This window comes from Hordeum vulgare, chromosome 5H, assembly GCF_904849725.1.
Source record: "Hordeum vulgare subsp. vulgare chromosome 5H, MorexV3_pseudomolecules_assembly, whole genome shotgun sequence".
In the NCBI taxonomy this organism is placed as follows: domain Eukaryota; kingdom Viridiplantae; phylum Streptophyta; class Magnoliopsida; order Poales; family Poaceae; genus Hordeum; species Hordeum vulgare.
In genome coordinates, this window is record NC_058522.1 from 344,680,399 (window position 1) to 344,752,487 (window position 72,089).

The 72,089-nt window shown below is 44.7% G+C and overlaps 1 protein-coding gene across 1 annotated transcript; it reads right to left on the bottom strand.

The window, feature by feature from the left end:
- Window positions 1–38,469: 38,469 nt before the first annotated feature.
- Window positions 38,470–49,983, bottom strand: LOC123397762 (triacylglycerol lipase 1). The gene is made up of 9 exons (XM_045092295.1): window positions 49,708–49,983; window positions 48,469–48,579; window positions 48,144–48,284; window positions 47,548–47,658; window positions 47,322–47,465; window positions 47,202–47,242; window positions 47,046–47,125; window positions 45,527–45,622; window positions 38,470–38,970 (listed from the first exon to the last, which is right to left on the bottom strand). Exons 1-9 carry the CDS (start codon window positions 49,900–49,902, stop codon window positions 38,639–38,641), a joined length of 1,251 nt encoding a protein of 416 aa, XP_044948230.1. The 5' UTR covers window positions 49,903–49,983; the 3' UTR covers window positions 38,470–38,638.
- Between the last annotated feature and the right edge of the window lie 22,106 nt (window positions 49,984–72,089).

The window sequence follows — 72,089 nt, forward strand, 5'->3', positions numbered from 1 at the left end:
GTACTACCGCGATGACCAGCGCGGTACTACCACTACGCCCAGCATGGTACTACCGCCCTGCCCATGCCCTGAGGGGTATTTAAGCAGAGGGGGCAGTTTTTCTGCCCCTTTTGTTCCTCTCCCGTGGAGCTCTCTCTCTTTCTCTCGAATCTCACCGAAAGAGATCTCCCTCCCCGACGCTTCTCCTTCCGTACCAGTTGAAGGGATTGCCCCCTTCCTCCTCCTTGTGCCATGGATCCCAGTACTGCCTCTATCCTCCTTCTCTTGATTTGGTTTTCTTCGTTCTAGGGTTAGGGGCTTGGTGTATTGCCTCCATTGTCATGGAATGATTTTGTCTCTTGCATGGATGGGAGGAGAGCACTTGGGAATGTTCTATTGGGTTTAGTTGTATAGATTATGCATAGTTTGGGTCTCTGGTTGTATTAAATCTGCAGCATCTTTGTTAGATCTGTTTTCTGCTCTGTGAGATCTGTAACCACGCGGTACTATCGCTCGTGGGGCAGTACTACCGCTCTACAACGAGCAATACTACCGTTGTGCCTTGTATGCATGATCTAAATTGGTTCCATCTGATTTTTCTCCTGTGTTCTAGACTTTGCCATGACTTCTTTTTGTTGTTTTCGCGTGTTTGTGTTGCGTGTCACACGTGGTGGCTCCCAGTCGCCCAAACCCGGTTCGTGACACCCAGTCCAAGAGGTTCTACAACTCTGACGTCCCGGAAGGTTCTAATCCCCAGAAGCGCAATATAAAGCGGACTGCATCGAAGGACAAGGAGGCCAACATTGACTATGACACTATGCCTCTTAAAGAGTATGTGCAGCACCGAAAGTGCAATCCTTATGTCACTTAGAGGGTTCAGCTCAGGGGTTCTGAGTTGTTCCGGTCCAAGTAGAAAGCCCTGATCTATCAAGATGTCGTCCTGACTCGAGAGAAAATCTATGTCCCGGTGCAGTCGATTGATCTTAACCATCTCCAGAGGGATCCTGAATATTTTGGAGAGGCCTGCATATGATACAGCAGCTGGGTATTGAGCACCTCATCACCTTTCGCTATGACTTCGATCTAGAGATAGTGGCACAATTCTATGTCATTGTCCACTTCCATTCTCATGTCGATCGTACTATGACCTGGATGACTAATGGTGAGAAGATGTCTGGCTCTTGGGTTGAGTTCCTGAAGCTTCTGCATGTCCGTGATGAGGGGCTGCATAAACCTATTGGTTTGCACCCTCATGCCAACCCCGGTGCTACCCCCAAGGAGAAGCTGATGCCCTGCTATCTCAAGAAGAATGTGATCCCCTCCTTCGTGGATGTCATGCATAGGATCTTCCACAACACTTTGTTCCCTCGGGTTGGCAACAAAGACCAAGTTCATTCTTATTTGGTGGATATGCTCCTTATGTGTGAGGAGGGACGGACGAAGGACTCTGGCCCACTCGATGTGTCTAATGTAATGTTTTGGGAGCTTCAGATGGCAATATACAACCGTAAGGTTCCCATCTATGGGATTTACCTGTACTACTTCATCAAGACAAAGTGGTATGAGACTTTTCCTCGCGTGCTCTTCCCTGTTTCCACTCGGGGTATCAGCCATGAGCCCATCAAGCTGCGCCAGAAAGACAAGTGGGCCAACATCTCCACTTCACGTACTGCTGAACGCATGGAGACCGAGGAGGAGGTTGCTGCTGCTGAGGATGAGGGCAGCCCTGCCACATATACTCATTCTTCTGCTGAGCCATCTTGGGCCAAGAAGCTGAAGGACCAGATGAGGACCTTATTTTGCATGCAGGCGAAGGGGCAGTATCTGACTCATGTGGCCCAGAAGGAGAGCCGTCAGAGGGATAAGCGTATCATGAGGAAGCTTGACGTGCACTTCTCGAGCGGATCTGAGGAGGTCATCACTCCAGAGGTTGATTGGATGCACGCAAGAGACTTCCAGTGGGCTGAGTCTGATCAGGAGGAGCCTGATGAGGAAGCTGAGGAGGAGTCTGATCCGGAGGCTACAGAGGAATCTGATGAGGAGTCCGATGGCTGAGCTACCACCTGTGTCGTACGTGTCCTCTCTGCCTTTTTGGTGTCCTGATGCCAAAGGGGGAGAGAGTGTAGGGATTTGCTTTGGTTTTCGTATTTTCTGAGTCTTTCTTTGCTGAACTTAGCTGGTTTTATCTTGTGGGTTAATTTATCATGTGTGTGAAGACTCTTAGTCATATGGTGTGAGACATATGTTATCCCTATACTATCTTTATTATCTCTCTATATGCTTACATGTGAGTTAATTTATCTTGTGCCCTTATCTTTATGCTCACATGCTATACCTTGCTTCCTTACTCAGCGTTGTATCAAGTCATTGCAAGGAGTATCCGTCTATGATTTCTAGGGGAGTGCTTTTCCTTGGATTGCGTGCCTTGCTATTCATAGCACTACTTTAAACATGCACACATCCAGGGGGAGCCAGTCTCTAATTCATAGACTTTGGGTTTGCATATGTCTTAATTATATTCTCTTTTGTGCAAATCCGGTGTTGTCATCAGTTCACCAAAAAGGGGGAGATTGTTAGGGCATATTTCTTCCTAAGTGATTTTGGTGATTGATGACAGTACCTCTGCGAACTAATCGTGTGCATTGAGCATTTCAGATAATACATGACAAGGCACAAGACGATTCGTCGCCCTTCGGTGGTTTTGAAGCACGGTGGATTCTACGGTCCTCTTTGGTGGTTTTGAGTCGTAGGAAAGTCGTACTATTAAGAGGGGGTCTGTGTCGGAAAGGTTTGGGTGGAATCAACACACACACGCACACTTTTTCTTTCCACCACCTTTTCCTTGCAGCAATGGAGCTCCCACATGTTCTCTCACTGTCTCTACAAAAATGTCCACCGGTAGTATGATGTCCGTTATGCTACTACACAAAAGACCTTCCAGTGGCGCCAGACATGGGCACGTTGACGACACCAGGAATCCTTCTGCGTTGGTGTTCCCTCGAAGCGGAGAGGATGATGTAGCATAGCGGCGGTAAGTATTTCCCTCAGTTTGAGAACCAAGGTATCAACCGGCGCAGGAGTATCTCAAGATCCTACACAAACACAAAAGCTTGCACCCAACGCTATGAAGGGGTTGTCAATCCCTTATAGATTGTTTGCCAAGTGAGAACTGACAGCAACAAAGTAACAAAGCAAAGTAAAAGCGGAGTTGTAAACGATGGATGTGAATAGACCCGGGGGCCGTAGTGTTTACTAGTGGCTTCTCTCATGAAAGCAAGTAGACGGAGGGTGAACAAATTACTGTCGAGCAATTGATAGAACTGTGCAGAGTCGTGACGATATCTATGCAATGATTATTTCTATAGGCATCACGTCCGAAACAAGTAGACCGATACTTTCTGCATCTACTACTATTACTCCACACGTCGACCGCTATCCAACATGCATCTAGTGTATTAAGTCCATAAGAATAGAGTAACGCCTTAAGCAAGATGACATGATGTAGAGGGATAATCTCAAACCAATGATAAAAACCCCAAATTTTTACCCTTGATGGCAACTGCTTGATGTGTGCCTTGCTGCCCCTACTGTCACTGCGAAAGGTCACCACATGGCAAAACCCAAAACCAAGCACTTCTCCCATTGCAAGAATCATAGATCTAGTTGGCCAAAAAAAACCCAAGACTCGGAGAGACTTACAAGGATATCAAATCATGCATATAAGAAATCAGCAAAGACTCAAAATATATCATAGATAATCTGATCACAAGTCCACAATTCATCGGATCTCGACAAACACACCGCCAAACAAGATTACATCAGATAGACCTCCATGAAGATCATGGAGAACTTTGTATTGAAGATCCAAGAGAGAGAAGAAGCCATCTAGCTACTAACTACGGACACGTAGGTCTGAAGTGAACTACTCACGAGTCATTGGAGGGGCGATGATGATGATGAAGAAGCCCTCCAACTCCAAAGTCCCCTCCGGCAGGGCGCCGGGAAGGGTCTCCAGATGAGATCTCGCGGAAACAGAAGCTTGCAGTGGCGGAAAAGTATTTTCGAGGCTCCCCTGATTTTTTGCGTAATATTTGGGAATTTATAGGCCAAAGACCTAGGTCAGGGGGCGGCCAGGGAGGCCACAAGCCTGCCCACCGCCGCCTCCCCCCTGGTGGCGGAGTGGGGGCTTGTGCGCTCCCTGGAGCCCACCTAGCTTGGCCCAAAAGCCCCCTGGACTTCTTCCGTTCGGGAAAAATCATTTCAGGGTTTTTCTTCCGTTTGGACTCCGTTCCAAAATCAGATCTAAAAAGAGTCAAAAACACGGAAAAAATAGGAACGGGCACTTGGCACTGAATTAATAAGTTAGTCCCAAAAAGATATAAAAAGGTACATAAAACATACAAAGAAGGCAAGATAACAGCGTGAAATCATCAAAAATTATAGATACGTTTGAGACGTATCAAGCATCCCCAAGCTTAACTCATGCTCGTCCTCGAGTAGGGAAGTGATAAGAATGAATTTTTGATGCTTTCATGCTACCTAGCATAGGTGTCCTTTGTAATTCCTCATATGTGACATGAATGTTCAGATCCATTAGATTCAAAACAATAGTTTGTTGTTGACGTGGAAACAATAATAATTCAAGCAAACTAGCAAAGTAATCATGAACTTTCAAAATAACAAGGCCAAAATAAAGTTATCCCTACAAAAGCATATAGTCTGGCTATGCTCTATCATCATTGCACAACGAATTTAAATCATGCACAACCCCGGTATTGGCCAAGTAATTGTTTCACAACTTTACTTTCTCAAACATTTTCAACTCTCACGCAATACATGAGCGTGAGCCATGGTTATAGCACTATAGATGGTGTGGAATGTGGTGGAGGTTGCAAGACAAAAAAAAGGAGAAGATAGTCACATTAACTAGGCATATTAATGAGCTGTGGAGATGCTCATCAATAGATATCAATGTGAATGAGTAGGGATTGCCATACAAATGATGCACTAGAGCTACAAGTATGTGAAAGCTCTTAAAGAAAACTAGTAGGTGTGCATCCAACTTGCTTGCTCACGAAGACCTAAGGCAATTTTGAGGAAGCCTATCATTGGAATATACAAGCCAAGTTATATAATGATAATTTCCCACTAGCTATATGGTGGTGACAAAACGAGAGACTCTCAATCATGAAGATCATGGTGCTCAATATGCACAAGTGTGGAAAAAGTGGTAGCATTGTCCCTTCTCTCTTTTTCTCTCATTTTTATTATTATTTTTGTGGGCTCTTTGGCCTCTTTTTTATGGGCTTCTTTGTCCTCTTTTATTTCCTCACATGGGACAATGCTCGAATAATGATGATCATCACACTTTCAACTCAAAACTTAGAGCAATTATGACTCTATATGGAATGCCTTCGGTAGTGTACCGTGGCAATGACCTAGCATGGCATAGACATCAATGGAAACATCATGCTAGCTATCTTACGACCGTGCAAAGGCAATGTAGACGTGGTGGCACATGTCATGGTGGTAATTGCATGGCAATATATCTCGGAATGACTTTGCAAAAGCCATAGTAGGTAGGTATGCTGGTTGTTTTGAGGGAGGCTAATGGTGGGTTTTGTGCACCGGCGAAAGTTGCACGGCACTAAGAAGATAGTGATGGTGGAAGGTGAAAGTGCATCTAAACCATGGACTCATCATTAGTCATGAAGAACTCATATACTTGTTGCAAAACTTTTATTAGTAATCGAAACAAAGCATTCAACGCATACTCCTAGGGGAAGGGTTGGTAGGTATAAACCATCGCGCGATCCCGACCGCCACGCAAAGGATGACAATCAATATACTAATCATGCTCAGATTCCATCACATAGCGGTTCGCCATACATGCATGCTACAGGAATCACTAACTTCAACACAAGTATTTCTAGATCCACAACACCTTACTAGCATGACTTCAATATTACCATAACCACAACTCAAAACTAATTGAGATGAATCAAACTTCTCTAACTATTCAATGCACATGAAGGTGGAAGTTTTCGTATCCCTTTGGATAACTACCCCTTTTGAGACTACTTTCAAAGCATAGATCAACTACCAAGCCACGCACCACTGCGCTCTAAAGATATAAGTGAAGCACATAGAGCAAAAGTATCTAGCTCAAAAGATATAAGTGAAGCACATGTGAGCTGAATTATCTACCAAAAGATATAAGTGAAGCTCGACAAAATCACGGTGTGTGCATGTCTCTCTCTCTCTAGGTGTGCAGCAAGGATGATTGTGACACAACAAAAATAAAAGACTCCTACGATACAAGATGCTCCAAGCAAAAAACACATAACATGTGGTGAATAAAAATATAGCCCCAAGTAACGTTACCGATGGATTGAAGACGAGAGAGGGGATGCCTTCCCGGGGCATCCCCAAGCTTGGGCTTTTACGGCATACTTGAATCTCTTGGGGTGCCTTGGGCATCCCCAAGCTTGAGCTCTTGCCACTCTTTATCTTTTTGTCCATAAGAACTTCACCCAAAACTTGAAAACTTCACAACACGAAACTTAAACAGAAACTCGTGATAACATTAGTACAAAAAGCAAACCACCACTTCCTTAGGTACTGTAGCAAACTTAAATTCTACTTGTGCTGATGTTGGGTTACTGTACTTTCAATCTTCCATGGATAATACCCCCCGATACTATCCATAGTTTCATCAAAATAAGCAACCAACACAACAAAAACAGAATCTATTAACAGCAGACCAGTCTGTAGCAATCTGTATGTTTCGTATACCTCTGGTACTTCAAAAATTCTGAAAAATTACGACAGTCTGAAGAATTTGCATAGCAATCAGCACCAAAAAGAATCAACTCAAAAACTCTTACAGAAAAGAAAATGAAAATTATTTTCGTGAGCAGAAAGTTTCTATCTTTTCCAGCATGACCAAACGATCATCCCCAAGACTAATCATAACGGTTTTGCTTCGCACAAACGCAAAAAGAAACACAAAAAACACAATCATAACATAATTATGAAAGTGTGGAAAACACAAAACAGAAAGAAAAAGGATAGATTCGTTGGGTTGCATCCCAACAAGCGCTTTTGTTTAACGCCCTTAGCTAGGCGTTGAATGATGCTCTCACAAAAGACAAGAATTGAAGCATAACGAGAGCATCCTAAAGCATGTGAAATCCACATGTAAGTCTAACATACTTCCTATGCATAGGCATTTTATAGGAAAACAGATTGTCAAGACAACCAATAGTTGCCATATGCAAGGAAGAAGAAAGAGACAAGAGCAATCTCAACATCACGAGAGGTGATTTGGTAACATGAAAGTTTCTACCAAAATATTTTCCTCTCTCATAGAAATTACATGTGGGATCATATTCGAATTCAACAATGTAACTATCACATGGGATATTCTTTTCATGATCCACATGCATGCAAAGTTGACACTCTTCAAAAATAGTGGGATTATCATCTAAAGTCATGACTTCTCCAATCCCACTTTCAGTATTGTTGCAAATATCATATTCATCATGAGGTTTAAACAAATTTTCAAGATCATAAGAAAGATCATCACCCCAATCATGATTATTGCAACAAGTAGTGGACATAGCAAAACTAGCATCCCCTAGATTAGGGTTTTGCATATTTTTAGCATGATTGTCACTAATAGGATTTATAGTGAAATCATTGCAATCATGCTTTTCATCCAAGGAGCCCTCGTGGATCACTTCATGAATTTCTTCCTCACAATTTTCAGCTTCATGCATCTTACGCAAAACTCCAAAGAAATAGTCAATTGCCCTCAACGCACTAGCAATTTGTTCCACACGAGTGGGTCTCTTAAAGAGACTAGCAAGTGGATGAGGATCCATATCACTAGATTTTCAGCAAGTGAAGATGCAAGCATATTGAGGGCATATAGCACAAAAGCGAACAGAAAGCAAGCGAGAGAAAAGGGCGAACGAAAAAGGCAAAGGAGAAAGGCAAACGAAAACGGCAAATGTGAAGTGGGGGAGAGGAAAAGGAGAGGCAACTGGCAACAAAAGTAAATGCAGGAGATGAGTTTGTGAGACCTACTTGGATGGATCTTGATTTCTCCTACCCGACAACGGCGCCAGAAATGCTTCTGATGTCCGTTATGCTACTGCACAAAAGACCTTCCAATGGCGCCAGAAATGGGCACGTTGACGACACCAGGAATCCTTCTGCGTTGGTGTTCCCTCGAAGCGGAGAGGATGATGTAGCACAGCGGAGGTAAGTATTTCCCTCAGTTTGAGAACCAAGGTATCAATCCGGCGGAGGAGTATCTCAAGATCCTGCACAAACACAAAAGCTTGCACCCAATGCTATGAAGGGGTTGTCAATCCCTTACAGATTGTTTGCCAAGTGAGAACCGAAAGCAACAAAGTAACAAAGCAAAGTAAAAGCGGAGTTGTAAACGATGGATGTGAATAGACCCGGGGGCCCTAGTGTTTACTAGTGGCTTCTCTCATGAAAGCAAGTAGACGGAGGGTGAACAAATTACTGTCGAGCAATTGATAGAACTGTGCAGAGTCGTGACGATATCTATGCAATGATTATTTCTATAGGCATCATGTCCGAAACAAGTAGACCGATACTTTCTGCATCTACTACTATTAATCCACACGTCGACCGCTATCCAGCATGCATCTAGTGTATTAAGTCCATAAGAACAGAGTAATGCCTTAAGCAAGATGACATGATGTAGAGGGATAATCTCAAACCAATGATAAAAACCCCATCTTTTTACCCTTCATGGCAACTGCTTGATGTGTGCCTTGCTGCCCCTACTGTCACTGCGAAAGGTCACCACATGGCAAAACCCAAAACCAAGCACTTCTCCCATTGCAAGAATCATAGATCTAGGTTGCCAAACAAAACCCAAGACTCGGAGAGACTTACAAGGATATCAAATCATGCATATAAAGAAATCAGCAAAGACTCAAATATATATCATAGATAATCTGATCACACGTCCACAATTCATTGGATCTCGACAAACACACCGCCAAAGAAGATTACATCGGATAGATCTTCATGAAGATCACGGACAACTTTGTATTGAAGATCCAAGAGAGAGAAGAAGCCATCTAGCTACTAACTATGGACCCGTAGGTCTGAAGTGAACTACTCACGAGTCATTGGAGGGGCGATGATGATGATGAAGAAGCCCTCCAACTCCAAAGTCCCCTCCGGCAGGGCGCCGGGAAGGGTCTCCAGATGAGATCTCGCGGGAAACGGAAGCTTGCGGCGGCGGAAAAGTATTTTCGAGGTTCCCCTAATTTTTTGCGGAATATTTGGGAATTTATAGGCCAAAGACCTAGGTCACGGGGCGGCCAGGGAGGCCACAAGCCTGCCCACCGCCGCCTCCCCCCTGGTGGCAGAGTGGGGGCTTGTGGGCTCCCTGGAGCCCACCTGGCTTGGCCCAAAAGCCCCCTAGACTTCTTTCGTTTCGGAAAAAATCATTTCGGGGTTTTCTTCCGTTTGGACTCCGTTCCAAAATCAGATCTGAAAAGAGTCAAAAACACGAAAAAAACAAGAACGGGCACTTGGCACTGAATTAATAAGTTAGTCCCAAAAAGATATAAAAAGGTACATAAAACATACAAAGAAAGCAAGATAACAGCGTGAAATCGTCAAAAAATATAGATACGTTTGAGACGTATCATATGTTGGAAATATGCCCTAGAGGCAATAATAATTAGTTATTATTATATTTCTTTGTTCATGATAATCGTTTATTATCCATGCTATAATTGCATTGATTGGAAACACAGTACTTGTGTGGATACATAGACAAAACACTGTCCCTAGTAAGCCTCTAGTTGACTAGCTCGTTGATCAAAGATGGTCAAGGTTTCCTGGCCATAAGCAAGTGTTGTTACTTGATAACGGGATCACATCATTAGGAGAATCATGTCATGGACTAGACCCAAACTAATAGACATAGCATGTTGATCGTGTCATTTTGTTGCTACTGTTTTCTGCGTGTCAAGTATTTGTTCCTATGACCATGAGATCATATAACTCACTGACACCGGAGGAATGCTTTATGTGTATCAAACGTCGCAACGTAACTGGGTGACTATAAAGATGCTCTACAGGTATCTCCGAAGGTGTTCATTGAGTTAGTATGGATCGAGACTGGGATTTGTCACTACATGTGACGGAGAGGTATCTCGGGGCCCACTGGGTAATACAACATCACACACAAGCCTTGAAAGCATTGTGACTTAGTGTAAGTTGCGGGACCTTGTATTAAGGAATGAGTAAAGAGACTTGCCGGTAAACGAGATTGAAATAGGTATGCGGATACTGACGATCGAATCTCGGGCAAGTAACATACCGAAGGACAAAGGGAATGACATACGGGATTATATGAATCCTTGGCACTGAGGTTCAAACGATAAGATCTTCGTAGAATATGTAGGATCCAATATGGGCATCCAGGTCCTGCTATTGGATATTGACCGAGGAGTCTCTCGGGTCATGTCTACATAGTTCTCGAACCCGTAGGGTCTGCACACTTAAGGTTCGACGTTGTTTTATGCATATTTGAGTTATATGGATGGTTACCGAATGTTGTTCGGAGTCCCGGATGAGATCACGGACGTCACGAGGGTTTCCGGAATGGTCTGTAAACGAAGATTGATATATAGGATGACCTCATTTGGTTACCGGAAGGTTTTCGTGCATTACCGGAAAAGTTTCGGGCTCATCGGTAGTGTACTGGGAGTGCCGGGAGGGGTGCCGGGGACCATCAGGAGGGGTGTCACGCCCCAAGGGATCTCATGGGCTATGGGAAGAGATAAACCAGCCCCTAGTGGGCTGGAATAAGTTCCCACTAAGGCCCATAAGGTTTGAGAAGGAAAAAACACAAGGTGGAAAGAGTTTCCAAGTGGGAAGGTGGAATCCTACTCCAAGTAGGATTGGAGTAGGACTCCTCCACCTCCAATTTCGGCCAAACCTTTAGGTTTTGAGGCTGCCTCCTCCAATCCCTCCCTCCTATATATAGTGGGGTTTTAGGGCTGATTTGAGACAACTTTTACCATGGCAGCCCGACCACATACCTCCACGGTTTTACCTCTAGATCGCGTTTCTGCGGAGCTCGGGCGGAGCCCTGCTGAGATTAGATCACCACCAACCTCCGGAGCGCCGTCATGCTGCCGGAGAACTCATCTACCTCTCCGTCTCTCTTGCTGGATCAAGAAGGCCGAGATCATCGTCGAGCTGTACGTGTGCTGAACGCGGAGGTGCCGTCCGTTCGGCACTAGATCGGAGCGGATCGTGGGACGGATCGCGGGACGGTTCGTGGGACGGTTCGCGGGGCGGATCGAGGGACGTGAGGACACTCCACTACATCAACCGCGTTTCTTAACGCTTCTGCTGTGCGGTCTACAAGGGTACGTAGATCGGAAATCCCCTCTCGTAGATGGACATCACCATAATAGGTCTTCGTGCGCGTAGGAAAATTTTTGTTTCCCATGCGACGTTCCCCAATAGTGGCATCATGAGCTAGGTTCATGCGGAGATGTAATCTCGAGTAGAACAATAAGGTTTTTGTGGGCGGTGATGTGCGTTTTGCTGCCCTCCTTAGTCTTTTCTTGATTCCGCGGTATTGTTGGATCGAAGCGGCTCGGACCGACATTACTCGTACGCTTACGAGAGACTGGTTTCATCGCTACGAATAACTCCGTTGCTCAAAGATGACCAGCGAGTGTCGGTTTCTCCAACTTTAGTTGAATCGGATTTGACCGAGGAGGTCCTTGGATGAGGTTAAATATCAATTGATATATCTCCATTGTGGTGTTTGCGTAAGTAAGATGCGATCCTACTAGATACCCATGGTCACCACGTAAAACATGCAACAACAATTAGAGGACGTCTAACTTGTTTTTGCGGAGTATGCTTGTGATGTGATATGGCCAATGATGTGATGTGATGTATTGGATGTATGAGATGATCATGTTGTAATAGTTAATATCGACTTGCACGTCGATGGTACGGCAACCGGCAGGAGCCATAGGGTTGTCTTTAAACTAACGTTTGTGCTTGCAGATGTGTTTACTATATTGCTAGGACGTAGCTTTAGTAGTAATAGCATGAGTAGCACGACAACCCCGATGGTGACACGTTGATGGAGATCATGATGATGGAGATCATGGTGTGACGCCGGTGACAAGAAGATCGTGCCGGTGCTTTGGTGATGGAGATCAAGAAGCACATGATGATGGCCATATCATGTCACTTATGAATTGCATGTGATGTTAATCCTTTATGCACCTTATCTTGCTTAGAACGACGGTAGCATTATGAGGTGATCTCTCACTAAAATTTCAAGACGGAATTGTGTTCTCCCCGACTGTGCACCGTTGCGACAGTTCTTCGTTCTGAGACACCACGTGATGATCGGGTGTGATAGACTCAACGTTCACATACAACGGGTGCAAAACAGTTGCACATGCGGAACACTCGGGTTAAGCTTGACGAGCCTAGCATGTGCAGACATGGCCTCGGAACACATGAAACCGAAAGGTCGAGCATGAATCGTATAGTTGATATGATTAGCATAGATATGCTTACCACTAAAACTATTCTCGACTCACGTGATGATCGGACTTGAGATAGTGGATTTGGATCATGTACCACTCAAATGACTAGAGAGATGTACTTTTTGAGTGGGAGTTCTTAAGTAATATGATTAATTGAACTAATTGTCATGAACATAGTCTAATGGTCTTTGCGAATTACGATGTAGCTTGCGCTATAGCTCTACTGTTTTTATATGTTCCTAGAGAAAATTTAGTTGAAAGTTGATACTAGCAAACTTTGCAGACTGAGTCTGTAAAACCAAGGATTGTCCTCGTTGCTGCGCAGAAGGCTTATGTCCTTAATGCACCACTCGGTGTGCTACACCTCGAGCGTCATCTTTAGATGTTGTGAACATCCGACATACACGTTTCTGATGACTACACGATAGTTCAGTACAAAATAATTAATGGCTTAGAAGCAAGGCGCCGAAGACGTTTTCAAACGTCACGGAACATAAGAGATGTTCTAAAGAGATGAAATTGTGATTTCATGCTTGTGCCCTTGTTAAGAGGTATGAGACCTCCGACAAGATTCTTTGTCCACGAAGTAAAGGAGAAAAACTCAATCGTTGAGCGTGTGCTCAGATTATCTGAGTACGACAATCGCTTGAATCAAGTGGGAGTTGATCTTCCAGATAAGATAGTGATGGTTCTCCAAAGTCACTACCACCAAGTTGTGAGAGCTTCGTGATGAACTATAACATATCAAGGATAGATACAATGAGCCTTGAGCGATTCGCGATGTTTGACACTGCGAAAGTAGAAATCAAGAAGGAGCATCAATAGTTGATGGTTAGTAAAACCACTAAGTTTCGAGGAAGGCAAGGGCTAGAAGGGATACTTCGTGAAATGGCAAAGCAGTTGCTGCACTAATGAAGAGACCCCAAATTAAACCCAAGCCCGGGACTAAGTGCTTCTGTTATGAGGGGAACGGTCACTGAGGCGGAGCAACTCTAGATACTTGGTAGATAAGAAGGCTGGCAAAAGTCGAAAGAAGTATATTTGATATACATGATGTTGATGTGTACTTTACTAGTACTCCTAGTAGCACGAGGGTATTGGATACCGGTTCGGTTGCTAAGTGATTAGTAACACGAAATGAAAGCTACGGCATAAATGGAGACTAGCTAAAGGCGAGGTGACGATACATGTTGGAAGTGTTTCCAAGGTTGATATGATCAAACGTCGCACGCTCCCTCTACCATCGGGATTGGTGTTAAACCTAAATAATTGTTATTTGGTGCTTGCGTTAAGCATGAACATGATTGGATCGTGTTTATTGCAATACGATTATTCATCTAAAGAGAATAATGGTTACTCTATTTGCTTGAATAATCACCTTCAATGGTTTATTGAATCTCGATCATAGTGTTACACATGTTCATGATATTGGTGCCAAAAGATACGAGGTAATGATGATAGTACCACTTACTTGTGGCACTGCCGCTTGAGTCATGTTGCTATAAATTGCATGAAGAGGCTCCATGCTGATGGATCTTTATACTCACTTGATTTTGAATCACTAGTGACATGCAAATCATACCACATGAGCAAGGCCTTGTTTTCATTGAGATGAAACAAGATAGTAACTTGTTGGAAGTGATACATTTTGATGTATGCAGTCCAATGGGTGCTGAGGCACGCAGTGGATATCATTATGTTCTTACTTCAATGACGATTTGAGTAGATACAAGAGTATTTACTTAATGAATCACAAGTCTGAAATATTGAAAAGTTCAATTCTGTTTCGGAGTGAAGTTCGTCGTAACAAGAGGATAAACTGTCTATGATATGATCATAGAAATGAATATCTGAGTTACGAGTTTTGGTACGTAGTTAAGACAATGTGGAAATTGTTTCGCAGTTCGTGCCACCTGGAACATCATAGTGTGATGATGTGTCTGAACGTCATAGACACACACTATTTGGTATGGTGCATGCTATGATGTCTCTTATCGAATTACCACTATCGTTTATGGGTTATGCATTAGAGACAACCGCATTCACTTTAAATAGGGCACCGCGTATTTCCGTTGAGATGACATGGTATAGACTGAGGTTTAGAGAAATCTAAATTGTCGTTTCTTGAAAGTTTGGGGCTTCGGCACTTATGTGAAAAAGTTTCAGTCTGATAAGCTCGAACCCAAAGCGGATAACTGCATCTTCATAGGATATCCAAAACAGTTGGGTACATCTCCTATCTCAGATCCGGAAGCAAAGTGTTTGTTTCTAGAAACGGGTTCTTTCTTGAGGAAAGGTTTCTCTCGAAAGAATTGAGTGGGAGGGTGATAGAACTTGATGAGGTTATTGAACCATCACTTTGACTAGTGTGTAGCAGGGCACAGGAAGTTGTTCCTGTGGCGCCTAAACCAATTGAAGTGGAAGCTGATGATGGTGATCATTGAGCTTCAGATCAAGTTACTACAAACCTCGTAGGTCGACAAGGTCGCGTACTACTATAGAGTGGTATGGTAACCCTATCTTGGAGGTCATGTTGTTGAACAATAAAGAACCTACGAGCTGTGGAGAAGCGATGGTGGGCCCGGATTCCGACAAATGGCTGGAGGCCATGAAATCCGAGAGAGGATCCATGTATGAAAACAAAGTGTAGACTTTGGAAGAACTACTTGATGGTCGTAGGACTATTGAGTAAAGATGGATCTTTAAAAGGAAGACAGACAACGATGGTGATAAGTCACTATTAAGAAAAGCTCGACTTGTCGCAAAGATGTTTCCGACATGATCAAACAGTCGACTATGGTGAGACTTTCTCACTCGTAGCGATGCTAAAAGTCTGTTAGAATTATGTTAGTAGTTATTGCATTATTTTTCAAATTTTGCACATAGGATGTCAAAACATTGTTTCCTCGACGGTTTCCTTGAGCAAACATTGTATGTGATACAACCAGAAGGTTTTGTCGATCCTAAAGATACTAAAAAGTATGCAAGCTCCAGCGATCCTTCAATGGACTGGTGCAAGCATCTCGGAGTTGGAATATACACTTTGATGAGATGATCAAAGATTTTGGGTTTGTACAAGGTTTATGAGAAACTTGTATTTCCAAAGAAGTGAGTGGGAGCACTATAGAATTTCTGATAAGTATATGTGGTTGACATATTGTTGATCAGAAGTAATGTAGAATTTCTGTGAAGCATAAAAGGTTGTTTGGAAGGAGTTTTTCAAAGGAATACCTGGATTGAGCTACTTGAACGTTGAGCATCAAGATCTATGGAGATAGATCAAAACGCTTAATAGAAGTTTCAACAAGATGCATGCCTTGACAAGTTTTTGAAGGAATTAGAAATAGATCAGCAAAGAAGGAGTTCTTGACTGTGTTGTAAGGTGTGAATTTGAGTAAGACTCAAAACCCTACCACGGCAGAATAAAGAGAATAGACGAAGGTCGTCTTCTATGCCTTAGCCGTAGACTCTAAAGTATGCCATGCTGAGTACCGCACCTGATGTGTGCCTTGCAGCAAGTCTGTTAAGAGGTACACAGAGTGATCCAGGATTGAATCACTGATCAGCGGTCAAAGTTATCCTTAGTAACTAAATAGACTAAGGAATTTTTCTCGATTATGGAGGTGGTTAAAGAGTTCGTCGTAAAGAGTTACGTCGATGCAAGCTTTGACACTAATCCGAATAACTATGAGTAGTGAAACGGATTCGTATACTAGAGTAGATATTTGGAGCATTTCCGAATAGCATGTAGTAGTAGCATCTATAAGATGACATAAAGAATTGTAAAGAATGCACGGATCTGAAAGTTTCAGAACCATTGACTAAAACCTCTCTCACGAGCAAGGCGTGATCAGACCCCAGAACTATATGGGTGTTGGATTCGTTGAAATCACATGGTGATGTGAACTAGATTATTGACTCTAGTGCAAGTGGGAGACTGTTGGAAATATGCCCTAGAGGCAATAATAATTAGTTATTATTATATTTCTTTGTTCATGATAATCGTTTATTATCCATGCTATAATTGTATTGATTGGAAACACAATACTTGTGTGGATACATAGACAAAACACTGTCTCTAGTAAGCCTCTAGTTGACTAGCTCGTTGATCAAAGATGGTCAAGGTTTCCTGGCCATAGGCAAGTGTTGTTACTTGATAACGGGATCACATCATTAGGAGAATCATTTCATGGACTAGACCCAAACTAATAGACGTAGCATGTTGATCGTATCATTTTGTTGCTACTGTTATCTACGTGTCAAGATTTGTTCCTATGACCATGAGATCATATAACTCACTCACACCAGAGGAATGCTTTGTGTGTATCAAACGTCGCAACGTAACTGGGTGACTATAAAGATGCTCTACACGTATCTCCGAAGGTGTTCGTTGAGTTAGTATGGATCGAGACTGGGATTTGTCACTCCATGTGACGGAGAGGTATCTCGGGGCCCACTCGGTAATACAACATCACACACAAGCCTTGCAAGCATTGTGACTTAGTGTAAGTTGCGGGATCTTGTATTACGGAACGAGTAAAGATACTTTCCGGTAAACGAGATTGAAATAGGTATGCGGATACTGACGATCGAATCTCGGGCAAGTAACATACCGAAGGACAAAGGGAATGACATACGGGATTATATGAATCCCTTGGCACTGAGGTTCAAACAATTAGATCTTCGTAGAATATGTAGGATCCAATATGGGCATCCAGGTCCCGCTATTGGATATTGAACGAGGAGTCTCTCGGGTCATGTCTACATAGTTCTCGAACCCGCAGGGTGTGCACACTTAAGGTTCGACGTTGTTTTATGCGTATTTGGGTTATATGGTTGGTTACGAATGTTGTTCGGAGTCCCGTATGAGATCACAGACGTCACGAGGGTTTCCGGAATGGTCTGGAAACGAAGATTGATATATAGGATGACCTCATTTGGTTACCGGAAGGTTTTCGTGCATTACCGGAAAAGTTTCGGGCTCATCGGTAGTGTACTGAGAGTGCCGGGAGGGGTGCCGGGGACCATCAGGAGGGGTGTCACGCCCCAAGGGGTCTCATGGGCTATGGGAAGAGATAAAACAGCCCCTAGTGGGCTGGAATAAGTTCCCACTAAGGCCCATAAGGTTTGAGAAGGAAAAAACACAAGGTGGAAAGAGTTTCCAAGTGGGAAGGTGGAATCCTACTCCAAGTAGGATTGGAGTAGGACTCCTCCACCTCGAATTTCGGCCAAACCTTTAGGTTTTGAGGCTGCCTCCTCCCCTCCCTCCCTCCTATATATAGTGGGGTTTTAGGGCTGATTTGAGACAACTTTTGCCACGGCAGCCCGACAACATACCTCCACGGTTTTACCTCTAGATCGCGTTTCTGCGGAGCTCGGGCGGAGCCCTGCTGAGATTAGATCACCACCAACCTCTGGAGCGCCGTCACGCTGCCGGAGAACTCATCTACCTCTCCGTCTCTCTTGCGGGATCAAGAAGGTCGAGATCATCGTCGAGTTGTACGTGTGCTGAATGCGGAGGTGCCGTCCGTTCGGCACTAGATCGGAGCGGATCGTGGGACGGATCGCGGGACGGTTCGTGGGATGGTTCGCGGGGCGGATCAAGGGACGTGAGGATGTTCCACTACATCAACCGCGTTGCTTAACGCTTCTACTGTGCGATCTACAAGGGTACGTAGATCGGAAATCCCCTCTCGTAGATGGACATCACCATGATAGGTCTTCGTGCGCGTAGGAAAATTTTTGTTTCCCATGCGACGTTCCCCAACATCATAGTACTGCTCCGGATGGGCAGTAGTACCGCTTCGGGATGGTAGTACCTCTCTCTCTGAGAGTTTGTACTTTGTCAGACTTTTTGCGAGTACTTTTCCAGCGGTGGTAGGCCCGGTAGTAGTGTTTTTGCTACCGTGGCTATATGCCTACCAAGCGGTAGTACCGCTCCAGGCCTAGCGGTAGCACCGTTGGGGCTGGCGGTAGTACCACTCCCTACCAAGCGGTAGTACCGCTAGGGGCAGCGGTAGTACCGCTACCCCCAAGCGGTAGTACCGTGTTGCGGGTGCTGTAAGTGGGTGTAACGGTTGGATTTGTTCCCTCACTATATAAAGGGTTCTTCCACTCCTAGAACCCTACCTTTGACCTTCTAAGACTCCATTGTTGCTCCTAAACTCATTTTTGTCCGATCTCTCTCCCTAGCCAATCAAACTTGTTGATTTCCTAGGGATTGGTTGAGAAGACCAAGATCTACACTTCCACCAAGAGATATTTGATCCCCCCACTAATCCCTTGCGAATCTTGTCACTCTTGGGTGTTTGAGCACCCTAGACGGTTGAGATCACCTCCGAGCCATATCCATTGTGGTGAAGCTCCGTGGTCTTGTTGGGAGCCTCCGAGCATTGTGTGGAGATAGCCCCAACCTTGTTTGTAAAGGTCCGGTTGCCACCTTCAAGGGAACCAATAGTGGAATCACGGTACCTCGCATTATGTGAGGGCGTGAGGAGAATACGGTGGCCCTAGTGGCTTATTGGGGAGCATTGTGCCTCCACACAGCTCCAATGGAGACGTACTTCCTGCTAAAGGGAAGGAACTTCGGTAACACATCCTCGTCTTCATCGGTTCCACTTGGGGTTATCTCTTACCTTTACTTTGTGTATATTATTGTTGTTGTGTATTTCTTGCTTGCACTAGTTGTCATGGTAGTTAGCATCATATAGGTTGCTCACCTAGTAGTTAATTTAGAGAACCTTTGTGTTGCTTTCTCTAACTTGTTAAGAAGAGCTAAAAATTGGTAGTTGCCTATTCACCCCCCCCCTCAAGTCAACCATATCGATCCTTTCAAGCACAATAGCGGAGAAGGAGGTGCATGCAGAGGGCACGGGACGCCGCCTAGGATGAGCAGGAGTGAATGTACGTTCTATCAACCAGAGGGGGTGAATAGGTGATTTTTATGAATTCGTCACTGAGGAATTTCCTTGTGAGGAAATTGCCCAGTCACATACAGCTTGCACCGGAATTAGTACTCAGGCGTAAGCGCAACACAGCAAAAGCATAGTCATCACAATCAAATGAAACAGACACTTAGCGCGAGTAGCGTGATCAGGATACGCGGGTGAAGAACAAGTGAAGTCAAGAATTTGAGATGAGGAAATAGTGAAAGTCTGCAGTCACATTCTTCAAACAGTAACGATCAATTTCATCAACACACAAATGATGAAATAGAGGGGTTGATGAAATAGAACCACGTACTCGGTGAAGACTGATGTGACAGTTGTATATCTAGTTTGGAGCGGCTTGGTATATAAACCAAAGGACACACAGTCCCAGGACATTAAGTCCTTACCGTATTCTTCTTGAGCTAAGGATACGCAATCGTCGCCCAACACTCGTGGTAAGTCTTCAGGGCAGACTTCCAAACCCTCACAAACTTGGTCATCCGGCAATCCACAATTTACTGTTGGATGCTCTAGACCAGTGACGCCTAACTGTCTAGAAGATGCACAGTCTTCAAAGGTAAAAAGCATCGGTTCCACACAGGAACAATCTCTTCAGTGATGCTCAATCACTTTGGGTTTTGGGTTTTGGTTGGGGTGTTTGGTTTTTTTCCTCACAGATGATTTTCCCTTAAAGTCTTCGAGGAATGGGTTGCTCTCAAATGGCAAGTGTCAGTTTCTCACACGGAGCAGCCAACCAGCTAATGGTTATGGGGGCTGCTATTTATAGCCTTGGAGCCATCCCGACATGATTGGACATAAATGCCCCAATGATATGACCATTATGTGGTTAAGGTTTGGGGACAGCTGGCACGCGGCGCAGCAACAGTCGGGACTTTCAAGCTGTGAAAGTCCTGACATATCTCATATTCCTCACTTGTAGGTAATTAGCACTGGCAAAAACCTATCTCCTTAGTTAGAGCAATTTCATCAAAGACCAGAAGATCTTCGTATGTGTCACTGAAGAAATTGACTAAAGGATACATGAGGACTTACATAAGACACTAAAGTTCAAATGCAGTGCCAAACCCTAGGTTAACTACACATTCCCCCAAAATGTACACCCATATAATCACTTGAGATAGTTAGGCCACATCCTTATATAGGCCTTGGATGTACTTCACCACCATTTCACACCACTTCATGACTCAAGGATGGCCTTGATTTTCTCTAACTTCTCCTTGCTACCATGCCCATCTTTTAGCAGCTCAGGAACAACTTGCTCAAGCTTTGCCTTCTCCTTCTTAAGAAGTTTTCTGTTAACTTCAACAGCCTTCATAGCCTTCCTGGTTTTCTTGATAGTGCCAGCTTGGCTCTACAAAATGCACCTCTTCTCCTTTGCGAGTTTAAGCTTTTCCATTTGCACCTCCAACCTAGCTTTCTCTTCTACCTCCTCCTTGTTCTTCTCAAAGTCTCCTTCCTCCACTTGTTTCTGGTACACCTTCTTGTCCACCCTACCATCCTGCCAATCAAACATCTTGGATACATCTTCGACAAGCTTGCTCTACTCCATGGAAAGCTTGTCATTTTCAGTCTTAAGCTTGTACAACTGCTTCTCAAACTGCTCCTTGTCAATTTCCCTTCCACAGTTATGCTCATGGAACATTTCCCATAGGTTGGACAAACATCTATGAAGAACAAGAGGCCAAGGCCCATCAACCCATTCTACAACACCACAATTCACACCATTTTCCTGTATTTGTAAATAAGATTAGTTGTTACAATGCCATGGTTAGATTTTTTTCACTTCCATGACTAACTTGGAATTTTCTAACAACGAATTACATAACTGTAATATGATAAGTTATTACAATGCCATTATTAAGTTTGCAAAGTAACAAAGAATAACATAAGTGAAAGGACAAGTTACATTGTCATATCATCAGTAGTTTGGAAATTGCACTTAAACTGTTGCATCATGTGCTACACTAAACATCCATATGTAACAAACATAATTGACATCTAACTTGAATTGGACAGCCATAGAAACGGCTTCGTGTTAAAGTTCCTTCAGAAGCCACACACTTAACATGCCTCATGTGGTGCAGAGTACATTTGAGTTCAGAAAGCTCAAGTTGGCCACAGAAGAGGGGCTCCACAATGGTGTCTGGTTCCGTCTGCAACCAAAAAATTACCAACAACATTGGTTTAAATCACCACTCAAAAACACAATATATTTGAATTGTGCATTAACCCTAAACACTACATAAATCCCCAAATCAATAACAACCCTAACCCTATACAAAGATGTGCCCTAAGTTGGCTCAATCCTACAACCAACCCAGCCTCCCTAATCAAGATCCATATCACAGACATAATAATAACCCTAAACTAAGCAAGATACATGGCATTAGCCTAGCATTAAACTCTAACCCTAGATGGCAAGGAATAAACTTACCACAAGTCCCATGTCCATGTTGACGATCCCGCAGTCATCGTCGAAGCTCATTTCCTCTTTGCTCCAAGAAGACATGGGGGCAAGGAGGTCGACAGTGGCCGACCTCGAAGACGCCGAGCAGCGGCGAGCTCGTACTGGAGCAGGGGAATGGGAGTAGGGGAGTGAGCGGGCAGGGGACCGAGCGAATGATGGAGGGGTATTTATTACCCAGTTCCGACCGGACCGGTCAGGGTAATGACTATTAATGTCGCGTGGTCTGTGCGCTGGGCCACGTGGCATGACTGGTGAGCCCATTCTGTCATGAAAGTGGTTAAATCGCTAGTCACTACAGTTTTGGGTTTTTTGAAACAGCCGACCGCGTGTTTGGTAACCTAGCCTGTAAACTAGTAGTTCTATGCTATGTAGTAGGAAAATGGATATCTAGCCTAAAACACGCCCTAGTGCATAAAGAATTGTTTCCAAATGTTAATAGGTATGCCCATCACCCCAAAACCCTAACCAAATCACATATTATGGCCAGAACTTAACATTAGCTATAACATCACATGTTTTCTCGCGTTGGGGCTCCATCTCCCTCGAGGTGGGTGTGCGGCATGCTATTAGTTGCCGCACAAATAACTCAAAGTGGAAGACAAATAGGTGGAGGATCAAGAATGATTGGCAAAGATATAAGGACCAATACACATAACAACACATCACAACACCATTTCAACAATTTTAGGATGAATTTATGTGATTTTAGCGACTTCGAGGGGACTTTTGTAGAATTTCTTGCCCTATCTGCGGCCAACAAAACATCATGTGCTCAACACACGAGAGAAGTAAGAGTAACTCCAACCGGACGACCCATTTCATCCGCCACCATCCATTTAGGTCGTCGCAGACAAACGTGATGGCCCAACACACTGACCCATTTTAGGCCCAAATTTGGGGCTGAAATGCATCGGCACGGACACGAAGCGCACCCTCTGAGTGTCCTCCCCGTCCACACGTGGCGCTACAGCAACTATCAGCGGGGTCTTTATTAATGACAACCGCCCACCATGGGCCCACGGGTCAGCGACTGCGAGCGTCCTTTTTTAATCTGAGTGTGCTGGGGGGGACCATCCTCTTCCAGAAGTCGTCCCCATCTAGTCACCCCGTTGCTCCCCCACCGGCCACAAACCCTAGCCACCACCATGGGCTTCTTCTTCGGCCTAGGTTTGAGCTCTCGCAAGGACAAGGTCAAGGCCCCCATCATCCCTGGCCGCACGCTCCCCTCACCGGCGTCTACCAGCCCGCCTCAAAAGCGGATCAACATGCCAGTGCACCAGATGCGGTGGCACTGGGAGGACCACATCCCCCTCCCCTATCCCGACATCATGCTACCACATGACTGACACTTGGATCCGGAGAGGATCGCAGTGCCGGCGGTGCCGAGGTCGACATGGGTGCATGCAAAGGAGGTGAGGCGCCGGCGGCAGCAGCTGACGCTAGAGCAACGACTCAACTTGAGCACTAGCGGCAACGGCGGCTGGCAGAGGAGCGCCTCGTGTCCCAGCGGCTCAAGCAGCTGGAGCGCGACGTCGAAGCTGAGGAGGAGGAGCGTCGTGTCGTAACCCAGCCAGCACCGGTACAGCCATCTGATGACCCACAAGTATAGGGGGTCAATCGTAGTCCTTTTGATAAGTAAGAGTGTTGATCCCAACGAGGAGCGGAAGGAAATGACAAGCGGTTTTCAACAAGGTAATATGTGCAAGCACTGAAATAGTGGTAACAAGTTGTTTGATAGCAAGGTAATTGTAACAAGTGACAAGTAGCAATAGTAACAATAGTTGCAACAAGGTATCCGAATCCTTTTGTGGCAAATGACAGGCCAAAACAGGTTCTTATAATAGACAAAGCATTCTTGAGGGCACACGGGAATTTCATCTAGTCACTTTCGTCATGTTGGGTTAATTCACGTTCGGTATTTTAATAATTTGATATGTGGGTGGACCGGTGCTTGGGTGCTGTTATTACTTGAAAAAACCTTCCACTTATGATTAACCCTCCCGCATGCATCCGCAAGTACGAGAAAAGTATTAAGAATAAATTCTAACCATAGCATTAAACATAGGGATCCAAATCATCCCCTTACGAAGTAGTGCATAGACTGGGGTTTAAGTTTCTGTCACTCTCGCAATCCACCCTCTAATTACTACTCCACAATGCATTCCCTTAGGCCCAAAATATGGTGAAGAGTTATGTAGTCGATGTTCACATAACACCACTAAGGGAATCACAACATTCATATCATCAAAATATCGAACGAATATCAACTTCACATGACTACTTGCAACATGATTTCTCCCATGGCCTCAAGAACAAAAGTAACTACTCACAAGTGATAAAAATGTTCATGATCAGAGATGTATTATATAGCATAATGAATCTGAACTTATGATCTTCCACCAAATAAACCATAAAGCATCAACTACAAGATGTAATTAACACTACTAGACACACCCCAGGTACCAATCCGAGGTTTCGGTACAAGATTGAGTGCAAGAGATGAACTAGGGTTTTGATAAGAGATGGTGTTGGTGAAGATGTTGGTGGAGATTGGCCTCCTCAAGATGATAGGGTTGTTAGTGATGACAATGGACTTGATTTCCCCCTCCAGGAGGGAAGTTCCTCCGACGGAACCGCTCCGCCGGAGGGCAAAAGTGCTCCTGCCCTGGATTCGCCTTGAGACGGTGGAGCTTCGCCCCGAAAGTTATCTTCTTAATTTTTTAGGGTGAAGGAGAATTTATACTAGAAGATGGGCACCAGAGGTGGGCCAGGTGGCCCACTAGACATCAGGTCGTGCTAGGGGTGCCTAGCACGCCCTAGTGTCTAGTGGTCGCCTAGTGGCCCCCTCTGGCACTTCTTTGTTCCAGTATTTTTATTTATTACAAAATAAATCTCCATTAATTTTCAGCCCAATTGGAGATGTGCAGAATAGGTATCTTTGACGTTGTTTTTTCAGTTCCAGAATTCCATCTACTAGCATTCTCCCACTTGATGTAAACCTTGCATATTATGAGAGAAAAGGCATTAGAGTTACTCCACCAAGTGGCAAAATGCATAAAAACACTATAAATAACAGGAAAAAACATGATACAAAATGGATGTATCACCACCAACGAACGACATCGACACCAACTCAGAGACGGCCTTCCCCTCGGCTGGCCCGGTGCCGATGCTCGTTAACCTCACCGGCTCCGAGGACGACGACGAGTACGGCTAGGGCAGCGCGTTTCCTCATTTTTAACTTAGTTAAATTTTCTGTTTAATGCAATGTGGACTCGGGGAACTATCACGCACCTTTGAGACCGGCATTAATGTTTCATTAACGTTTTTAATATTTTCAAAGTATTTATTGTGTTCTATTCGCGCCACCTGGAAATGGGGCATGGTGGCGTTGGGCGCAAGTGCCTACCAAATTCTAAAAGCGGACGTGAATGTTCATCGGGTCGACCAAAACGAACATAACACGGACAAAACATGCGTCCAAACTAGCGCAGTTGGAGTTGCTCTAAGCAACAGATTAATAAACTAGTGTGAAATCTGTTGTGCATTCGGTTAACACACTCAAACACGATCACGACCAAACCTATCTTAGATGACATGTTAATGGGTTAACCAATGTCATTGTGCAACTTACGGTATCCACCGTATACCAGACAACCACCTCGTACGCATGGCCTCCTTGCCCTGCCGCACCACCTTGTCGTTGTCATGGTCCCTCCAGCGATAGAACGATGTTAGAGGCCCGCTATAGCCTTGTCCGGTGGCTGCTTATCGCTTGCGGAGAAGCCGCTCCGCCTCCTGTTGTGCGGTGCTGAGTGCCACCGTAGCCACTACCTACGTCGCCTATGGAGCCCTGGATGCAGCCTTACCGCAACCGGGTTTGGCGGAGCAGCCACTAAGGGTGCGTTTGGTTGCAGGGACATGCTAGGGTGGTTGAGGGCATCCCCAACACCTGGTTAGGGATAGCCATTTTTTTGTTTGGTTGAAAGGGTGGTGTTATCCCATGTTTTGTTTGGTTTGAGGGATATAAATGAAGGATAAGGGTGCGACCTTGGCAGTACGAAGGAAGGAGACGACCGGCTGGTGACAGAGGAAGAGGAGGGGCCGCGGCATGGAGGAAGGATAGGAGCGACCGACGACGCGGGGGTAGGAGAGGAGCGGCCGGCGGTGCGGAGGTAGGAGAGGAGCGTCCGGCAGCGTGGAGCAAGGAGAGGAGCGGCCGACGGTGCGGAGGAAGCAGAGGAGCGGCTGGCGGCGCGAAGGAAGCACAGGAGCAGCCGGCGGCGCGGAAGGATAGAGCGATCGGCGGCGCGGAGGAAGGAGAGGAGCGGCCGGCAGCGTGGAGGGCGGAGAGGAGCGGCCGGCGAAGCGGAGGAAGGAGAGGAGCGCCCGGCAGCGCAGAGGAAGGAGAGGAGCAGTCGGCGGCGCGGTGGAAGGAGAGGAGCAGCCGGCGGCGCGGAGGAAGGAGAGGAGCGCCGGCCAGTGAACACAGCGCGTGGGATGGATGCCGCGACCCCCCCCCCCCCCGTTTTGGACGGTAGACCCCATCCCTGTTTTGAGGGAATATTCTTGGCATCTGGTTGCCCCTGTCCTCCCTCGCCTCGGATCCAAACAGGTGGCATCCCTCATAGAAGGGATATCCCTGCCCCTCGGAGGATATCCCTGCAACCAAATGCACCCTAAGTAACTAGTCATTGCCAATCTTGTAAGCTTGCCGTCAAGGTGACGATGGCACGTCGCGTCCGTCTCTGCAGTGGTCACGGAGTGGTCAAGCACCTAGGTAGCGGCAAGGTCAGGGTCATTGCGGACCCAATCTATCGCCACGTCGCTCTTCGCAAACGCGGAGCGGCGACCGACATTGTGCCTTTCGTACCTCACCTGCCGCCTTTCTGAATGCTCCGCGTCATATACGACAGACCTCGAGCCTGAGGCACCGTTGTACCCTCCTCCTCCGAGGTAGTTCAGGAGGCGGCCCCGTGCCTTCTTGATCGCGGGAGGCAGCTCCTCCTTGAAGACGAGACAGTGGTAAAATGACGGCGATGAGGATGCATCCATGCCCCCGGACCAACTGCATGGCGGGGATGCCGACTCGTCTTTGATGCTGCATTCGATCTGGACACTGCAGTGGTGCGGGAGCGGCGATGGCTCGTCCCTTACGCGACGTCTGATCTGGACGTCGTGGTTGCGATGGGGCAAGGTCGGGTTGTCCTTGACCGGATGGCATAGGGCGTTGGCTCCCGCTTCATGCGGTAGTGCCACACGGATTGTGGCTCCTTCTTAACGCACGTTGACGATGGTGGGCGACATGCCCATGTGACAGAGCGACCGCCCCATCATTATCTTAATCGGATGGACAAAATCTTTGTCCGTCACACCGACCTCCTTGAGGAGTCGAGACAGTTGTTGCGGCTGCTCTTGCGGTGCCCGGTACTCCTCATCACCGGAAGATATGGCGATCGACTCTTTGTCGGAGGAACCGACCACCTTGGAAGCCTAAAGACACGGAGAGCGTCGGTGGTGGTGCCAAGAACCACCGGACGAGGAGCTTCCACCGACTCCGCCTACCGGCACGGAGCACCATGACTTCAGCATTGCTGCTACTGTGTTCGGAGAGCAAGAGGTGCTCGGGCATGGGGACGGTGGGATGGGGTTGTGCTCGGGGAGGGGGAGTGCGCATGTGTACTGTTGGGGAACGTCGCATGTGAAACAAAGAATTTCCTACGCTCACCAAGATCAATCTATGGAAATCAACATCTATGAGAGGGGGAGTGCATCTACATACCCTTGTACATAGCTAAGCGGTAGCGTTAAGAAACGCAGTTGATGTAGTCGAACGTCTTCGTGATCAAATCATGATCCGTCCCGCGATCCAATCATGACCGTCCCGATCAAGTGACGAACGGACGACACCTCTGTGTTAAGCACACGTATAGCTCGATGACGCCTTCACCACCTCGATCCAGCTAACATGGGTGAAGTAGTTTCTGAGTTCTCCGGCAACACGATGGCATGGTGGCGGCGGTGGTGGTGCTATTCCGGCAGGGGTATGTCGAGCGCTACCGAAACAGCAAACGGAGGAGAAAAATATCTAGGGAGAGAGAGGGCGCCTAGGGCTTGGTGTGTCCCCTTGGGGCACCCTCTCCTCTATATATAGGTGGAGGGGCGTGGGGAACAGGCCCTCCAAGCCCTAGGGTGCAGCCAAGGTGGGAGGAGGTGGAATCATAGTCCTCCTCCTTCCCTTCCATACAAAGGTGGACTTTCCACCTTCCCCAACTACATGGGCCTTGAGGGAGTTGTGCGTGTGGCCCACTAAGACCAGGGCGCCTCCCCTCAGCCCATGCAAACCCTTGGGACGTGGTGGAACCCTTAGTGTACTTCCGGATTCCCTGAAAGTTTCCAGAACCTTCTAGAAGCTTCCGAGTACAATACCGAAAAAACATGAAACTTTTCCGGTAGCCAAAATATGACTTCCCATATATAAATCCTTACCTTCAGACCATTTCGGAGCTCCTCGTGACGTTTGGGATCTCATCCGAGACTCCGAATAACATTCGGTCACCAACACAATAACTCAATTATGTTTATATCATCACCGAACGTTAAGTGTGCAGACCCTGCGGGTTCGAGAACTACGCAGACATGACCGAGACACCTCTATGGTCAATAACCAACAGCGGGACTTGGATGTCCATATTGGTTCCCACACATTCTATGAAGATCTATATCGGTTGAACCAATGATGTCAAGGATTCAGTTAATCCCGTATGAAGTTCCCATTGTCCATCGGTATATTACTTGCCCAAGATTCAATCGTCGGTATCTCCATACCTAGTTCAATCTTGTTACCGGCAAGTCTCTTTACTCGTTCTGTAACACAAGATCCCGTGACTAACTCCTTAGCCACATTCCTTGCAAGCTTATTGTGATGTTGTATTATCGAGTGGTCCCTGAAATACCTCTCCGTCATACGGACTGACAAATCCCGGTCTTGATCCATGCCAACTCAACAGACACTCTCGAAGATACATGTAGAGCATCTTTATAGTCACCCAGTTATATTGTGACGTTTGATACACACAAGGCATTCCTCCGATTTCGGTGAGTTGCATGATCTCATGGTCATAGGAAGAGATACATTGACATGCAGAAAGCAATAGGAGTAAACTGGATACGATCAAACACTATGCTTAAGGTTTGGGTCTTGTCCATCACATCATTCTCCTAATGATGTGAACCCGTTATCAAATGACAACTCATGTCCATGGCTAGGATACCTTAACCACCTTTGATCAACGAGCTAGTCCAGTAGAGGCTCACTAGGGACACAATGTTGTCTATGTATCTCCACATCTACTTGAGTTTCCATCGATACAATTATAGCATGGATAATAAACGATTATCATGAACAATGAAATATGATAATAACTAATTTAGTATTGCCTCTAGGGAATATTTCCAACAGTCTCAAACTTGCACTAGAGTCAATAATCTAGTTCACATCACCATGTGATTAACATCCAATGAGTTCTGGGGTTTGATAATGTTTTGCTGGTGAGAGAGGTTTTAGTAAATGGGTCTGCAACATTCAGATCTGTGTGTACTTTACAAATCTCTATGTCATATTCTAGATGCTGCCACCACGCTCCACTTGGAACTATTCCAAATTACTGCTCCACTATACGAATTCGGTTTGCTACTGAGAGTCATCCGGATTGGTGTCAAAGCTTGCATCAACATAACCCTTTATGACGAACTATTTTATCACCTCCATAATCAAAAACATTTCCTTAGTCCTCTAGTTACTAAGGATAATTTTGATCGATGTCCAGTGATCCATTCCTGGATCACTCTTGTACCCCTTGACAGACTCATGGCAAGGCACACATCAGGTGCAGGACACAACATGCCATACTATAGAGCCTACGGCTAAGGCATAAGGGACGACCTTCATCCTTCCTCTTTCTTCTGTTGTGGTCGGGCTTTCGGTCTTACTCAAACTCATACCTTGCAATATAATTAAGAAGTCCTTCTTTGACTCATCCATTTTGAACTCCTTAAAAATCTTGTCAAGTTATGTCTTCATTGAAAGTTTTATCAAGCGTCCTGATCTATCTATGTAGATCTTGATGCGCAATATTTTGAGTAGCTTTATCCAGGTTTTCCTTTGAAAAACTCCTTTCAAACAACCCTTTATGCTTTCCAGAAATTCTACATCATTTCCTATCAACAATATTTCAACCACATATACTTATCAGAAATTCTATAGTGCTCCCACTCACTTTCTTATAAATACAAGTTTCTTGATAAACTTTGTGTAAACCAAAAGCTTTGATCACATCAAAGCACTTATTCCAACTCCGAGATGCTTGCACCAGTCCATAAATGGATCGCTGGAGCTCGCATGCCTTTTAGCATCCTTAGGATCCACAAAACCTTCTCATTGTATCACATACAACCTTTCCTCAAGGAAACCGTTAAGGAAACAATGTTATGACATCCATCCGTGAGATTTCATAATTGAAAAATGCACTAACTGCTAACATAATTCCAACAAACTTTAGCATTGCTACGGGTGAGAAAGTCTCATCGTAGTCAACTCCTTGAACTTGTCGGAAACCTCTTTGCGACAAGTCGATCTTTCTAAATGGTGACACTTACCATCATCATCTGTCTTCCTTTTAAAGATCCATTTTTACTCAATAGCCTTACGACCATCAAATAGTTCTTCCAAAGTCCACACTTTGTTTTCATACATGGATCCTATCTTGGATTTCATGGCCTCCAGCCATTTGTCGGAATCTGGGCCCACCATTGCATCTCCATGGCTTGTAGGTTCATTGTTGTCCAACAACATGACCTCCAAGACAGGATTACCATACCACTCTAGAGTAGACGTGTCCTTGTCGACCTATGAGGTTTGGTAGTATATTGATCTGAAGCTTCATGATCACCATCATTAGCTTCCTCTTCAACTGGTGTAGGCGCTATAGGAACATCTTCCTGCACCCTCCTACTCTCTGCTTAAAGTGACGGTTCAGTAACCTCATCAAGTTCCACCATTCTCCCATTCAATTATTAGCACAGAAACTCTTTCTTGAGAAATGACTCGTTCTTAGCAACGAGCACTTTGCCTTCAGATCTGAGATAGGAGGTATACCCTACTTTTTTTCCTTTGAGTATCCTATGAATATGCATTTATCCGCATTGGGTTCAAGCTTATCAATCTGAAGCCTTTCGACATAAGCATTGCAGCCCCAAACTTCAAGAAATGACAGCTTAGGTTTCTTGCCAAACCATAGTTCATATAGTGTCATCTCAACGGAATTATATGGTGCCCTATCTAAAGTGAATGTGGTTGTCTCTAATGCATAACCCCAAAACGATAGTGGCAAATCGGTAAGAGACATCATAGTACGCACCATATCTAATGGAGTACGACTACGATGTATGAACACACCATCACTCTATGGTGTTCTAGGCGGCATGAGTTGTGAAACAATTTCCACATTGTCTTAAATGTATACCAAGCTTGTAACTCACATATTCACCTCTATGATCACATTGTAGAAATTTTATCCTCTTGTCACGACGATCTTCACTCTGAAATTACTTGAACTTTTCAAAGTTTCAGACTTGTGATTCATCAAGTAAATATACTCGTATCCACTCAAATCATTTGCGAAGTAAGAAAATAATGATATCCGTTGCATGCTTCACCACTCATTGGACTGCATACATAAAAATGTATTATTTCCAATAAGTCACTTGCCCGTTCCATCTCACTCGAAAACAAGGTCTTTAGTCATCTTGCCCATGAGGCATGGTTCGCATCTCTCAAGCGATTCAAAATTGAGTGATTCCAAAGATCCATCAGCATGAAGTTTCTTCATGTGTTTTACACCAATAGGCATGCTTCGCATGTCTCAAGTGATCCAAAATCGAGTGAGTCCAAAGATCTATCAGCATGGAGTTTCTTCAAGCGTTTTACACCAATATGACCTAAGCAGCAGTGCCACAAGTAAGTGGTACTATCATTACTAACTTTACATCTTTTGGCATCAATACTATGAACATGTGTATCACTACGATCGAGATTCAATAAACCATTTATCTTGGGTGCATGATCATATAAGATATTATTCATGTAAACAGAATAACCCATTATTCTCCAACTTACATAAATAATCGTCTCGCAATAAACAAAATCAATATAATGTTCATGCTCAACGCACACACCAAATAACATTTATTTAGGTTTACCACTAATCCCGAAGGTAGATGGAGCGTGTGATGGTGATCACATCAACCTTGGAAACACTTCCAACACACATCGACACCTCGTCCTTAGCTAGTCTCTGTTTATCCTGCAACTCATGTTTTGAGTTACTAATATTAGCAACATAACCGATATCAAATATCAAGGGGCTACAACGAGCACTAGTAAGGCACATGTAAATAACATGTATATCAAATATACTTTTGTTTACATTGCCAACCTTCTTATTTGCCAAGTATCTAGGGCATTTATGCTTTCAGTGGCCATTCCCCTCACAACAGAAGCACTCAGTCTTGGGTTTGGGTTCAACCTTGGGTTTCTTCACTAGAGCGACAACTGGATTGCCATTCTCAAAGTTTCCCTTCTTACCCTTGCCCTTCTTGAAACTAGTGGTTTTACTAACCATCAACACTTGATGCTCCTTCTTGATTTCTACCTTCGCGGTGTAAAACATCGCGAATAGATGAGGGATCTACATATCCATCCCTGGCATGTTATAGTTCATCACGAAGCTCTAGTAGCTTGGTGGCACTGACTTGGAGAACTATGTCAATCACTATATTATCTGGAAGATCAACTCCCACTTGATTCAAGCGATTGTGGCACCCAGACAATCTGAGCACATGCTCATCGATTGAGCTATTCCCCTTCATTATTAGGCAGAGAATCTTGTCGGAGGTCTCCTACCTCTGAACACGGGCACGAGCCTGAAATCCCAATTTCAGCTCTTGGAACTCATATGCTCCATGATGTTCAAAATATCTTTGAAGCCTCAATTCCAAGCCGTAAAGCATGACACACTGAACTATCAAGTAGACATCGAGAGCTTGTTTGTCAGATGTTCACAACATCCACATCTGACACTTGGGAGTTGTCACACCGAGCGGTACATCAAGGACATAAGCCTTCTGTGTATAAATGAGGACAATCCTCAGTTTTATGGACCCAATCCACATAATTGCTACTATCATCTTTCAACTTAGTTTTTCTCTAGGAACGCATCAAAAAATACAGGGGAGCTACAGCGCAAGTTATTTTTTCTACAACATATTTTGCAAAGACAACTTAGACTATGTTCATGATAATGAGTTCAATTAATCATATTACTTAAGAACTCCCACTCAAATCAACATCCCTCAGGTTGTTCAAGTGTGATATGATCCAAATCACCAACCCAAGTCTGATCATCACGTGAGATGAGGTGGTTTCAATGGTGAACATCTTCATGTTGATCATATCTACTATATGACTCATGTTTGACCTTTTGGTCTCCTGTGTTCCGAGGCCATGTGTGTAGATGCTAGGTTCGTAAAGTTTAACCCAAGTGTTTTGCATGTGCAAAACTAGCTTACACCCGTTGTATGCAAACGTAGATTTACCGTCATCCTAAGAAAAATAAGATGCATAAAAAGATTAACATCACATGCAAATCATAATAGTGACATGATATGGCCATCATCATCTTGTGCTTTTGATCTTCATATCCAAAGCACCGATATGACACCATGATATCCATCATCATGATTATTGTGTCGCCATTAGGGTTGTTGCACCAACTATGCTTCTACCACTATTTCTAACTCATAGCGATCAAGTAAAGCAAAAAGACACAAATAATTAAAGACAACCTCATGGCCTACCGGTTGTCGTACTCATCGACATGCAAGTCATGATAATTCTATACAAGACATGGTCATCTCATACATCATATATATCTCATCATGTCAATGGCCATATCATATCACAACATACCCTCAAAAACAAGTTAGACGTCCTCTACTTTCTTGTTGCATGTTTTACGTGGCTGTTATGGGTAACTAGCAAGAACCGTTCTTACCTACGCAAAGCCACAACGATGATATTCAAGTTGCTATTTAACTTTCTACAAGGACCGCCTTTGTCGAATGCGATTCAACTAAAGTGGGAGAGACACACACTCGTCAACCATCTTTATGCAACAAGTTGCATGTCAGTCGATGGAACCAGTCTCTCGTACGTGGACGAGTAAGGTTGGTCCGGGCCGCTTCATCCCACAATACTGCCGAATCAAAATAAGAATAAGGAAGTAAGCAATCTGAACAACAATGCCCACAAAATCTTTTGTGTTCTACTCATGCATGTCATCTACGCATAGACCTTGCTCTGATGTCACTGTTGGGGAACGTCGCATGGGAAACAAAAAAAGTCCTACGCTCACCAAGATCATTCCATGGAGATCAACATCTATGAGAGGGGGAGTGGATCTACATACCCTTATAGATCGCTAAGCGGAAGCATTAAGAAAAGTGGTTGATGTAGTCGAACGTCTTCGCGATCCAATCATGATCCGTCCCGCGATCCAATCACGAACGTCCCGATCAAGTGCCGAACGGACGACACCTCCGCGTTCAACACACGTGCAGCTCGATGAAGCCTTCACCACATGGATCCAGCGAGCGTGGGTGAAGCAGTTGCTGAGTTATCCGGCAACACGATGGCATAGTGACGGTGGTGGTGGTGCTATTCCAGCAAGGCTACGCCGAGCGCTACCGAAACCGCAAACGGAGGAGAAAACAATCTAGGGAGAGAGAGGGGCGCCTAGGGCTTGGTGTGTCCTCTTGGGGTGCCCCTCCCCTCTATATATAGGTGGAGGGGTGTGGGGAACAGCCCCTCCAAGCCCTAGGGCGCAGCCAAGGTGGGAGGACATGGAATCCTAGTCCTCCTCCTTCCCTTCCATACAAAGGTGGACTTTCCACCTTTCCCAACTACATGGGCCTTGAGGGAGTTGTGCGCCTGGCCCAATAAGACCAGGGCACCTCCCCTCAGCTTATGCAAACCCTTGGGACATGGTGGAACCCTTGGTGGACTTTCGGACTCCTCCGGAAGTTTCCACAACCTTCTAGAAGCTTCCTGGTACAATACCGGAAAAACTTGAAACTTTTTCGGTAGCCAAAATATGACTTCCCATATATAAAAATTTACCTCCGGGCCATTCTGAAGCTCCTTGTTACGTCCGGATCTCATCCGGGACTCCAAACAACATTCGGTCACCAACACAATAACTCAACTATGTCTATATCGCACCGAATGTTACATGTGCAGACCCTGTGGGTTCGAGAACTATGCAGACTTGGTCGAGACACCTCTATGGTTAATAAACAATAGAGGGACCTGGAAACCCATATTGGTTCCCAGACATTCTACGAAGATCTATATCGGTCGAACCAACGATGTCAAGGATTTAGTTAATCCTGTATGCAGTTCCCTTTGTCCATCGGTATATTACTTGCCCAAGATTTGATCGTCGGTATCTCCATACCTAGTTCAATCTTGTTACCGACGAGTCTCTTTAGTCGTTCTGTAATACAAGATCCCGCTTATTGTGATGTCGTATTACCGAGTGGGCCTCAAGATACCGCTCTGTCATACACAGTGACAAATCTCAGCCTTGAACCATGCCAACTCCACACACACCCTCGGAGATATCTGTAGAGAATCTTTATAGTCACCCAGTTACGTTGTGATGTTTGATACACAAGGCATTCCTCCGGTGTCGATGAGTTGCATGATCTCATGGTCATAGGAACAGATACACTGACATGCAGAAAGCAATAGCAGTAAACTGGATACGATCAAACGCTATGCTTAAGGTTTGGGTCTTGTCCATCACATCATTCTCCTAATGATGTGATACCGTTATCAAATGACAGCTCATGTCTATGGCTAGGAAACCTTAGCCATCTTTGATCAATGAGCTAGTCTAGTAGAGGCTCACTAGGGACACAATATTGTCTATGTATCCGCACATGTACTTGAGTTTCCAATCAATACAATTATAGCATGGATAAGAAACGATTACCATGAACAAGCAAATATGATAATAACTAATTTATTATTGTCTCTAGATCATATTTACAACATATTACGTCACCGGTCCATAGCTTAAATAACCGCGGTCAGGTCAAGCGGTCAGCCCGTTTATATGGGGCGCAATAGCCGAAGTTGGTTCCTCGAAAAGCGACATCCACATTGAAGCAGTAACGACCGATATATCATGTCCGTCGGTGCCATCCTCCCATCCGCTAAAATTGCGGCATCAATGTTGGTCGTTATATGTTGTGGACCGACAAGAATGCGGTACGACAAGCGACACGGACTTTCATTGGAAAGCGCGGGAGAGGCGGGTGATTTTTTTTGGTGGCCTAGGGTGGTCAAACGCGGGGTTGGGAACAGTCCAAACTCCCACAAAGCCACCCCCACATTTGTTTACGATTTACAAGAAGAAGCACGTCCAGATCATTCGATAGACCGATACATATCCGCGTTGGATGTCTTTTGCGGCCCACGCGTATGCGGGCGGCTTGAGGGTCGGTGTGTGTTGGAGATGCCCTTAGTAGACTAGTTCCCGTATCTCTGATGCAATTTACCTTAGAAAATATGAGATGCAATTTACCTTAAAAAATATATGCCCCCCTCCATCTAAATACTCGTATAAGATGTTCAAATATTTTTGTGAATAGGATGTCTATAGACACATTTTAGCATGTGTGTTCAGCACTAGATACTGAAATATTCAAAAGCATCTTATATATTTGTAAGCGAAGGAAGTACCATATTATCAAAAAAGCTTTCGCCCCGTTTTATATATAAAGCAACCATCATCAACATCCCGGTACAGACTCACGTCATTACAACACACGCACACATCTGAGACAAGATCCATAGCTGTTAAGTGTAGCGACACCACCCCTAGCACTACAGAAGCAATCGGGGTACTCAACCGTGAACACATCACTGCAAAAGAGATGAAGCCGCATACGACGAACCGTGGTCTCCAAGTCAGCGCCATGAGGAAGGTTACGACACCGGAGCGCTACCACCACTTGATCCGAGGATTAGAGTTTCCCCCGGAGCAACACGACGGGGGTGAGAGCCGCAACGACACCTTCAAGAAGGGAACGAGCTTCGCCGTCGCCGGTCCGTCCGGAGATAGAACATGTTTTCACCCTGGTCAATACTCACCGCCATCGAATGCCACACCCCGGCTACCATGTCGCCCGCACGTCCATGGTCACCGGGCAACTCCGAGCCACGAGCTCTGCCTATGAGCACCGCGCTACCACCACCAAGGCCGCCGCCCTGGCATCCAGAGCCCTGACACCACCGCACCCGAGACATGCTGCTACTCCAACCAAAGAGACGGGAGAAAGGAGCCGTCTTTCGTACCCGTGGATGCCCCCAACGCCAAGACCCAATAGGCCGGCCAAAACTAGCCTCCATTGACCCGTCCCGCCGTACCGGTCGCAAGATGAGCTTGGTCCTGCGGCACCGGGTGCAAGACAAGATCGGTCTTGTTGCATCGGGCGCGAGACGAGCTCGGTCCTGCTACTCTAGATGCGAGAGGAGGGATGGACCGCAGCTGAAAGAGGATCAGCTCTTCGGCGCACGTAGAAAACACGTGACGAGAGGGTGAAGTGATGGTCGATACGGTCCGCCCGCAGACGGGCCAACACCGGAGTAGAAGCCGACCGTCGCCACGGGAAGAGCCACCGCACCACCGGGAGGCCACCGCCCGTGCCAGGCCTCCATGCGCTTCCGTCCACAGCCGGAGCACCAGCCACGCCAGGCCGCTGCCCAACCCGCGCTGCCCACCCCGATACCGTCGTCAAATCCGGACGAGCGCGCCAGCACCAGCCCCGTGGTCGTGCAGCCACCTCCCCACGCACCCATGGAGGCACGATGAGACCTCCAGGAGCAACGGGAGGAGCCACCGACGGTCACCGGGCCATCCGTCGCCCAGATTTGCGCAAACTCGATCCAGATCGGGTTGTCGCAACCGCGACGGGCACCACCACCTCGCAGCCCACCGCGCTAGGCCACACGTCCGCGATACCGCTACCAGACGCTCGCCACCATGTCGGCACGCCTGCGATCGCGTGCCACCACCGCCCGAAGCACCCTGGCCTGCGTTGACCGTCTTCAAAGGGGGAGTGAGGAACCCCCGGCGCCGTCGACCGTGTTCGAAGGGGGAGTGAGGAACCCCGCCGCCGCCGACCTAGCTTTGCCAAGCGGCATGCAACAGAGGCGGAGAGGGGAGGGGGTAGCCCGGCCCGGCGGCGTTAGGGCTAGCTCCCCCATTCACTCGGGGGAGCGACGCGGGTGTGAGTTGCCGAAGTACCATATTAGCACTAGTAGTTGTACACATGAGGAACCAATGGCCACACAATGTGATTGCACAACCCAGCAAGCTTATATACAGTTCCATACCGTACTACTCCTACATTTATCTCTTGAGACGTACAATCTCATAATATACATAAAGAATGGCACCGTCAGTCGTAAATCCAGAAAAGAAGACTGTACATATGTATTATACACACACGCGCGTGCAGGACACGTCCTAGTAGCTACTATGCAATGATCCTTTTGCCCTGAGGCGAAGGAACCGCATCATGTCGACATAAACATCATCTTTGGCCTTCACGCTCATGACGAAATCAATGTGGCCATAGCCAGCAATGTATAGCAGCTCTGGTGTAGATCTCAGCTCTTTGATGGTACGCGCGACATCAGTGACATCGGCCAATTCATCAAGACCACCGTACCCCATCCACATTGGCAGTGATTCCGGTATGCTGCTTAGGTCAAACGGAGGGGGCGACAGCCCACCGTAGCGCCTTAGGTTTCCCCACAATCCATAGTCGTACCTTGCGAAAGTGCCTTTCCTGATCACTGCACAGACGAAATAAAATCTCTGCTTAGGATGACTAGAAAGACTGTTTTAATTAGCCAGTAATTATTTCTGCAAGCAATACTCCTGCTTTTGAGAAATGAGCTAAATGCAATATCAATAACAACAAAGGAAGTTGTATGCTCAACTCACGAAACTCCGTAGAGTTGCCTTAGTTAATTCATATTGTTTGATACTTTGAGCTGGTCCAAGCACAAAGTAAAAAGCAGTTGGGTTGATAATAAGGAACTTGGATGGTATTCAAGTGAACCAAAAGCTTATGATGCTATGTACTCCCTCCGTTCCTAAATATAAGTCTTTTTAGAGATTTTAGTAGGGGGCGACGTACGGAGCAAATCGAGTGAATCTACATTTTAAAATATGTCTATATACATTCGTATGTAGTCCCCTAGTGAAACCTCTAAAAAATATATTTAGGAACGGAGGGAGTACCATAACTGAGAATCTTTTAGTGGTGCATAACCAATTTCTCAATTTGGAATTGTGCTTGAGCTCATAGCAACAGGTACTCTTGTGTTTTTTTTCCAGAAATAAATAAAGAACCTTTCTCTACCAAGGAAGCAAGGACTGAAGTGAATGGTAGAAGTATGCCATATTTTTCTTTACCAAAGTTGTTAAATCCATCAACTTCTCAGCCTAGCTGAGCTGATCTCTATAAACTATTCTCCTAACAGTACCCAATCAACTTCGTTCTTCAAACTGGTACGAACTCATATCCTAATCAAGTGTTAAGTTTACTAGCTACTCGACCATGTCTGAACAGTTTGGGAAGTGATTGAAATCCTTGTTAGGAATGAGCAACTAACATTCACAGGGGGCCAAGGGCCAATACTTATACAAGTGGTAAAAGGCAAGAAAACCCCTAATAAAATGGGGATATACATCAAAGGGACTATACACATCTAACACCCTCCCCCCCCCCCCCTCAAACTCATGGTGGGTCAACAACACTGATTTTGGAGAGAAAGAACCCATGCTGCGCTCGAGTCTGTGCTTCCGTGAAGAAGTCCGCCAACTGTAACTCAGAGGGAACATAGTAAAGAGCGAGAGTCTGATCCTACACAGCAGCACGCACAAAGTGGGCATCCACACCAATGTGCTTGGTGAGCTCATGCTTCACCGGATCCCGCGCGATACTGAGAGCACATGTATTGTCGGACAGTAAGGGAGTCGATGTAGTAGCAGACACACCAAAGTCCTCAAGTAACCATCGTAACCAGATCACCTCAGCTGTCAGCATGGCCATCGCACGCAACTCAGCCTCGGTACTCGAGCGAGAAACTACAGTCTGTTTCTTGGTCTTCCAGGCAATGAGAGAGCCACCAAGAAAAACACAGTAAGCGGATAGCGAGCGGCGATCAGAGGGATCACTAGCCCACGTAGCATCAGAGTAGGCCTGGAGCTGTAGTGAGCTGGAGCGGGGAAAGAAAAGGCGATGAGAGATCATGCCACGAAGATATCGTAGAACACGGAGGAGGTGACTATAGTGGACAGAGGTGAGGGCTGCAACAAACTGACTGAGAATGTGGACAAGATAGGAGATGTCAGGACGCGTAGCAGCAAGATAGACAAGGCTCCCAACGAGGTGACGACAACGAGTGGGATTAGGAAGAGGATCACCGTCAGAAGCACAAAGCTGAACGTTGAGCTCCATATGAGTCACAACAGTGCGCTCATCACCGAAAGCGGAGCGAGCAAGAAGATCCTGAATATATTTTTCCTGGGAGATGAAGAAGCCATCAGGAGTCGAAGAAATCTCAATCCCAAGAAAATAGCGAAGGGGACCAAGATCAGACATGAGGAACTGGTCACGAAGGCGGACCTTAACAAAGGCAATGTAGTTGGAGTCATCACCAGTGATGATCATGTCATCAACATAGAGAAGGAGAAGAGTCCGACCACGAGGAGATGTGTAAACGAACAACGCGGGTTCATGATCACTGGGAGAGAAGCCCGCGGCAGTCACCATAGAGGCGAAACGCTCAAACCAGGCGCGAGGAGCCTGTTTTAGACCATAGAGTGAGCGTCGAAGACGGCAGACCATACCATCAGGAGCATGGTACCCCGGTGGTGGCTGCATATAAACCTTCTCACGCAACTCACCATTGAGAAAAGCGTTCTGGGCGTCAAGTTAAGACACAGACCAATGGCGAACAGAGGCCACAGCAAGGAGAGTGCGGACAGTGCTCATGTGGGCTACAGGAGCGAAAAGTCTCATCATAATCGCGTCCTTGCTCCTGCTGAAAGCCACGAGCCACAAGACGAGCTTTGTAGCGCTCAAGAGAATCATCGGAGTGAGTCTTAATCTTATAGACCCACTTGCAGGTGATGGGACGAACACCGGAAGGAAGGGAAACCAGATCCCAGGTGCCATTGCGCTCAAGGGCAGCAAGCTCCTCGGCCATCGCAAGCTGTCATTCAGGCTGAGTCATGGCAGTCCGATAGGAAGTGGGCTCAGCCACAACGGAGAGACCATAACGGTCAGGAGAATAGCGATCAGGCGGGGGGGGGGGGGGGGGGGGGGGGGCGAGCACGAAGGTTATGAACCGGGGGAGGCGTGAAGGGAGGCGCTCCGGAAGTGGAGGGCGCGTCAGTAGGATCATCTTCACTTCGAGGGCGGCGAGTGTAGTGGAGAGGAAAAGGAGAGACGGATGATGAGGGTGGGGAGGAGGATGGAAGGGAAGGAGATACGAATGGTGAGGGTGGGGCAGAGGATGGAGAGGAAGATGGTGTCGGTGGTGGATGAGGAAGAGTGGGATGTGCCAGAGAAAGGGGGGAGACAGGAGACACATAGGAGGAGGTATCGGGAAGAAGAAGAAAGGAAAGGTCGTCCACAGAAAAGCGCGAGGAAGAAGGGGGGAGGGTAGTACCAACGAGACTCATCGAAAGTCACATCACGCAAAATGCGCAACCGACGACCAACAGGACCCCAACAGTGATAGCCCTTGTGCTCATCGTTGTAGCCAAGAAAAACACACTCGACTGATTGAGCAGTCAGTTTGGTGCGTTCTCGCGGGGCAAGAAGGACGTAGCAAACACACCCAAACATACGGAGAGCTGAGTAGTCAGGAGAACGACCAGTGAGACACTCCATCGGAATGCCACCCTACAAGGCAGTCAATGGCTGAATGTTGATGAGATAGCTGGATGGAGACGGCCTCAGCCCAAAAGAGGAGTGGAAGAGAAGCGGCGATCATCAGCGCACGAGTCGTCTCAAGGAGATGACGATGCTTGCGTTCCGCAACGCCTTTCTGAGCATTGGCACCAGGACATGAGTACTGAGCAAGAGTACCATGTTCCGCGAGAAAGGCACGCAACATCTAGGAGATATACTCTCCAGCGGAGTCCGCACGAAAAGTGCGAATAGGCATGGAAAACTGGGTGTGAACCATGGCAGCAAATCGTTTATATATAGAGAGAACCTCGCTACGAGATTTCATAAAATAGAGCCAAGTGTAGCGAGAGAAATCATCAATAAATAGAACATAATAGCGATGGCCACCTTTCGAATCAAAAGGAGCAGGTCCCCATACATCAGAATGAATTATGTCAAAAGGACGCTGAAATACTGACTCACTAATAGGATAAGGTAATTGAGTCTCTTTGCCAAGCCTACAACCATTACAATGTAAAGATACATCTCCGGATACAGACCCTAAGACACCCTGACGCACCAACGACGACAAGCGGGAACCACATAGGTGACCAAGTCGATGATGCCACTGTTGGAAGGTCACAGAAGAGGAGGCAACAAGAGCATGAGAACTGGTAGAAGTGGTGGCAGCGGAAGGAACATGAAGCCAGTCAACCTTCCAAAGACCCTCCGACTCACGGCGCCGAGGGCCAGCACCAACCAGAGCTTTGGTGTGAAGCTCCTGAATAGAGCAAGAGTCAGTGTCAAGAATAACACGACAACCAGAATCGGTAAGTTGGGCAGCGGAGAAGAGATTCATGATAAGGCGGGGAACATGAGAAACACTAGGAACAGAAAAAGACGGAGTAGAAAGAATGCCATGACTAGCAACAGGAAGAGGAGTGCCATCGGCAGTGAGAACATTAACAGGCGAATCAAGAGGTTGAAGAGAAGACAACGCGGAAGAATTAGAAGTCATATGAAAGGAAGCTCCAGAATCCAGAACCCACGAAGATGTACCTGACTGTGTAGGTGCCGATGGTGATGAAGGGGTGGGAGCTGTCACAGCTGCAGCGGAACCCGTCGATGAAGAGCTAGAAGAAGCCAGGAGGCGCTTGAGCCGGATAATGTCCTGGTCAGTGAGTGACGGAGTCGAGGAAGATGCAGGACTCCCACTGGAGGAAGAGCGCCTCTGGTCTCGCTGTTTCTGGCGACAATCAGCCTCTGGGTGGCCTGACCTGGAGCAGTAGCCACAGACTGTATCACGGCGCGATCGGCCCTTCTCAGTATAAGGAGGGCGACCCATCCCCCCTGCGGGTGTGGGCAGGAGTGGCGGTGCAGATGGCACAGGAGCTCGGACAGCCAACATAGAGGGAACCGCAAGCAACCCAGCAGAACGAAGGCGGGTCTCCTCAGCACGAAGCTCGGCAAGAACCTCTGTGATAGGAACACGGCCTCGACCAAGCAAGTGAGCACGCCGAGTCTCAAACTCGGAGCGGAGGCAAGCTAAGAACTCATGGACACGCTGAAACTCCAAGTCAGACCGCATAGTCTGGCAACAACGGCAAGCGCCACACACAGCTATCCGAAGAGAATCAAGCTGGCGCCAGATGGCGAAACTCTGTGTGTAGAACTTATCAACAGAAGAATCACCTTGCTGAAGAGCATGCTATTAACGCACCATAGATAGATAGAGAGCATCACCAGAGGGCTGATAGCGCTGACAGAGATAAGACCACATGGTTGCAACGGTGCCGAGACCCATGAACTCCGAGGCAAACTGAGGGAGGACACTCGCAATGAGAACAACAGCAACCCGAGCATCATCGTTGCACCACTGAGTGTAAGCAGACAGATCATCCCGGTAGACAGAAAGAGCATCTGAATAAGCAGATACCTGTTGATCATAAGCATCGACCGCAGCATCATCAAGAGCCTTGGTTGCATCCCGATCAGCCTGGGAAGCATTTGCAGCCAGAACAGGCGGCACCGGCAAGATAGGAGCCACGGGAGCAACAGGGCATGGCGGACAGGGGAGTTCACCAGAGAGAACGCCCACAGCAGAAGACCACGCATGTGGATACGCATGAAGCCCACAAACTCAGGTGTCGTCAAAGATCACCGAGCACCGAGGAACAGCAACATAGCTCGAAGAAGACATGATGAGCTCTCTGCTTTCTTCTTCTGCTTTTGCTTTTTTTTGGTCAACCCAAATCTGGATCGGGCTCGAGCTCACCGGCGGCGGCGACTGCAGCCAGTCGAGGCAGGCAGCAGCTGCGGCTGGAAGAGCAGCGGCCCGACGGGGATTGCCGGCGGCGGCCGGACGAGGAGGGGGCGGCGGCCTGACAAGGAGTGGGCGGCGGCCGCCGCGGAGAGCAGCCGCGCGAGGGCCGAGCGAGGAGGGGGCGGCGGTAGCCGCGGAGAGCAGCGGCCTCGCGAGGGCGAGGCGCAGCCAGCGGCGGCAGATCCGGGCAGGGCCAGGCGTGAGGCGACCAGACCCGACGAAGGCAGGCGGGGCGGCGGCAACCACGGGCGCGGCCAGGCAAAGAGGCGGCGGACGACACAGAGCAGAAGCTGCCTGACGCAGCCCGGCCGGAGCGGAGCGGCCGGAGCAACTAGCAGCGACGGCGGCGGTGGAGGGAGAGAGCACGGAGCTGCAGCGTGCGGGAGGAAAACCTAAGCATCTGATACCATGTTAGGAATGAGCAACTAACATTCATAGGGGGGCAAGGGCCAGTACTTATACAAGTGGTAAAAGGCAAGAAAACCCCTGATACAATGGGGATATACACCAAAGGGACTATACACATCTAACAATCCTCACATTGGTTGTGCAAATTTACATCATCCAGTGGTCTTGGAGGTTATACATCCACCATCACAGCTATGAAATGGCAGATGGGATGAATCCTGAATTACTGATACCTGCAGGGACCATAATGGTCCATGGAGGGAATTCTATGTGATGCCACTCTAGACACCACTCTTTCAAATTCCTACAGCTATAAATCAATTAACTTGCCTGCATATACTCCCTCTGTTCCTAGTATAAGTCTTTTCAGAGATTCCACTAGGGACTACATACGGAGCAAAATGAGTGAATCTACACTTTAAAGTATGTCTATATACATCCGTATGTAGTCCGTAGTAAAATCTCTATAAAGGCTTATATTTAGGAACGGAGGGAGTGCAGTTTTAAGATTATGGAGATGAATGCCCATCAGAAAGATCAAAAGTGCTTGCATGCAAGCCCAAGTGCATAACACATTCAAAAGGACTGAAGAAATGGAGGCCAATGTAGGAACTGTTTCCGACTCAGTTGTAAACTAGTACAAAGTAAGGGAAAATAATGTTCTAAGGCATATTGTCTAAACAACTTAAGAATTAGACATGAGAAAACATACTCTGAAAAAGATGATGCAAGTTTTTAGTTGATGATGGATGAGGTTCGTACTCCAAGTAATGGTCAATCCGTGATCCATTGAAGCAACAATTTTCCCCTGAAATAAGTAACTGAATTAAATCAAAACAACAAGAAATTAAGAATGCAGTTCAAATATATCACAGCGTAAGCAGACAGCTAAGCTAAAATGTGTTAGTTCATTCATCAACATCTCTTATGATGTGATCTATTTAGATCTTAAATAGGTAACTCTATTCGTGTGCATTTCCAGTAAAGAAAGGTACTAACTTAGAAGTTAGAACAGACAGTTCAACTTTGTTTCAGGGTGTAAACTTGTGTGCCACTATCAGAAGTATGATGGCATGCGAGTTCTACTATTACTGAAACTCGAAACAGAAAGTTAACTTGGCGGTGGTTCAAATATGCCACAGCAGAAGCAGCCAGCACAGCCAATTGTATTAGTTAGTTCATTCATCAACATCCATGATGATGTGATCCATCTAGATATTTAAATAGGTAATTATATCTCATATATTTGTGTACATTTCGAATAAAGAAAGATATTATCTTAAATAGTTTGACTTGCTTCGAGATGTAAAACTTGTGTGCCACTATCAGAAGTATCATGGGATGTGGATTCTACAATTACTGAAACTCGAAACAGGAAGTTAACTTCACTCTTGAAATTAAACTCGAAACTGAGAGAGTCGCCAGTACATATGTTTCCCTCAAGCCAGCCATATCTATTAGGTACTCACAAAATAATTATCTTCTCACAAAACCTTAGTGCTTAGATAAGTTCACCCATTTCTTCTATTTTTAATTATTTAAAGCAAGGATCAACTCTAATTGGACGAGAGCAGACCCCAGATAAAAAATATGCACGTTCAAGCATAACCTGACATGCACAGGAACTGGTCTAGGCTCCACAAATTAACATAACATTGTTGGCATGCCTTTTAAACGCCTAATCTTGCAATCCATCACCATTGCCATCAAATCTGTCTGTGTGATAATGTACGGTGCATTATCACAGCATCGAATCTGTCTGTGATAACCCACCATCATCATCTGGAAGCAGCGAATGCTGCTGCCTTCAACAGTGACAAACCAGGCATCGTTATGCTGCTAGACAAAGGCAAGCTTGTAGGGTAAGGCAGAGGGCCTACAAGCGTCGTTACGGCGGAGCTTACCGCTTAAAGTGTGGTTCGTGTCGTGGGTGTTTCGGTCTATTCAAAGGCCCATTGAACATATTACTTTGTATATCTATCGAGGCATCAGACACAAGACTATTACATGTTCTCAAGATAAAAATTGTGAGCACAACTACCTTACAAGCTTATAATATACACGGTTTCTATATCTGGATTATTTGGGAATGGTTATGTTCTAGTGCATATAAAATGTGTATTTGGACAACAGAACAGTAGAACTCAAACAATATCAAATTTAGGACAATCCCATCTTTTCTTTATAGCAAGTAAAAACATATAACAAATCTATAAGGAATAATACAATACCTGTTATCGAAGACAGCAAATCGTTGCAGTCCACATGTCCATCATCGCATATAGAATCTACTATTTGAACTCCCATAGCGCTGTTAACCGAGTTGGACAATTACAATGACACCCAAAGAGAAAAAAAAAAGGAAGGTAGGGAAAGAAGTGCCATACCTCCGGAAGTTCAGCTGATGGAAGCCCATGGTAAGAAGCATCTATGTCAACGAGCACCATAAGTCAGTTTGAAAGTTACTGGCATTTATTGGTGGATTTATTCAAAGAATAGTATAGGACCTGGTCAAGATGCATGCCAACTGCTCTGAGAACAAAACTAGCACTAACATGATCAAGGTAAGAAATTGGACAAAGAAGTGCAGCAGCGCTAATCATCTTTGTGATTTCAGGTAATGTAAAAGCAGCCAAACCCATAATAGTTCCCTACAAGAAAAGGAAAATATTTATTACCATATATTTTTGGATTCACAACAAACACTTCTCATTCGAACCCCAAACAGCTTACCTGTGAATGCCCCACATACAAAATTTTGGACTGCCTAACTGTATACACGTAGCTTAACATTGCCAGAAGATCATATTCAGCAAGCTCTTGCCAGCTCCAATCCCAGAAAAGCTGCAAAGCTCCCATAGGATTTGGTCAAAATCAAAGACTAGAACCAGTTTGTAGTTGCTGTGCTGTGCTATCCGCAGAATGGAATGTAGTTACATATAGGAATTCTACTGATTGCATTTATTATGGCTAGAATGTGCTTACAAGTAACTGTATATCGAAAACTAGAAAAAGCTTTGGAAAAGCTCACCGCTGTCAAGCGAACCTAAACCATAGGGACGATGGACAGGTCAGGGAGCACATTATGATCTGTATTTGTGTCTTAAAGCACCAAAATCAGGCATCTTATGCAATTTCATCCATGATTTTAATATAAAAAAATCATTACGAGTGAGTTCCAGGTTCTATAAATGTTAGCTCCACTTTATTTTTGCTACCATGCAATTGGGTGAGTTGTCAAATCAGAAGACTTACTGTAGATACCCAATTTATTCCTTTTTTGCAGGAAGTGGTGTTTCATAATGTAACTTTCTATAGAGTACACTCACCTTATCATGAACAGTGAAAGTTGAATGGCCTTTACTCCAACGTGTTCCACGAACATTTCCAATCCAAACATCGAAACCATTATCAGCAAGGATATATCCAAGCGACTGTTCAGCAGAATTTATGAACCATGTGTCTCCTCCCTGTCAAGGATTTGGATAAAGCAAAGCCATTTGAAAATAGAGGCTGATGCGACTGAACAGTGAATATGACAGTTGAAGATAAGGACTGCATTATCTAATGAAACATCCAGATATGGAACAAATTACAATTGAAACACGACAAGATCAAAAGCTATGTAAAGATGGCTGTAATGAGGAAAAAAACCTGAAAAAGACCATGTTGAAGAAAAACTGGAGGTCCAGTATTGTCTGCAACTCCATTTTTGCCATGTGGAATATGCTGAAGAGACAGAAGAAAGCCATCGTTTGTTTCAACCTGCAAGGCAAAAAAAAAATTAAGATCCATATACAAAAGAGTGGCAGCCAGGGGGGAGCTTCTGTTACTATTCATACTTGATGAACTTAAGAGCAGGGATGGAAGGAAAAGAAGGACATTAAGTTTCAAGAAAAGTTCCATGGTGTTTGATAAATTTCCTTCAAGATAATTGATCTAAATACACATAACAACACATTAGTTGTGACCAGCGACAAGCTTTCACTGCAAGATATTAATAGTGTTTTGAATTAAAACATCAAAAGCTCTCTTTCTTCACTCTGCCGTCACTGTGGGCAGAAGCGCCACCAGCATGTGCCATGTGATACCAGGATGATTGTGCAGTCACTGATTTGTCAATAGTTTGTTAAAGTTTTGCAAGATATCTGTGCTAAACAAATGAACTCGCAACCAGGCATTTGCACCGTAAATGGTGTCAACAAGTCAGCATCATCTGTCACGGGTCAGTTCTAACGGAAGTATGTTGGGTTCAAGATGGATGTGACAATGCCTGTCGTAGAGTTGTGCCCTGAAACTAGGAATCGAAGTAAAGGAGTGTAAGCACCGTCTGCCAGTAAGCTTGTCTTTTGCTTGGAGTTGAAACAAAGGTTATGGACTACTTTGCCTGAGAGTAAAGGAGCTCCATGACACAAGTAATTGCTATCCCAGTTCACTTGAGACACACTCTTACATTAATTACTTATTTTCTACGTCGATTGCATTTTCTTCCCTTGGAACAGGAACAGTATCTCTCAACCATTTCATCTTCACCTGGCAAGAAAACAGAAGGACACTGCCGCATGAATGCACGCAAGTGCAAGCCTACCTACGTACAGTTCAAAGAAAAATGGCTACCTACATACGGACACATAACAATTCGGTTCTCCCCGATCTACTTTGGTTGCTAGGCTAGCTGTTCGTTCGATTACCATCCGGATAGACACAATCATGGCCCAACACCATACGGATAAGTCAACGAGTAAACAAACCTCCCCTTCCCTTGGCTTCGCTGGGGGACATGGTCGAAATCGGCACGAGAATAATCACCAGTGGAGGAACCGAGAGGAAGGATGAAGGTAGAGGAGGATGTGTAGTAGTACTACATATACTAGCAGCAGGCAACGTACGTACGGTGTGCTCGGTGCACGGGTAGCCCAGTGGTAGGAGCAGCTGCCCGCAGAGTCCGCCGCCGGCGTCGCCGCGCGGCACGGCGTGGCGGAGGGTGGAGGACGCCGGGGAGCCGTAGGCCCCGCCGGGAACGCAGTAGCGGAGTAGGAGGGTCAGGGCGAGCGCGGCGGCGGCGGCTCCTCCTCCCGGGACCGCCATCTCCGTCGGTCGGGACTCGGCGGGGGACGGGGGGACGGAAGCGGCGGGTCGAGGGCAGTTGGCAGTTACACACGCAACAGAAGCGAGATTGTACCAGTAGTAGTCCAAACTGTTTTATTTGGGCGCGCGACCGACGACGGATACGTAAAAGGATCGGCAGCCCGCAGCGCACGGTTTTATTCCATGGTCAATCAAGAGTATAGCTCATATATGGTATAGCTGCATCTATATTTTTTTAAAGAGTATAACTGTTTTTCACTTAAATGAACTTTTGTATTTGTAATTCACTGATATTGCAATATTCAAATTGCAATAATTTATATTGAAAAGACATCTTAACCCGTAAATTTTTACCCATATCTGTCGCAGACATCGAAGAACCAGTTCACGACAAAAATACGGCATCCAACCAACGCTAGTTACATGGCTCTATATTGTTTTTTTAAGTTGACACGTTCAAATAGTCGCATATACAGTCTAGCGTTGTCCATTACGCTTTGTGCATTAACCCATGATTTTCGTAAGAGTTCTATCTGGGGTTAGATGTGTTTTCATGGGCTTGAGTCAAGAGAAAGATCTCATACAACCTATGGAGGATGACGTCAAGTGGTGATCGTCGTCAAGATTGCGGTGTGCAAGTTCAAGTGGAGCATCATGGCAATATCTTGCTTGAAGCTTGCCGTCCTTTGTGGTGGCAATGGACTTGTGAAGATGTGCTCAATAGTGGCTCACCCATAGTGGGGTATGGGGGAGGAATTTAAGTCTTCATCGAGCCAGCGCAATCAAGAAAGGTGGTTCATCTTGAGGAAGTCAACATCGTCAACATCTAGCTCAAGTGGACTATGTTCAAGGTATAGGTTTGCCCTTGATAGGTTTTCTATTTTAGGATAGATTGTCGTACTGTCAAGGGGGGCTCTCAAGTGAGTAGCTTGATCGTATCGTTCATTGAGAGCTCAAACCATTTGTGCATCATCTTTCTTGGTTCTTGTTTGGTGTTTCTCTTCGTGAGTTTTAGAGCTTATGATCATCTTTATGACAAGCTCAAGTTCATCAAAAACGGAGTTCATATGCATCTTCTATGATGTTTTTTATGTTGGAGTTTTTGTCAATTCTTCATTCATAGAGGTTTCACATCTCTATATCATTGAAATTTTCATAGCTGCATGTTCTTAAGATTTCCTGAATCCAACAAGCTTGAGTTTGGTCATTTCGGAGCTCGTATGCGAAAGTTATGGCAGTTCTGGACAGGTTCTCTCTTCCAATCGGTATTACCGCTCCACCTCTTATCACTGGTAGTACCGCTCCACCTCTTATCACTGGTCGTACCGCCCTGGCCGGCGGTAGTACCGCTCTGCTGGTACCGCTGGGTTGTACCGCTGCTCGGAAGTGCAAACACTTTTGTGGTCGGACTTTGCGGTAGTACTGGGCGGTAGTACCGCCCACCGCTCCGGGAGGTACTAGCTTCCCTACCTCGTCTTTGGCTTGGCCTCCCTCTGCTTGAGCGGTAGTACCACTCCCCTGAGCGGTACTGCCTCTTATCATCGGTAGTACCGCTCCCTGGAGCGGTAATACCGCTCTCGCTCGTGCTGAGGGGGTGGGTAAAGGACAGACTCATTCCCCCCTTATAAAAGGGGGTCTTCTTCCCCAATGGTTTTCTATCCGTTGAGCTCGTTTTTGCTCCCCATTGTTGACCTTCTTTGAGCTTGCTAACTCTCAATCCCTTCAATGATTCTTGGTAGTTCTTGAGGGAAAAGAGAGAGGAGATCTAGATCCACATTTCCACCAATCACTTTCTCCTCTATGTGAGGGGAACCCCTAGGATCTAGATCTTGGATTTCTTCATGTTCTTCTTCGCTCTTCCTCTATTTTTCTTCAATAGCATTAGTTGTTGTGGAGGGATTTGGGAGTGAAGGACTTGGGCACTCCGTGTGCCCTTGCCATTGCATTTGGTGCATAGGTTTGAATTCTCCACGGTGATACGTGGAAGTGAAAAGTTTGAGAAGATTATTACCCTTGGGTAATTGGTACCCTAGAAATTGTTCCTCGTGGATGCTTTGGCGTCCTAGAAGCTTCGTGGTGCCTTGGATCTCAATCATTGTGGTGTAAAGCTCCGGGCAAGCTTCGGGGTCTCCAATTAGGTTATGGAGATTGCCCCGAGCATTTGAGGTTACCTCGAAGCCATATTCAATTGTGGTGAAGCTCCATGGTGTTGTTGGGAGCCTCCAATTAAGTTGTGGAGATTGCCCAACCTTGTTTGTGTTGGGTAACGTAGCATAAATTCAAAATTTTCCTACGCATATTCAGATCTTCCTATGGAGAGGCCAGCAACGAGAGAGGGGTAAGAGCATCTTCATACCTTTGAAGATCGCTAAGCGGAAGCGTTACTAGAACGCGGTTGATGGAGTCGTACTCGCGGCGATTCAGATCGCGGTGTGATTCCGATCTAGTGCCGAACTACGGCACCTCCGCATTCAACACACGTGTAGCCCGGTGACGTCTCCTGCAGCTTGATCCAGCAAGGAGGAGGGAGAGGTTGGGGAAGAACTCCAGCAGCATGACGGTGTGGTGTCGATGGAGAGACGAGGTCTCCTGCACGGCTTCGCCAAGCATCGGCAGAGAGGAGGAGAAAGAAGGGCAGGGTTGCGCCGAGGGAGAGGGAGAAGTCTATCTCCCAAGGGCCAAAACCCCTCTCTATTTATAGGAGGAGGGGGAGGGGGTGCGCCACCCCTAGGGTTCCCCCCTAGGTGGTGCGGAAGCCACCAGATGGGCGGGGGTAGCGGCCAGGGCAGGGAAAGGGGGGGCGCGCCCTAGGTGGGCCTTGGGCCTCCCCTGCGCCTAGGGTTCCCCCCGTTCCCCTTTCTTTTGGTGCGCATGGGCTGGGTGGGGGTTGGTTCCCTTCCCCACTTAGCCCATCTAGCCTCCCGGGGTCGTTTCCCCCCTTCGGTGGACCCCCGGGGCCACCTCCCGTGGTCCCGGTGGTCCCGGTACGTTATCGGTGATGCCCGAAACACTTCCGGTGTCCGAAGCCATCCGTCCTATATATCAATCTTTACCTTCGGACCATTTCGGAGCTCCTCGTGACGTCCGGGATCTCATCCGGGACTCCGAACAACTTTCAGTAACCTCGTATAACAATTCCCTATAACCCTAGCGTCATCGAACCTTAAGTGTGTAGACCCTACGGGTTCGGGAGACATGCAGACATGACCGAGACACCTCTCCGGCCAATAACCATCAGCGGGGTCTGGATACCCATGGTGGCTCCCACTTGCCCCAACAGACACTTTCAGAGATACCCGTAGTGCACCTTTATAGTCACCCAGTTATGTTGTGACGTTTGATACACCCAAAGCACTCCTACGGTATCCGGGAGTTGCACAATCTCACGGTCGAAGGAAAAGACACTTGACATTAGAAAAGCTCTAGCATACGAACAATACGATCTAGTGCTATGCTTAGGATTGGGTCTTGTCCATCACATCATTCTCCCAATGATGTGATCCCGTTATCAATGACATCTAATGCCCATGATCAGGAAACCATGATCATCTATTGACTAACGAGCTAGCCAACTAGAGGCTTGCTAGGGACACATTGTGATCTATTTATTCACACATGTATTACTGTTTCCTGTTAATACAATTATAGCATGAACAATAGACTATTATCATGAACAAGGAAATATGATAATAACCATTTTATTATTGACTCTAGGGCATATTTCCAACAGTTTGTACGGGTTCGGTGACCGTCCTCAAGGGTCCTTTAGTGGAATCACGGCATCTTGCATTGTGCAAGGGCATGAGGAGATTACGGTGGCCTTAGTGACATCTTGGGGAGCATTGTGCCTCCACACCGCTCCAAACGGAGATTAGCATCTGCAAGGGCGTGAACTTTGGTATGCATCGTTGTCTCCGCGTGCCTCAGTTATCTCTTACCCGGGCCCTTTACTTATGCACTTTACTTTGCGATAGCCATATTGTTTCTTGTTATATATCTTGCTATCACTTAGTTGTTTATCTTGCTTAGCATAAGTTGTTGGTGCACATAGGTGAGCCTACTTGTATTAAGTTTTGTGCTTGATAAATTAAACTTAGTTTTATTCCTCATTTTTTCAAGCCTTAACCGTAATTATTTTAAAGCGCTCGTTCACCCCCTCTAGGCGACATCCACGTCCTATCACACATGATAACCCACAAGTGTTGGGGATCGTTTGTAGCCTTTGTCGATAAGTAAGAGTGTCAAACCCAACGAAGAGCTAAAGGTAGATTAATATTCTCTCAAGTTCAATCAACCACCAATACAACCTTACACACGCTAACACTTACTTTAACTAGAACAAGTATGAAACTACTTTGCGGGAAAGAAACTAGAAGTACTTAGTAGGTGTAATAGATAGGTTTTCAAGGTAATAAAGAACGTGGAAATAAAAGTTAAGTACTATTTTAATAAATATTAATTTACTTAGTTGTTTAGTAGAGAGCTTTTTGTGTAATGCAATAGAAAGATTGTCCAAAGTCATTTCAATATAACATGATAGATACTTATCATATGCAATGAGGGAAAGACATACACTAACACACTTTTCATACTTGGATCGTATGCACTTACGATTGGACCACTAGCAAGAAATCATTAAGGTAAACCCAACAATAGCATTAAACATCAAGTCCTCTTTACTCCCATACGCACACAACTCCCTTACTTGGGTGTAAGCTTCTTTCACTCTAGCCACCCCACTATAAGCGAATCATGAACATATTGCAAAACCTCCAGCGTTAATCCTTCACGTGTGCGCCTTACGGAAGGCACCTTAGGACAACACCATATCAACACACAAGTCATATAATAACATCATACCACAATTAACCTGTAGGACAAAAGAAATCTACTCAAACATCATAGGATAGCCAAACATCATTGTGTCATAATATATAGCATTAAGCACCATGTTCAAGTAGAGATTACAACGGGGAAGAGAGGTTTTGCGCAACTGCATAGAGGAGGAGAGAGTTGGTGACGATGGTGGCGAAGTTGTTGGTGTTGATCGTCGTCACGATGGTTGCCTCGACCATGCTCCGGCGCCATCGGGAGAGAGGGGGAGAGAGACCCTCCTTCTTCTTATTCCTTGGAATCCTCCCTAGGTGGGAAGAGGGTTTATCCTCTGGTCCATGGCCTCCATGGCACCCGGAGGGCAGCAGCCCCTCCGGGATTGGATCTCTCTCTCTCTGTTTCTCTCCTGTTTTCGCGACCTGTTTTTTGGCCCTTCACCTTTTCTTAAATATACGGAGATCCGTAACTCTGGTTGGTATGAAATTTTAAGGGGATTTTTATCAGAAAAATATCTTTCTTTCTGCAAAAGGAGAGCTCCAAACAACTTAAGGGGTGGGAACAAGTCATCAGGGCGCGACCCCCCTCGGCCGCGCCCTGTTGTCTTGTGCCTCCCTCGGGCACCGTGTTGTGTTGATTCGGACTCCCAAAATTCACATATATTCCAAAAAAAATCTTCATAAATTTTTATCACGTTTGGAGTTCGTTTGATATGGAATTTTTGCAAAACAAAAAACACAAAAAATAGGAACTGGCACTAGGCACTGGGTCAATAGGTTAGTGCTCAAAAATAATATAAATTGGTAAATAGATACTCAAAAAGTATCCTAGAATGATAATATAATAACATGGAACAATAAAAATTATATTTGGAGACGTATCAAGCATCCCCAAGCTTAATTCATGCTCGTCCTCGAGTAGGTAAATGATAAAAACAAATTTTTTGATGTGACATGCTACCCAGTATGTTATTTTTTGCATGTATGCTCATTGAGAAACAATGAATTAACAAATATTGACATAGTAATACTTATAAGCACACGCAAAAAAACATCAATCTTTCAAAGTATACGATCGTTAAAGAATGTTTACCCCCATTCATCGCATTATATTAGCAAGGCATGGCTCTGTCTTCACCGCATTAATACAAATGTCAAGCACCACATTATATTAGCAAGGTATGGCTCCGTCTTTCAATATGCATCAACTTTTTATTCTTCATGCAATACATGAGCGTGAACCATGGACATATCATATAGGTGAAATGGAATGTGGTGGTAGGTTTCAAAGGGGTAAAAGTGGAGAAGAAATTCTTGCATCAACTTGGCATATCAACGGGCTATGAGGATGCCCATCAAAAGATATCAATCTGAGGAGTACGGATTGACATGCAACAGATGCACTAGAGCTATAAGTGTATGAAAGCTCGACTGAAGTTAAGTGGGTGTGCATCCAACTTGCTTCCTAATGAAGATCTCGGGCATTTGAGGACGCCCGTCATCGGAATATGCACACCAAGTTCTATAATGAAAAGTTCCCACTAGCATATGGCGGTGACAAAACAAGAGACTCTCTGTATGAAGAACATGGTGCCACTTTGAGGCACAAGTGTAGTGAAGGATAGTAGCAAAGTCCCTTCACTCTTTATCTGTCATTTATTTGTTTTTTTCTCATGGTGGGACTTTTTTCTTTTTTTCACCTCCCCCATTTTTTAATGTTTTTATGGTGGGATCATTTGGCCTCCCCCATTTTTATTCTCTCACTGGGACAATGCTCTAATAATGATGATTATCACACTTTTATTTACTTACAATTCGATATGAAAAACTGATAGGATGATATGACTCTATATGAATGCCTGTGGTAGTGTACCAGGATGTGCAATGATCTAGCGTAGCAAAAGATATCAAAATAATAGACAAGCCATGTAAATATCATGCTCGTTATCTCACGATCATGCAAAGCAATATGACAGTGGAAGTACAAGTAATATGAAGTGACGGTGGAAGTTGCATGTCAATATATCTCAGAATGGCTATGGAAATGTCATGATAGGTAGGTATGGTGGTTGTTTTGAGGAAGATATAATGAGGCTTATGTGCAATTGAGTGTATCATGTCCCGGGGTTCGGATGCACCGACGAAGTTTGCATCAATCCTCGAGGTGAGAATGTGCAATGCACACTACCGAAGAGGCTAGCAAATACGCGAAGGTGAGAGTGTGTATATCCATGGTGTCACATTAGTCATAAAGAACTCATATACTTATTGAGAAGTTTTATTAGTTTTACCATAAATCAAAGTACTACTCTCATGCCCCGAGGGAGAGGGTTGGGAGGAATTAACCATCGCGCGACTTCGACTTGAAAGAACACTAGGATTTCAAAGAGGAATAGAAATGCTCACACATCATCACATGCCCTTTTAATTTTTAGATGAAAAAGAAGTTAACACCTCTTAATACCATCACTTCTACAAATCAACAATGATGCACTCACACTCTTTCACATTACCACATCAATATCATTAACCCATGATTTCTCTTTAATGTGGTACATGAAGGTTTTGATTATCACTCCTTGAATACCTATTATTTTTGGACTAGTATTAAAACCCATGCAAGTCACCGTCACTGTTAATTAACTCTCAAATAAATATAAGTGAAGAACGAGAGTTTAATTCTTTCTAAAAAAGAACACTCTCTAATACATATGAGTGAAGCAAAAGAGCATTCTACAAATAACGGTTTTCTATATGTAGAGAAACAAGCATCCAACTTCAAATGATATAAGTGAAGAACATGAAGCATTCTATAAAGAAAACCATGGACTTTACCATACCATCATGGTGCATTTCTAAAAGGAAAATAAAAGGCACACTACTCTCCAAGAATTTACTCATATCATGTGAACAAAACAAAAAACCGAAACATACCGATAATTATTGAACAAGAAAGATGGGATGCCTTCCGAGGCATACCCAAGCTTAGACGCTTGAGTCTCCTTTAATATTTACTTGGGTTGCCTTGGGAATCCTCAAGATTGAGATCTTGCCTCTTCTTATTCTTCTCATATCGATACCTCCTTAATCTTCGAACACTTCAGCCACACAAAGCTTGACAGAACTTTCATTAGAGAGGTTAGTTCATATAACATCAAATCTCATCATGTACCACCATAACATTATGGCATAATTATAATATAAAATTACCAAATGTATGCCATCACAATTATATGGCTCCCAAGTCAATGGGGCTCAACAAGAATTCAAAACATAAGCACGCAAAGCAACTATAACAGCAATCTATGGAAAATAGGACAATCTGTAAAGATGCAGATAAAACGTATACTTCTGTAACTTAGAAAATTCTGAAATTTTAGCACATGGTAAAAATTTATATAAAAATAATGTGTAATACTTTGAGAAACTTTTTACATTCCAGTAAAATAATAAAAATCAAACACTACATCTAAAGTTTATATTTTTACACATCACATATCAAACAAGCAATTCAAACATCCTAAAGGTTATTCTTGGAATTTTTTATTAAAAAACAACATTATGAATAACATCTTGCAGAGAAAATAAAAAAATAAAATTATGCTCCAAGCAAAACACATATTATGTAATGAATAAAAATATAGCTCCAAGTAAGATATACTGATAGTATTGAAGACGAAAGAGGGGATGCCTTACAGGGCATCCCCAAACTTAGACGCTTGAGTCTTCCTTGGATATTACCTTGGGGGTGCCTTGTGAATCCCGAAGATTAGGTTCTTGCTGCTCCTTATTCTCCACATATTGATATCTCACCCAAAACTTGAAAACTTCAATCACACAAAACTTAATAGAAACCTCGTGAGATCCGTTAGTATAATTGACAAATAATAAACTTTTGGTACTGTTATAAATTGATTCATATTTAATTATTGCATAAGGTACTGTATTCTAACTTCTCAATGGCTTATACCCTCCGATACAATACATAGCATCATCAAAACAAGCAAACTATTCAAGCAAAAACAGAATCTGTGTAAAACAGAACAGCCTGTAATGATAAGAAAAAATACGAAACCTATGTACCTCAAAAACTTCTGAAAACTTAGGAGGGCGTGGGGAATTTGTATATTAATTCTGTGTAAAAAATCATATCAAAAATACATTCTAGTAATATCATAGAAATTCTGCACTATACGTCAAAGTTTCCGTTTTTTGCACAAGATCAAATCTACTATCGTCCAAAAGGCTTTACTTGGCACATTTTTAACAATACAATGTATTTGCACAAGGGGATAATTATTATTCTTGAAAAAAAATGTAATCAAGATTCACAAAGTTTCCATGGGCATGAACAAAGTTCAAGGCTAGCCCCCCTTCAACGGTGCTTGTCCTTCTCACTTTCACTTTTCTTTTTGAAAAAGTTTTAAGTTCCCCACTTTATTTTGTTGTTTTTAATTATTTTAAAATAACACAACAAAAGTCAATGACTCTCTAAAACTTGTGGGTTCTCTCCGTGGAAACACTTTCTTTAAAACCATTAAGCTAGGCATATAGTGCTCAAGTAATTGATCCACCCGGATCCCAAGGTATATCAAAGCCAATTTTAATTAACAATGATTTGAAATTTAGTAGTGAGCACAAAGTGATAAATATCATGTGACATCAAAGTCTAAATCTATTCATATGCATTGGCATGTCATAAAAGAACAATTCATGCAAATCAAGTAAAGGCCAATACATGCATAAGTAGTTTCTTGTAATTTTATCGTATTGGAAACATAGAGAGGTGAAGATTTGGTTCCTCCCTCATAATAATTACAAGTAGGAGCCTCGAGCACATGCATATTATATCCATCAAAAATCATCACATGAATTGGTAAAATGCAACCCATCAATATAATCCTTAATCAGTGCAAACTTCTCCAATATGGTGTAGTTGGGAGAATTCAAAAAGATAATAGGACTATCATGTGTGGATGCAATAGCAACAATTTCATGCTTAACATAAGGAACTATAGCAAGTTCATCTCCATAAGCATAATTCATCTTGGCATCATGGCCGCAAGCATAGCAAGCATCAAGTTCATCAAGAGATATTTCAAACGAATCCAAGGGATCATAACATTTATGCTGGAATTTAATCTATATGGGCCAGCCCAATAACCATTTTCAGAATTCCTACTAAACCCTAGAGGCCCAGTTAGCCCATTCATGCAAGGCAAGAGGTGGAACTAAAGTTTAGCCCCACATTGCTAGTTTGGTAGGAGTTGGACCACCTTAAAAGGGAGGATGTTTCCCCACATGTATGAGCATGAGAACAAGAGAGACACACACGTGCGGTCCTCCTTCGTCGCCCCCCTGGCCATGCCATGCCTCGTCACGACGCGTTGCGGGAATGAGCCGATGACTACATTTTTGCCATGCACGATTGGTATATGAAAGGTCGCTCGGGAGCTGAAAAGTTTTGTTGTAGTGGAGATTCAATACGAACGTTGCACCCTTCGGCTGCTGCCTGTTCGTTTCGTCTCCCTCTTTTGCTTCACCCTCCATCACTACATGTTCGCCTCCTTATCATGTGCATATAAAAGAGAGGTCGATCCTCTCCAGAGAGACACACGAGAACATCATCTTTGTCACGCCATTGAGTTCCAATCTCTGAGCTGCTGCTAGGTTCTTCCCCATCCCAGCTTGCAGCATGCACCGCAGGTCGGGACAGTAGGCCTCCGAGACCCCAGCTCTTTGAGTCTTGTATGGGAGAGGGTGATGAGGTTTTTGGGGAGCGCTCTGTGCGACTACCGTCTTCTTCATCACGGACACAACGGATGCTGATGACCACTTCCCGGACAACGGCTTCTTCCCCGACGTCAACAACCTCTTCGACAACATAGTCGGTGATGACATCAACGCCAATCCCACTGCTGCTGCTACGACAACTCGATACGTGTTCGTGTTCTTCTTGTTTGAGTTCGTGCTGCAACTTCTTGTTCTAGTTTATGTTCAAGATATGTTTCGTTCCTACTCACCACTTGATATGCTACTTGCATACTCTCTATATGATTGCATGACTTGTCTTATAATTGCTATGATAGTCATGATTTATCTACTATTTCTGCTAGTAAAAGCACATGGTAAATCGCTCATGTTTCCAACGATCCAAAAACCTTATCAAAGGCAATTTACCCCAAGTAGTTTTCTGCTTCCATGAGGCCTCCTATGTTTGAGGGTGTGCACTATAGGAGGTGGCATGTGAGGGTTGTTCTCTGGTTTCAAACCATGAGCTGCTATGACGCCACTCTTGGAAATCCTTGAGGAATTCTTGATCCTCAACACGAACTCGCTTTTTAGAAAACCGATACCTTGTTTAAGCCTGCTCTCTTGAGTGTTCTTGGTGAGAACATAGTTGACGCTTATGTGTCAATTGACAACGGGAAAGATATGTGTAGTGCACTCGATGTTGGGGAACGTTGCATGGGAAACAAAAAAATTCCTACGCATACGAAGACCTATCATGGTGATGTCCATCTACGAGTGTAGATCAGATCTACGTACCCTTGTAGATCGCACAACGGGAAGCATTAAGAAACGCGGTTGATGTAGTGAAACCATCCTATATATCAATCTTCGTTTTCGGACCATTCTGGAAACCCTCGTGGCATCCGTGATATCATCCGGGACTCCGAACAACATTCGGTAACCACACATATAACTCAACTATACTAAAACATCATCGAACCTTAAGTGTGCAGACCCTGCGGGTTCGAGAACTATGTAGACATGACCCGAGGCACTCCTCGGTCAATATCCAATAGCAGGACCTGGATGCCCATATTGGATCCTACATATTCTCCTAAGATCTTATCGGTTGAACCTCAGTGTCAAGGATTCATATAATCTCGTATATCATTCCCTTTGTCCTTCGGTATGTTACTTGCCCGAGATTCGATCGTCGGTATCCGCATACCTATTTCAATCTCGTTACCGGCAAGTCTCTTTACTCGTTCCGTAATACAAGATCTCGTCACTTACACTTAGTCACATTGCTTGCAAGCCTTGTGTGTGATGTTGTATTATCGAGTGGGCCCAGAGATACCTCTCCGTCACACAGGAGTGACAAATCCCAGTCTTGATCCATACTAACTCAACGGACACCTTCGGAGATACTTGTAGAGCACCTTTATAGTCACCCAGTTATGTTGCGACGTTTGATGCACACAAGGTATTCCTCCAGTGCTAGTGAGTTATATGATCTCATGGTCATAGGAACAAATACTTGACACATAGAAAACAATAGCAATAAAACGACACGATCAATATGCTACGTTCATAGTTTGGGTCTAGTCCATCACATGATTCTCCTAATGATGTGATCGAGTTATCAAGTGACAACACTTACATATAGTGAGAAAACCTTGACTATCATTGATCAATTGGCTAGCCAACTAGAGGCTTGCTATGGACATTGTTTTGTCTATGTATCGACACATGTATCTATGTTTTCATTCAATACAATTATAGCATGGATAATAAATGATTATCTTTAAACAGGAAATATAATAATAACTATTTATCATTGCCTCTAGGGCATATTTTCAACAGTCTCCCACTTGCACTAGAGTCAATAATCTAGTCCTCACATCGCCATGCGATTTACACTGTAATAAATCTAACACCCATACAGTTCTGGTGTTGATCATGTTTTGCCCGTGGAAGAGGTTTAGTCAGCGGGTCTACTACATTCAGATCCGTGTGCACTTTGCGAATATTCACGTCCTCTCCTACGACATAGTCGCAGATGAGGTTGAAGTGTCGTTTGATGTGTCTGATCTTCTTGTGAAACCTTGGTTCCTTTGCTAAGGCAATGGCACCAGTGTTGTCACAGAATACAGTTAATGGATTTAGTGCGCTCGGCACAATTCCAAGATCCGTCATGAACTGCTTCATCCAGACACCCTCCTTTGCTGCCTCCGAGGCAGCCATGTACTCCGCTTCACATGTAGAATCTGCTACGACGCTTTGCTTGGAACCGCACCATCTTACCGCACCCCCATTAAGAATAAATTTGTATCCGGTCTGAAACTTAGAGTCATCCGGATCAGTGTCGAAGCTTGCGTCGACATAACCCTTTACGACGAGCTCTTCGTCACCTCCATAAACGAGAAACATTTCCTTAGTCCTTTTCAGGTACTTCAGAATATTCTTGACCGCCGTCTAGTGATCCACTCCTGGATTACTCTGAAACCTGCCTGCCATACTTATGGCCAAGCTGACGTCTGGTCTAGTGCACAACATTGCATACATGATAGAACCTATGGCTGAAATATAGGGGACGGAACTCATTTGTTCTCTATCTTCCGCAGTTGGTGGGCATTGAGTCTTACACAATTTTATACCTTGTAACATTGGCAAGAACCCTTTCTTGGACTGGTCCATTTTGAAATTCTTCAAAACTTTATCAAGGTATGTGCTTTGTGAAAGTCCTATTAGACGTCTCGATCTATCCCTACAGATCTTAATGCCTAGAATGTAAGCAGCTCCTCCTAGGTCCTTCATAGAGAAACTTTTATTCAAGTAATCCTTTACGCTCTCCAAAAACTCCACGTTGTTTCCAATCAGCAATATGTCATCCACATATAATATTAGAAACGCCACAGAGCTCCCACTCACTTTCTTGTAAATACAAGATTCTCCAACCACTTGTATAAACCCAAATGCTTTGATCACCTCATCAAAGCGCTTATTCCAACTCCAAGATGCTTGCATGAGTCCATAAATGGATCGCTGGAGCTTGCACACTTTGTTAGCATTCTTTGGATCGACAAAACCTTCGGGTTGCATCATATACAACTCTTCCTTAAGAAAACCGTTAAGGAACGCCGTTTTGACATCCATCTGCCAGATTTCATAATAAAAAAATGCAGCTATTGCTAACATGATTCGGACAGACTTAAGCATCGCTACGGGTGAGAATGTCTCATCGTAGTCAACTCCTTGAACTTGTGAAAAACCCTTTGCCACAAGTCGAGCTTTATAAACGGTCACATTACCGTGTGCGTCCGTCTTCTTCTTAAAGATCCATTTGTTCTTAATAGCCTTGCTGCTTTCAGGTAGTACTTCCAAATTCCACACTTTGTTCTCGTACATGGATCCTATCTCGGACTTCATGGCCTCCAGCCATTTGTTGGAATCCGGGCCCACCATTGCTTCTTCATAATTCGCATGTTCGTTGTTGTCTAACAACATAGTTGATAAGACAGGATTACCATACCACTCAGGAGTAGTACATGATCTTGTTGACCTACGAGGTCCAATAGGAACTTGATCCGAAGTTTCATGATCATCATCATCAACTTCCTCCTCAACCGGCATCGCAACGACATGGGTTTCCCCTTTCCCCGCGCCACCATCTAGAGGGACTAGAGGTTCGACAACCTCATCAAGTTCTATCTTTCTCCCACTCAATTCTTTCGAGAGAAACTCATTCTCAAGAAAAGCTCTGTTTTTAGCAACAAACACTTTGCCCTCGGATTTGAGATAGAAGGTGTACCCAACTGTCTCCTTTGGGTAACCTATGAAGATGCACTTTTCTGCTTTGGATTCCAGCTTTTCAGGCTGAAGCTTTTTGATATAAGCATCACATCCCCAAACTTTAAGAAACGACAACTTTGGTGTTTTGCCTTACCACAGTTCATATGGTGTTGTCTCAACGGATTTTGATGGTACCCTATTTAAAGTGAATGCAGCTGTCTCTAATGCATAACCCCAAAACGATAACGACAAATCGGTAAGAGACATCATAGATAGCACCATCTCTAACAAAGTATGATTACGACGTTCGGACACACCATTACACTGTGGTGTTCGAGGCGGTGTCAACTGTGAAACAATTCCACATTGTCTTAAGTGAGCACAAAACTGGAAACTCAGATATTCATCCCCACGATCAGACCGTAGGAACTTGATCTTCTTGTTACGATGATTTTCAACTTCACTCTGAAATTGCTTGAACTTCTCAAACATTTCAGATTTGTGATTCATCAAGTAGACATCACCATATCTACTCAAATCGACAGTGAAAGTGAGAAAATAACGATATCCGCTGCGCACCTCCACACTCATCGGACCGCACACATCGGTATGTATGATTTTCAACAAGTCACTTGCACGATCCATTGTTCCGGAGAACGGAGTCTTAGTCATCTTGCCCATGAGGCATGGTTCGCACGTGTCAAGTGAATCAAAGTCAAGTGACTCCAAAAGTCCATCGGAATGGAGTTTCTTCATGCGCTTTACACCAATATGACCTAAGCGGCAGTGCCACAAAAACATGGCGCTATCATTGTTAACTCTAACTCTTTTGGTCTCAATGTTATGTATATGTGTATCATCACTATCAAGATTCAATATGAATAATCCTCTCACATTGGGTGCATGACCATAAAAAATATTACTCATAGAAATAGAACAACCATTATTCCCTGACTTAAATGAGTAACCATCTCGCAATAAACAAGATCCATATATAATGTTCATGCTTAACGCAGGCACTAAATAACAATTATTTAAGTTCATAACTAATCCTGATGGTAACTGAAGTGAAACTGTGCCGACGGCGATTGCATCAACCTTGGAACCATTTCCCACGCGCATCGTCACTTCATCTTTTGCCAGCCTTCGTTTATTCCGCAGTTCCTGCTTCGAGTTGCAAATATGAGCAACAGAACCGGTATCGAATACCCAGGCACTACTACGAGAGTTGGTTAAGTACACATCAATAACATGATATCGAATATACCTAATTTTTTCCTTGGCCACCTTCTTATCAGCCAAATACTTGGGGCAGTTGCGCTTCCAGTTACCCACTCCCTTGCAATAATTAAACTCTCTTTCAGGCTTAGGTCCAACCTTGGGTTTTTTCGTCGGATTGGCAACAGGCTTGCCGCTCTTCTTGGAGTTACCCTTCTTGCCTTTGCCGTTTCTCTTGAAACTAATGGTCTTATTGACCATCAACACTTGATGCTCTTTCCGGAGTTCTGACTCTGCGACTTTTAGCATCGCGAATAACTCGTCGGGTGACTTGTTCATCCCTTGCATGTTATAGTTCAACACAAAGCTCTTGTAGCTTGGTGGCAGTGATTGAAAGAATTATGTCAGTGATAGCCTCTTGCAGGAGTTCAATCCCCAGCTCGGCTAGACAGTTTGAGTACCCAGACATTTTGAGCACATGTTCACTGTCAGATGAATTCTCCTCCATCTTGCAAGCATCGAATTTATCAGAGGTATCATACCTCTCGATCCGGGCGTTCTTCTCAAAGATAAACTTCAACTCCTGGAACATCTCATATGCTCCATGACTCTCAAAGCGATGTTGAAGTCCCGGCTCTAAGCCATACAAGACTGCTCATTGAACTACTGAGTAGTCCTCCTTACATGTTAACCAGGCGTTCTTAACATCTTGGTCGGCCATAGCGGGTGGTTCATCTCCTAGCACAGCATTAAGGACATAATCCTTCTTCCCAGCTTGCAGGAGCAACTTAAGATTGCGAGCCCAGTCTACAAAGTTGCTTCCATCATCTTTCAACTTAGCTTTCTCTAGGAACGTATTAAAATTCAGGGTGACTGTTGCGTGAGCCATTGATCTACAACACAAATATTGCAAAGTGGACTTAGACTATGTTCAAGATAATTAGAGTTTAACTAATCAAATTACTTGCTAAACTCCCACTCAAAAAGTACATCTCTCTAGTCATTTGAGTGGTACATGATCCAAATTCACTAACTCAAGTCCGATCATCACGTGAGTTGAGAATAGTTTCAGAGCATACCTATGCTAATCATATCAACTATACGATTCATGCTCGAACTTTCGGTCTCATGTGTTCTGGGGCCATGTCTGCACATGCTAGGCTCGTCAAGTTTAACCCGAGTGTTCCGCGCATGCAACTGTTTTGCACCCATTGTATGTGAACGTTGAGTCTATCACACCCGATCATCACGTGGTGTCTCGAAACGACGAACTGTCGCAACGGTGCATAGTTGGGGAGAACACAATTTCGTCTTGAAATTTTAGTGAGAGATCACCTTATAATGCTACCGTCGTTCTAAGCAAAATAAGGTGCATAAAAGGATTAACATCACATGCAATTCATAAGTGACATGATATGGCCATCATCTTGTGCTTCTTGATCTCCATCACTCAAGCATCGACATGATCTTCTTGTCACCGGCGCCACACCATGATCTCCATCAAAATGTCACCATCGAGGTTGTCGTGCTATCTATGCTATTAGTACTAAAGCTACGACCTAGCAATATAGTAAATGCATCTGCAAACACAAATGTTAGTTTAAAGACAACCCTATGGCTCCTGCCGGTTGCCGTAGCATCGACGTGCAAGTCGATATTAACTATTAAAACATGATCATCTCATACATCCAATATATCACATCACGTCATTGGCCATATCATATCACAAGCATACCCTGCATAAACAAGTTAGACGTCCTCTAATTTGTTGTTGCATGTTTTACGTGGCTGCTATGGTATCTAGTATGATCGCATCTTACTTTCGCAAAAACCACAACAGAAATGTGCAAATTGCTATTTAACCTCTCCAAGGACCGTCTCGGTCAAAACCAATTCAACTGAAGTTGAAGAAACCGACACCCTCCAGTCATCTTTATGCAACGAGGTTGCCTGTCAATCGATGAAACCAGTCTCTCGTAAGCGTATGAGTTATGTCGGTCCAGGCCACTTCAATCCAACAATACCGCTGAATCGACAAAAGACTAAGGAGGGCAGAAAATCGAACATCACCATCCACAAAACCTTTTATGTTCTACTCGAGATAACATCTACGTATGAACCTAGCTCTGATACCACTGTTGGGGAACATTGCATGGGAAACAAAAAATTTCCTACGCACACGAAGACCTATCATGGTGATGTCCGTCTACGAGTGGAGATTAGATATACGTACCCTTGTAGATCGCACAGCGGGAAGCGTTAAGAAATGCGGTTGATGTAGTGGAACGTTCATACGTCTCAAACGTATCTATAATTTTTGATGGTTTCATGCTGTTATCTTCTCATCTTTGGATGTTTTATGTATCTTTTATATCTTTTTTGTGACTAACTTATTAATTCAGTGCCAAGTGCCAGTTCCTGTTTTTCTGTGTTTTTGGCTCTTTTCAGATCTGATTTTGGAACGGAGTCCAAACGGAATAAAATCCCCAAAATAATTTTTTCCCGAACGGAAGAAGATCAGGGGGCTTGAGGGCCAAGCCAGGAGGGATACAGGGGGCCCACAAGCCCCCTAGCCGCCACTAGGGGGCGGCGGCTAGCAGGCTTGTGGCCTCCCTAGCGCCCCGTGACCTAGCTCCTTCGCATATATATTCCCTAAAATACAGAAAAAATTAGGGAATCCACGAAAACACTTTTCCACCGCCGCAAGCTTCCGTTTCCGCGAGATCTCATCCGGAGACCCTTCCCGGTGCCCTGTCGGAGGGGACTTTGGAGTTGGAGGGCTTCTACATCAACATCATCGCCCCTCCAATGACTCTTGAGTAGTTCACTTCAGACCTACGGGTCCTTAGTTAGTAGCTAGATGGCTTCTTCTCTCTCTTGGATCTTCAATACAAAGTTCTCCATGATCTTCATGGAGATCTATCCGATGTACTCCTCTTTGGCGGTGTGTTTGTTGAGATCCGATGAATTGTGGATTTTGATCAGATTATCTATGATATATATTTGAGTCTTTGCTGATTTCTTATATGCATGATTTGATATCCTTGTAAGTCTCTCTGAGTCTTGGGTTTTGTTTGGCCAACTAGATCTATGATTCTTGCAATGGGAGAAGTGCTTGGTTTTGGGTTCTTACCGTGTGGTGACCTTTCCCAGTGACAGTAGGGAAAGCAGGGCACACATCATGTAGTTGCCATCAAGGGTAACAAGATGGGCTTTGTCGTTGATATGAGATTGTCCATCTACATCATGTCATCTTGCTTAAGGCGTTACTCTGTTCTTTTGGACTTAATACACTAGATGCATGCTGGATAGCGGTCGACGTGTGGAGTAATAGTAGTAGATGCAGAAAGTATCGGTCTACTTGTTTTGGACATGATGCCTATAGATATAATCATTGCCATAGATGATGTCACGACTTTGCGCGGTTCTATCAATTGCTCGACAGTAATTTGTTCACCCACCGTCTACTTGCTTTCATGAGAGAACCACTAGTGAATACTATGGCCCCCGGGTCTATTCACACCTATCATTTCCACTTTCGCTTTTACTTTGCTTTGTTACTTTGTTGCTTTCAGTTCTCACTTGGCGAACAATCTATATGGGATTGACAACCCCTTCATAGCGTTGGGAGCAAGCTTTTTGTGTTTGTGCACGCACTTGAGATACTCCTTCGCTGGATCGATACCTTGGTTCTCAAACTGAGGGAAATACTTACCACCACTATGCTACATCACCCTTTCCGCTTCAAGGGAACATCAACGCAAGGCTTCATGGCCACGGGGGAAATCCTTTGCATATTTGCCTAGGAAGTCCCTTAAGGCGTAGCCATAGCATAAGGATTCCTGGTGCCGTTGCTCAGGAGTATCAAGACAAGAACAGTCTCCCGTCAGCACGTTTCTGGCGCCGTTGGAAGGTCTTTTGTTGCAGTAGCAGAAGTATTTCTGGCGCCGTTGTCGGGGAAGGAGAGATCTATCCAAGTAGGTCTCACAAACTCATCTCTTGCATTTACCTTTTTTGCCAGTTGCCTCTCATTTTCCTCTCCCCCACTTCACATTCGCCGTTTTCATTTGCCTTTCTCCTTTGCCATTTTCTTTTGCCTTTTGCCTTTTTGCCGTTTTCCTTTGCCGGTTTTCTTGCTTGCTTGTGTGCTTGTTTGTTTGTTGAAGTCATCATGGCTGAAAACACCAAAATTTGCGACTTCTTGAGTACCAATAATAATGATTTTATTAGTACTCCGATTGCTCCCGCCACTAGTGCGGAATCGTACGAAATCAATGGAGCTTTGCTGAATCTTGTTATGAAAGAACAATTCTTTGGCCTTCCTAGTGAAGATGTCACATCCCATCTCAATACCTTCATTGAGCTTTGTGATATGCAAAAGAAAAGAGATGTGGATAATGACATGATTAAGTTGAAGCTTTTTCCTTTCTTGTTGCGAGATCGTGCAAAAACTTGGTTTTCTTCTTTGCCTAAAAATAGTATCGATTCTTGGGATAAGTGCAAAGATGCTTACATATCCAAGTATTTTCCACCGGCTAAGATCATCTCCTTACGTAACGATATCATGAATTTCAAGCAACTTGATCATGAACATGTTGCACAATCTTGGGAGAGGATGAAGCTTATGATTAGAAATTGTCCTGCTCATGGGAGTTTGTGGATGATTATACAAATCTTTTACGCTGGTTTGAATCTCGCTTATCGCAATATCTTGGACTCCGCCTCAGGTGGAACGTTCATGGAAATCACGTTAGGAGACGCTACAAAACTCCTAGACAGTATCACGACCAACTACTCTCGGTGGCACACTGAAAGGTCGCGTGGTAGCAAAAATGTACACGCTATAGAAGAAATTAACTCGCTTAGTGCTAAGATGGACGAGTTGATGAATTTGGTTGCTAGTAGAAACACTACTGTAGATCCTAATGACATGCCACTATCTTCCTTGATTGAGAGTAGCAACGCTAGTTTGGACGTGAATTTTGTTGGTAGGAACAATTTTGGCAACAACAATGCTTTTAGAGGAAACTATGTTCCTAGGCCTTTTCCTAGTAACTCCTCTAACAATTATGGCAATTCCTACAACAACACTTTTGGAAATCACAACAAATTACCCTCTTATTTAGAGAGTAATATCAAAGAGTTCATCAACTCTCAAAAGATTTTCAATGCGTCCATAGAGGAAAAACTACTCAAAATAGACGATTTGGCTAAGAGCGTTGATATGATATCTTGTGATATTGATGCTTTAAAAGTTAGATGCGCTCCTCCCAAGGTCAACTTGGATGAAACTTTGAAAGCTATGCGTGTCTCCATGAATGAGAGCAAATAAAGAACCGCCCAAATTCGCGCTAGGAATGAATGGTTTAAAAGGGTGCGTTCTAGTGATGCAAATCACGAAGATCTTAAAGTGCTTGGTGTGACTCCTCTTGAATCTTTGTTTTCGCGTGTCAAACCTATTGATGAAGGGGCTGGATATGAATCCACTTTGGTTGAAAAATGCCCCAATAATTCGGAGTCCACCCATCTTGATGATAAAGGTGTGGAGAGTGGAGTAGAAGAAATCAAAATTTTGGGTAGTAATGAAACTCCCACTTTGGATTTCAAGGAATTCAATTATGATAATTGCTCCTTGTTTGCATGCATTTCTTTGATGCAATCCATTGCAAACTCTCCACATGCTTATAGACAAAGCAAAGCCTTTACCGCGCATATCGTAGATGCTATGATGAAATATCTTCAAGAGAAGCTCGAACTAGAAGTCTCTATACCTAGAAAACTTCATGATGAGTGGGAACCTACTATCAAAATCAAGATAAAAAACTATGAGTGCAATGCTTTGTGTGATTTGGGTGCTAGTGTTTCCGCGATTCCAAAGTCTTTATGTGATATTCTTGGTTTTCATGAGATTGAAGAGTGTTCTCTTAATTTGCATCTTGCAGATTCTACTGTCAAGAAACCCATGGTAAGGATCGATGATGTTCTTATTGTTGCAAATAAGAACTATGTACCCGTGGATTTCATTGTACTTGACATAGATTGCAATCCTTCATGTCCCATTATTCTTGGTAGACCTTTCCTAAGGACTATTGGTGCTATCATCGATATGAAGGAAGGGAATATTAGATTTCAATTTCCTCTAAAGAAGGGCATGGAGCACTTTACAAGAAATAAAATAAGATTGCCTTATGAATCTATGATGAGGGCTACTTATGGTTTGAGCACCAAAGATGACTATACGTGATTCCATCACCTTTTGCCTAGCTAAGGGCGTTAAACAAAAGCACTTGTTGGGAGGCAACCCAACGAATTTATCCTTTTTATTTATGTTTTGTGTTTCCCGCACTTTCATAATTCTGTTATGATTGTGTTTTTTTGTGTTTCTTTTTGCGTTTGTGCCAAGCAAAACCGTTATGATTAGTCTTGGGGATGATCGTTTGGTCATGCTGGAAAAGACAGAAACTTTCTGCTCACGAAAAGAATTTTCATTTTTTTCTTTAAGATCTTTTGAGTTGATTCGTTTTGCTTCTCGTTGCTACGCAAATTCTTCAGACTGTTGTAATTTTTCAGAATTTTTGAAGTAGCATAAGTATACGAAGTATACAGATTGCTACA

Coding starts and splice junctions, on each gene's coding strand:
- LOC123397762 (XM_045092295.1), bottom strand. CDS start 49,902: ATGGCGGTCCCGGGAGGAGGAGCCGCCGCCGCCGCGCTCGCCCTGACC. Junction 48,580..49,707: donor ACCCGTGCACCGAGCACACC/GTACGTACGTTG, acceptor TTTGCCTTGCAG/GTTGAAACAAACGATGGCTT. Junction 47,466..47,547: donor TGTATGTGGGGCATTCACAG/GTAAGCTGTTTG, acceptor CTTTTCTTGTAG/GGAACTATTATGGGTTTGGC.